Source organism: Salvia splendens, chromosome 3, assembly GCF_004379255.2.
Source record: "Salvia splendens isolate huo1 chromosome 3, SspV2, whole genome shotgun sequence".
In the NCBI taxonomy this organism is placed as follows: Eukaryota; Viridiplantae; Streptophyta; class Magnoliopsida; order Lamiales; family Lamiaceae; genus Salvia; species Salvia splendens.
The window spans coordinates 4107909-4176352 of NC_056034.1; the positions used below are offsets into that span (position 1 = coordinate 4107909).

General features: G+C 36.8%; 12 protein-coding genes across 18 annotated transcripts in view; 3 read left to right on the forward strand and 9 right to left on the reverse strand.

The window, feature by feature from the left end:
- Positions 1-7729: 7729 nt before the first annotated feature.
- Positions 7730-11550, reverse strand: LOC121794448 (tubby-like F-box protein 3). The gene is made up of 5 exons (XM_042192611.1): positions 10481-11550; positions 9517-9604; positions 9249-9378; positions 8991-9170; positions 7730-8459 (listed from the first exon to the last, which is right to left on the reverse strand). Exons 1-5 carry the CDS (start codon positions 10820-10822, stop codon positions 7982-7984), a joined length of 1218 nt encoding a protein of 405 aa, XP_042048545.1. The 5' UTR covers positions 10823-11550; the 3' UTR covers positions 7730-7981.
- A 2386-nt stretch (positions 11551-13936) lies between these two features.
- Positions 13937-18960, forward strand: LOC121794450 (sodium/hydrogen exchanger 2-like). Of its 2 annotated transcripts, none has more exons than XM_042192613.1 (15): positions 13937-14091; positions 14632-14838; positions 14950-15068; positions 15205-15302; positions 15793-15852; positions 16319-16365; positions 16499-16693; positions 17077-17123; positions 17205-17271; positions 17383-17483; positions 17560-17661; positions 17797-17935; positions 18006-18068; positions 18152-18235; positions 18328-18960. In XM_042192613.1, the coding sequence occupies exons 2-15, from the start codon at positions 14656-14658 to the stop codon at positions 18658-18660; spliced, it is 1638 nt and encodes a 545-aa protein (XP_042048547.1). In that variant the 5' UTR covers positions 13937-14091; positions 14632-14655; the 3' UTR covers positions 18661-18960. The 2 variants fall into 2 exon arrangements, with proteins under 2 accessions (XP_042048547.1, XP_042048546.1); XM_042192612.1 differs by having other exon boundaries at positions 14635-14838.
- Positions 18961-19980: 1020 nt separating this feature from the next.
- LOC121793778 (protein NETWORKED 3A-like) lies at positions 19981-20952 on the forward strand. The gene is made up of 2 exons (XM_042191810.1): positions 19981-20227; positions 20325-20952. The coding sequence occupies exons 1-2, from the start codon at positions 20122-20124 to the stop codon at positions 20858-20860; spliced, it is 642 nt and encodes a 213-aa protein (XP_042047744.1). The 5' UTR covers positions 19981-20121; the 3' UTR covers positions 20861-20952.
- Positions 20953-21618: 666 nt separating this feature from the next.
- LOC121795655 (classical arabinogalactan protein 26-like) lies at positions 21619-22002 on the reverse strand. The gene has a single exon (XM_042194204.1). It carries the CDS (start codon positions 22000-22002, stop codon positions 21619-21621), a length of 384 nt encoding a protein of 127 aa, XP_042050138.1.
- Positions 22003-22527: 525 nt separating this feature from the next.
- On the reverse strand, positions 22528-30814 carry LOC121794451 (protease Do-like 2, chloroplastic). Its single transcript, XM_042192614.1, has 21 exons — positions 30586-30814; positions 29813-29992; positions 29174-29224; positions 28580-28653; positions 28396-28459; positions 28265-28309; positions 27825-27932; positions 27421-27498; positions 26975-27041; positions 26774-26832; positions 26465-26564; positions 25619-25698; positions 25246-25302; positions 24600-24703; positions 24249-24336; positions 24070-24155; positions 23947-23974; positions 23788-23859; positions 23586-23636; positions 23458-23518; positions 22528-23075 (listed from the first exon to the last, which is right to left on the reverse strand). The coding sequence occupies exons 1-21, from the start codon at positions 30748-30750 to the stop codon at positions 22828-22830; spliced, it is 1866 nt and encodes a 621-aa protein (XP_042048548.1). The 5' UTR covers positions 30751-30814; the 3' UTR covers positions 22528-22827.
- Positions 30815-31334: 520 nt separating this feature from the next.
- On the forward strand, positions 31335-32127 carry LOC121794121 (salt tolerance receptor-like cytoplasmic kinase 1; the record flags this gene model as incomplete). The annotated part of the gene is made up of 1 exon (XM_042192142.1): positions 31335-32127. A coding segment is annotated over one exon (576 nt), but the record flags the coding sequence as incomplete, so codon positions are not given.
- A 576-nt stretch (positions 32128-32703) lies between these two features.
- On the reverse strand, positions 32704-34479 carry LOC121793685 (U1 small nuclear ribonucleoprotein C-like). Its single transcript, XM_042191724.1, has 5 exons — positions 34325-34479; positions 34160-34202; positions 33729-33770; positions 33427-33631; positions 32704-33142 (listed from the first exon to the last, which is right to left on the reverse strand). Exons 1-5 carry the CDS (start codon positions 34330-34332, stop codon positions 32910-32912), a joined length of 531 nt encoding a protein of 176 aa, XP_042047658.1. The 5' UTR covers positions 34333-34479; the 3' UTR covers positions 32704-32909.
- A 2771-nt stretch (positions 34480-37250) lies between these two features.
- Positions 37251-43691, reverse strand: LOC121793690 (rho GTPase-activating protein 2-like). The gene is made up of 5 exons (XM_042191733.1): positions 43466-43691; positions 39327-39793; positions 38479-38599; positions 37987-38337; positions 37251-37903 (listed from the first exon to the last, which is right to left on the reverse strand). The coding sequence occupies exons 2-5, from the start codon at positions 39620-39622 to the stop codon at positions 37427-37429; spliced, it is 1245 nt and encodes a 414-aa protein (XP_042047667.1). The 5' UTR covers positions 39623-39793; positions 43466-43691; the 3' UTR covers positions 37251-37426.
- A 3368-nt stretch (positions 43692-47059) lies between these two features.
- On the reverse strand, positions 47060-48903 carry LOC121797209 (protein SLOW WALKER 1-like). Its single transcript, XM_042195959.1, has one exon. The coding sequence runs from the start codon at positions 48818-48820 to the stop codon at positions 47234-47236; it is 1587 nt and encodes a 528-aa protein (XP_042051893.1). The 5' UTR covers positions 48821-48903; the 3' UTR covers positions 47060-47233.
- A 528-nt stretch (positions 48904-49431) lies between these two features.
- LOC121794452 (serine/threonine-protein phosphatase BSL1-like) lies at positions 49432-56669 on the reverse strand. Its single transcript, XM_042192616.1, has 21 exons — positions 56130-56669; positions 55970-56030; positions 55756-55834; positions 55601-55680; positions 55411-55505; positions 54848-54947; positions 54496-54565; positions 53872-53973; positions 53441-53522; positions 53182-53349; positions 52258-52444; positions 51935-52133; positions 51676-51843; positions 51312-51550; positions 51117-51201; positions 50926-51024; positions 50648-50847; positions 50501-50576; positions 50267-50402; positions 49974-50113; positions 49432-49888 (listed from the first exon to the last, which is right to left on the reverse strand). Exons 1-21 carry the CDS (start codon positions 56329-56331, stop codon positions 49805-49807), a joined length of 2652 nt encoding a protein of 883 aa, XP_042048550.1. The 5' UTR covers positions 56332-56669; the 3' UTR covers positions 49432-49804.
- Positions 56670-58525: 1856 nt separating this feature from the next.
- LOC121794453 (protein tas-like) lies at positions 58526-68157 on the reverse strand. Of its 6 annotated transcripts, none has more exons than XM_042192619.1 (13): positions 67934-68138; positions 67769-67868; positions 67584-67692; positions 66807-66895; positions 66603-66659; positions 66369-66477; positions 66191-66295; positions 65992-66056; positions 62292-62362; positions 62118-62182; positions 61598-61652; positions 58979-59144; positions 58526-58848 (listed from the first exon to the last, which is right to left on the reverse strand). In XM_042192619.1, exons 1-12 carry the CDS (start codon positions 67989-67991, stop codon positions 58984-58986), a joined length of 1044 nt encoding a protein of 347 aa, XP_042048553.1. In that variant the 5' UTR covers positions 67992-68138; the 3' UTR covers positions 58526-58848; positions 58979-58983. The 6 variants fall into 6 exon arrangements, 5 of the variants coding, with proteins under 5 accessions (XP_042048553.1, XP_042048551.1, XP_042048552.1 ...); XM_042192617.1 differs by having other exon boundaries at positions 62259-62362; positions 67934-68125; XM_042192618.1 differs by having other exon boundaries at positions 62259-62362; positions 66194-66295; positions 67934-68117.
- A 267-nt stretch (positions 68158-68424) lies between these two features.
- The window catches only part of LOC121794454 (histone H2AX), a 938-nt gene continuing 918 nt past the window's right edge, over positions 68425-68444 (reverse strand). Inside the window, exon 2 of the mRNA XM_042192622.1 lies at positions 68425-68444. This exon is cut by the window's right edge and continues 328 nt beyond it. The gene's annotated coding sequence lies outside the window, so the exon portion shown is untranslated.

A 68444-nucleotide genomic window follows, 5' to 3' on the forward strand; every position in this document is an offset into this window, starting at 1 on the left:
ATCGACATATTTGAATTGTTTGGCGATGTCGTCGTAGTAGACTCGCAAAGCCGACCTCAGAATGTCGGCTCTCGTGGCTCCGCTTTGGTAATGAGCCACTTCACTCTTGTAGATGGCGCAGAATTTTTTGACCTCTCTGTCGATTCGGTCAAAGTGAGCGCGGAGCATCTTATATGTGCGGCGGCGGGACCCCTTCGGCTTAATCTCGTGGTAGGCCTTAGTGACCTTTTCCCAGAAGCACTTCCGGGGTTGTTGATTCCCGACGATGGGATCGTACGAGACGTTGATCCAGGCGTTGTACACCGCCAATGTTTCTTTGGGGCTGTACGGATGTCGGCCTAGATCATTCTCCTCATCCTCCTCCTCCTCGCCCGCCTCCGCCTCCGCCCTAGAGCTTCCACCGCCTCAGACTCCTCCCCCGCCTCGGCCTCCTCCACCGCCTCGGATTCCTCCTCCGCTCGGTCTTCTTCCGGAGTGGGTTCAACGGAATAATCCTCCAGAATCTGGGATAATCCCTGCGAATACCTCGGGGCGGAGGGACGGGCGTATGCATCCACATCAAAATGGGGTGGTTGGTACCCCCCGGCATCGACGAGCCCTGGGTGCCCGGCGTCGACGAACCGGATCCACCACCAAGGACATTGTACATGCCCCCAGTCGTCGAACGCGTTGATGTAGAACCCGCCGGAACCGCCACCGCCAGAGTTTCTGTCGCCGGACATTTTGTGATGAGAGGTTAGATGAAAATTGGAGAGGAAATGGAGATGATTTGGGAAGAATAGATGTGTATTTGTGTGTGAAATTAGGATGAATTAGAAGTATTTATAGAGTAAAAAAAATTAAATAAAATAAAAAAAGGAAAAAACGGTAATATTACCGTTTTTCATTTTTTATTTTTATTTCGAATTTAAAAAATGATTTATTGCGTCAGCGTGACGATGCTCACTCGTGGGCCGGCGAGGGCCGTCACGCATGGCGCCAGAGCTCGCCACGTCGCCTCGGCGCGTGGCGAGACGTCTCGCCATTCGTCACGGCGGGACGGAACGAAGAGCGGGCTGGGGATGAGACGGGGTGCTGCAACGCGTCACGCCGCCGCCTCGTTCCTTAGTGATGGAATACGGGTCACCCGCGTGACGCGTTGCGGGTGGCCTTAGGAATGTGGTCCTCAACCACAATATCGACACTCTTAGATTCAATGATTGATATTCATTCGACAATTTATAGCTCAACTCTTAATTATATACGGTGGACCACTTATGTAATACAAAATGGTAAAAACAATAATAAGTGGGTCACAAAAGTTATTGCAATTAAATTTACCATGTTGAAAAGTGAGGGGAAAAGGTGAAGATATGTTCTACTCCATTAGCAAAATATTTGCCACGCTTAGATCATAAAATTTTTAGAGTAAAAGATTAATTTAGAAAGATTGTATATACAAAATGCCCTTAAATAGGATAATACTAATTTATTTTGATTTGATAGCATCATTAATTACATATTTCTATGACTAATTTGACCTTGTTTATAATTGTAGGAGGAACATTATATATTATTACAATTTTTTCTATATTAATTTATATTGTTTAAAAAATAGTATGTAATTAAATTTATTCTTGAAAAAAATTCACCCTCACAATAAAATTCTAGATAGAATAATTATTCATAGTATATTAATGGAATATGTTTTTCATTCATTTTATTTAAATTATCACATAAATAAATACTCCCTCCGTCCTAAGGTAGTTGAGTCGTATTCCTTTTTAGTTTGTCCCAAGGTAGTTGAGTCATTTCCTTTTTTGGTAAAATTTTTATTCCTTCTCTTACTTTCCTCTCTCCACTTTAACCTTTAACAAATCAATTTCTTAAATCCCGTGCCCAAAAGAAATGCCTCAACTACCTTGGGACGGAGGGAGTAGTTCTTTTTTAAAAAAGTAAAAATTGTGCAAAATATTATTATTTAAAAATTCTCTTTCATTACAACATATATATTTTAAAAACCATTTGTATTTTACCGTTAAATGGAATGCACATAAATTGGAATAACTTTCCAAAAATGAAATGCTCATATTTTTATGGGACGAACGAAAATGAAAAAGTCACATATTGTTATGGGACGGAGGGAGTGTAAATTAATTAGTTTTTAGAATATAAGGATAATTTAGATAAATTTATGAAACAATAAGTTTATACTAAATTTTTTTATGGAAAAAAACGCTAAGTAGTTGAAGGAAAGGGGAAAAAATATAATGTGCTAGCAAAATTAATCTACAAATAATATGATTTTATTTAAATATCAAATTTGATTTAATAAATTTCGATTTAATTATCAATATTTTCACTTTTTTATTTTATTCTTTTTACTTCTTTTAACTTGTTTTCATATTTTTTGGTTAAAACTAGAAAAAACATATAAATATTTGTTTAAATTTCTGAAAACATTTTTATTAGAAAAAAAATATAAGTATTTTCTTTTTGAATTTTAGTTGAAAGTATTATTGTTAATTCTTTAATTAACATGAGGGGTTAAAATGTAAAATTAATGTACAATTAAAATAGGAAAGTTCCTTAATTTTTGCGTAGGATAAAAATGACAAAAATACCCTAATTTTGTTTATACAATTTTGTTAATTTATCAGTACTCAAATTTTTATTAGTTCTGATATTTGGACTGATGCAAATTTTAAAAGTTACTATACTTAAATTACATGTCCTTTTATAAATATTAGCTTGACTCTTAATAAACGTGAGATGTTTTTATTTTAACTATTCCTATTTTAAATGGATTTCAGTTAATTAGTTAGATATTTGAGTGGTCATTACAATTCATCTACTAGTACGCCTAATATTCCTGAACTTAATTAATAGCATCCCCGTCCGTGCTCTTGCCAACGAGTACGGATGTGGGCCCAGATCCACTTTTACTCCCTGCTCTTAGGCAAGAGCACAACACCCACATCCGTGCTCTTCCGCAAGGACAAACTCAAGGGTCCCATCATTCTATTATTCAATTTAAATAAAAACATTTCCACAAAATTAAAATACATTAAAAATATCCGGAATACTATTACAAATTACAAAAAAATTAAAAATTAAATAATTAAAATCCTAAAAATTAAAAAGTACATAATTAAAATTCTAAAAATTAAAAATTACATAATTAAATTCATAAAATAAAATAAAAATACACTACTCGTGGCCGAATTTCGCCCAAATGTATTTGATTAGGTCTTCTTGTAGCTCAATGTGGGCTCGGGTATCGCACATTGTTTTCCTTGTTTCGATCCTCTCGCCCACCATCGTATGCATACATCGGCGTGGGGGAGACCTCGCGATTGAGCTTCCGGCTTCATCCTTGTTGTAAAAGCTAGCCGCCATCGGTCCTTCGTCAGCTATAATCATATTGTGCAAGATAATACACGTGTACATGATGTCGGCGATATTTTTCACGTACCACAGACGAGACGGAGCCTTCACAATGTTGAATCGGGCTTGAAGGACCCCAAAAGCTCTTTCGACGTCTTTCCGAGTGGACTCTTGACGCTGCGCAAAAAGAACCTGTCTCGGGTCTTGCGGGTTGCTGAGCGTCTTCACGAAAGTCAACCACCTTGGGTAGATACCATCGGCGAGATAGTAACACATGTGGTATGCATTTCCGTTGACGGTGAAGTCGATCGCCGGTGCTACACCATTCAAAACATCATTGAAGAGTAGTGAAGAATAGAACACGTTCAAGTCATTGTTGGATCCGGCAATACCAAAATATGCATGCCAAATCCATAGCCGGTATTCGGCGACCGCTTCAAGGAAAAGTGTTGGGCCGTCGCTTTTGTGGACGCTTAAGAGTTACTCCCTCCAAGCAGTCAGACAATTCTTCCACCTCCAATGCATGCAGTCAATGCTGCCAAGCATACCGGGAAAACCATGGACTACTTCGTGAAGAAGAAGCAACCGTTGGCAATCATCGGTGGTGGGTGCTCGAAGGAATTCCTCACCGAAAGCTGAACGAACGCCGTCGCAAAAATTTTCAAGGCAAAGGATTCCAGTTGACTCACCGACATGCAAATACTCGTCCAAGAGGTCAGCCGTTTGCCCAGTAGCAAGTTGTCGGATGGCACACGTACACTTCTGCAACGCCGAGAGACTTTGCCGACCGATTGCGTCTGTAATTGTTTGAAAGTATTCAACACGGGCGGATAATGTGTTGACAATACGCATAAACAAGCATTTTGACATGCAAAAACGGCACCGAAAGTAATCTTCCGGAAACCGCGGCTGGTCGAAAAAATAGTCGGCAACGAGCCTTTCGTTGGCTCCCTCCCGGTCACGATGGATGTAGCGGCGAGTTGATCTAGTTAGTCGAGGAGGGGTGGGGGTATTCGCGGTGACATAGGCTTCATAGGCGGCACGATATTGTTCATAGTATTCTTGTTGTTCACGCTCCGCTTCTGCAATGAGATTGGTGAAATCCATTTGAGAGGGTTTGAGTGAGAGAGGAAGATGTAGATAAGTTGTATGAAAAAATATGAATGAGAGATGAATGGGAGATGATTTGATGTGAAAAATGGATGATAAATATGTGTATTTATAGATGATTTTGGGAATAAAAAAATAAAAACAAAAAACAAAAAATTCCAGAAAAACGGTAAAAAGGCGGCCATATTTTTGGAAATCTGATTTTTTTTAATTTTTGGTATTATTTTCGATTTTTTAAAAAATAAAAATAAAAAATGAATTTCCAACGGAAATGCCGTTGGCCAATCAGAACGCGTCATGTCAGCTGCTCGCTGGCACGGACGTGCTCGATGCATCGAGCAGCGCCGCGCCGCTGGCATGAACGGACGGACGGGTGTCCACTCACCGCTGCGGATGCTCTAAGGCATGTTATCTTTGGAGTCTGTTTTTGCTACATGTATTGTTTCTCACTAGTTATGGGCCTACTCAAATGGGGAACATATCAGTTATACTATTATTAACTCCACAGTATTCAGATATTAATATATAGGTATTTGATCAAAACAAGTATTGGCTTAAACCAAGAAATGCAGACGGTTTTCTGTCCATTGGATTAGCCAATCTAATCTTAAGATTATTTTAATTAACGGCTAGATTTATTGGGTAGATATTAATATTTTAATTACTTATAATCATAAAAGGTTAATTATGTAAATTGCATTATGTCGTTAGTTATAGTATTTCCTATAATTTTGCTCCTTCATCTCTCCACTAACCGTTCTTCAGCGTAGGTTATCAGCCCATAATTTCATCTCCGTCAATTATTCGTTGAATTTTGATACGCTGTTCCATTTAATGTCGTTCTGCTAAGTGTTAACATTTTAAGATATGCTAAAATTCTCTATCGATTTAGTTATTGTGCTGTAGTCTTATTCCCTGTTAACATTTGAGTTCCATTCCAAAATCTCGATACTACGTATTTCAGTTTAAATTTATGTCTTCCATCCATTATTTGAATTTGTGGTTCTTGTTTCTCGGTCGAATATATACAGTGAGTTATTACAATATACTTCAGTTATTCATCTCATTTTTATTGTATGTGGGCATTTTTTATTTAGACGTATGAATTTAAGTATCTGAAATTTCATTGATATTGTTTAATGTTTTGATAATAAGATTTGCTGGTTTATGTTATGATATAGACATCCGGGAATGGATTCTGAAACGCCATCTACTTCGCATGTAGATAATCAGTCACCCGTAGATGACATTGTTGAGAATACAGGTTTTCATTTAAAACATCCTTCGATGACTTATACTTATAATTTTTTTTACTCTTGCTTATGTATCAATATTAGTAACGATGTAAGTTTTAATTAGTTGGCGTGTGGCTATGACATTTTAGTGGAGGTTGTTTGTATACAATTGGTATCAACGTTTTTATGATATGCTTATATTTGTGTTTAGTATGACCCATATTTGTATAGGATAGTAGTATAACTTTTATGAAGCGATTTCATCCTATTATGACCTATAAGAATACTACTTCCAGTAGATGGAATATTGTTTTTAATTTATTATTTTTTTGATAGTGGTATCACTTATGAAGCGATTTCATCCTATTATTACCTATAAGCATACTACTTCTAGTAGATGGAATATTGTATTTAATTTAATTTTTTTTGGGGTCTTTTCTGATTTTGAATTTTTTCAGATTAAATATACCAGAATGCCCAATAGAACTTAAACCATTTGTTGGTCGTAGCTTCCCTACATTGGACAACGCAATTGAGTTTTATGAGAACTATGGGCGACGTGTCGGATTTGATACAAGGAAGAACGGGTCAAAGAAGGTTGATGATATCACCATATGGTTTTACATGGTGTGTAACAGAGAGGGTGAACAGAAGTTTAACGATCAACAACCCAAACGACGACGCAAATCCAAAAAATGTGGATGTAATGCTTCTGTTGCTTTCAAATTTGATTCAGATCGTGGTTACGTAATTCAACACTTTAACGAAGAACACAACCATCCCATGGTTGCGGTACAACACCACAAGTTCATGAGGCTAAATCGTCAACTTGAACCAATTCATCAAAAATTTATTTCAGATTGTGCTGGTGCTAATATCGGGCCATCTCTAACTTTCAAGTTGCTGACTGAATTGATGGGCAGTTATGAGTCTGTTGGGTGTACTGTGTTGGACATTCGCAACTATACACGGGATATCAGAAGATACGCTGAAGGATGTGACGCCCAAATGATAATAGATGAGTTGAAGAAGTAGAAGGAAAAGTGTGATGCCTTCACGTACGAGTATGAAGTTGATTCCCGGAGTCGTTTGATTCATTTGTTTTGGTGTGATCCTATTGCCAAGATGAATTTCTTGCAATTTGGTGACATCGTTTCGTTCGATACTACGTACTCAACTAACAGGTAAAGTTTTTTTTATTAAAATTGATGCATGTATCTGTTATGCTACTACTTTGGTTTATTATGACATATTATTTGATATATCAAAAACAAGTATGCCCGATGGACGAGGCAGCTTGTCAGGGTCACCTCTTTATACTAAGCTTCCCCTCCCGATAGTGTGTGACGATTCAAGCTCCATCTTCTCACTTAGTAAAAAGAGGTGACCCTGACAAGCTCCATCTGCCTCCAAAATTATAGGAAATACTATAACTAACGACATAATGCAATTTACATAATTAACCTTTTAAGATTATAAGTAATTAAAATATTAATATCTACCCAATAAATCTAGCCGTTAATTAAAATAATCTTAAGATTAGATTGGCTAATCCAATGGACAGAAAACCGTCTGCATTTCTAGGTTTAAGACAATACTTGTTTTGATAAAATACATATATATATATATATATAGGGATGTATTCATTTCCTTTTTGCATATTTCCTCCTTTTTCCTTCTTGATCTCAGCCCCACGATTTTGTCATCCGACGGTTAGATTGATGCCACGTGTCATTTAATAATGCAGATTTTCAGTTGAATAATGCACACCGACTAATAATGCACCATTATAGCGTAATAATGCAGATTTTCAGTTGAATAATGCACACCGACTAATAATGCATCATTATAGTGTAATAATGCAGATCATCTGGACCGTTGATGAATGAGATCTAACGGCCCATATTAAGAAGAATAAAGGATCAAATGAATGAATAGGAGAATAACGCTCCCATATATATATATATATATATATATATATATATATATATATATATATATATAGGATTGTATATATATTTAAAAGAAATAAACTCAATATCAACATATGAATTATCAGCTGTTGCTACAAAGTAACAAGATCGGCTCATTTCCTATAAATTCAAATTGATGATGCTCAAATTCAAATTCATGCAAAAAAAGAAACATTTTTTTTTCTGTTTTCTGTTTCTTCTGCTAAATTAAGGAACAATTCAGATATGTTTTTCACTGTGATCAGATTCACACACGCTTTGTTATGTCCAAAGACTAGGGAACTCACACCTGGTTCATCATTCACACGCAATCTTGGTGTCAAAGCTGCTGAGGCAGATGGCAAACGCCTGGAAAGCAGATATTGGGTACTGATAGTCCATGGTGAAGATGTCCTTCCCGACCTTCCCGAATTGGAGGACAACGTTCTCCTGCTGCTGCTCTTGCCCTCCAGCTCCATTCTCAAGGGATGCAACGAGCTGGAAGTTCTTCACTGAGGCGACAGTGACACGCCCGTTAAAGTTGAGGCACCAGCATTGGAGTTGGTCATGCCATCTAGGAGTCTTGTTTTTTAATACTAGCATTTTGTCTTTGGGTGTTGATAGGGGTCCAGATTGGAAGCTATCCGAGCGCATCGATTTTGACCTAAAAAATGGGAGAGAGGGAAACGAATCGAAGTTTCCTGGTATGAATGCCGTTTGTGTTGGAGCACTACCTCCTGTCTCGATTGCAGCAAAAGGGATAGCATCCATGACACACTGCATCCGCCTTGGTCCCCTATATGATGAAGTTATGTGAATTAGCAACAAGAGAACATTATATTACAGTCACGGCATGTTTTAGGCACAATAACACCCAACACAATTTATCCAAGCACAAACACGACCAGAAACAAGATTATGTTAAATAATAGTAGTACAATAATAAATATTATACACATTGAGGCACCGTATTATGTAACAAGAGAACTATAAAAGCCTGTAATAAATGTAAAACACAAAAATAATTCATACAAATTTGAGGAAATGCAATCTCTATATCGTTCCAATAAAATTGCTAAATAAAATGATAACTTGGTGTCCCAATCGTTTGAACAATGATATTGGCAGACTCAATACGTTTGGCACTAATCCATTATACTGTACTGAGTCAAGAAATGACAACCCTAACTATAGTGGTACCAGAGATTCAACAAAGGTAAATCAAATTTGGAAGCATTACCAATAACACAATTATGATCAATCCAAAGTACTAATTTTAGTTATAACTCTAATATGACAATTCTAACTGAGGGGTTTTAGTTCTCACCTCGAACCTAAAACATTCAACTCGTAAGCAATGTGGGCCACTGGAAAGTTGCCAGCAGGGATCCTAGGAGCAATTTGTCTCATTCCTACTAACCTCGTTGAACGAGATTTAGTAACTTTAGCTCCAGCATTTGGGGGCTGAGCATCAAAGACTGTGAACTTGGTTCCCAAAAAATTAGACCTGTCATGACCGGAACAAGATGAAAGCTTAGTCTTTTAAAGCTTTGAAATAAAAAATACCCTAGTCCAAAAGATTCACCTCAACTTCCCGATGTAGTTGCTGCTGGTCTTAGATATGTCTCCAGCATTCAGAGATATTACGTAGTCAGTGTAAGTTGGCCGTCGACATCTTCGAGCAGCAAGAAGAAACTTCCCATTATCATTAGAAGCTGTAGCAAGATGAAGACATGAATATAAATACGACTTAAAGATAAATAACTCTAGACTGAAGTAGGTTAGTATTATTATCAATAAACAATGGTGGGCAGGAAAAAAGAGGGGCGGGGAAATCAATGTAAGCAGTTTACCTTGACTATAGTTAAGGTACAGGAGATATGTTTGAGAGCTTCGATTCCGCTTAATGAAACACTGAATTAGGGTGTTTCTTGGACCAGGCTGCGAGGGAAGAACAGCAAAAAAAATATTTCAGCACTCACTTAAGAGAGGAGTTCAGGGTTAACAAGGATCCAGGCTACCAAAACAGGCGAAATAGAGACAGTTTTGATTAAAATCAAGTACCATAAGATTTTCTCAAAAAGCTATAATGCCAATACATACAAAAAAATTCAAATATATGTAAACTCTCATTACAGAAGGTCAGCTCGATTAGTTATCTTTTGATTTCAACATTAGCAACCATCAGCTACATCTGGACTCTGGATTTCTTTTAATTTGTGAATATTAGAAATAAGAAAATGGCATTCACTTTCCATCAGAATGGGCTAAATTGAACAATTTTGTTGTATAAAACATTTGGAAGACAGAGAGATACAGAGAGGGGGTTAGATACATTATATTCCGTAAGACTTTCTTTTTAAAATTGATGGGCACTTTGTCATCCATACAAATTTCAAATATGGCAATGATTTTATTAGCAGCATTTCAAATGAAACAAGGGAGTCGACATGGATTTTGATTTTGAATGAGGACTAAGCAGTGATCCTAAATCCCAACAAGTTTTACAAAACCACTGACCTTCCTTCCTCATTTCGAATATATTTCACTTCTCGAACATCTAATTTTTAAACTAATCAGCTAGTGCATCTCCAAAGAGTATGTCATGATTCAAGATTGGCATTTATAAACTATACCAAAGATTCAAAAAAAATTAAAGGTTTTGAGCAATGTTATGAGATTACGCTTTGAAGGGAACTAAAGAGAGAGCTCTAAAATGTTTACAGGCTGTAAACATCACATAAATGGGAATGGAAGACAAATAAAACATTAATTCACACCACATGAAAAAAGGACATGAAGCATCCAAACACAAACCTGCTTCACAGAAATAGGAAAGGTAATCTTTCCAGACACTTCCAAGTTTCTAACAATCTCCTTCATGTTATCCCTCCAGCTTCTACACACACCAGCACAAGCAACAACATTCTGCCTCGAGGGCCAATCACAATCTGATTCCTCAATACGCATAAGCACATCCCTCAAGAGCTCTGGTGGCATATTCGCCCAGCAGCTCTGCCTCAGAGCATCCACAGCAGTCACCATAGACTCCTCGACTACCCGGTGAGACCTAGACCTCCCAAACCTCCCTTCAAACCCCTTCCTAGATATGCTCCCAAATTCACCCTTCATATCCTGAAGTATACTCTTGAATGACATAATTGACAAAAAATGATGTATCAACTCAAGAAACTGATTCTCTCTCCTGCTTCAGCAATCAGTTAATACCAAATCTCATAACCCTGTGAGGCTAACGCCTAAAATTCCCAACTTTTGATGAAAAGTATCATCAAAACCCACCAAAATTACTCCAGGAATGCTGTAGTTAACAAAGATGCCTGGCCCCATAAAACATGCTAAAAAAGTATTTCTACTAAAACCCCGACAAAATCAATCTTTATAGCAAATCAAAAATATTCCAACAACGGCAACTAGTAACAAGAAATTTCGGCACACAATAACCAAACTCGATCTTCAAATCGAGACAAAATTAGGTTCGGCACAAGACAAAAAACCAAAATTTACATATGAAAGTAAATGCAAAACAAGCCCAAATCACAAAAATATCAGCATTTAGGCGTGGAATCCTCTGACGAGCAAGAGCCACACAGATCTGTACAGAAACTATTCCTCCAAAAACTCAATCTTATTCTACATGGCTTATTCAAGATAAATAATTACAAAAGGGGGGGTTCACGCAAGAAGGAAACGGTTACAGGAGACCCATTTGATGCTTAATTAGAGCTTGATGAAGAGTTTATGAAGAAGATTGGAGTGGAAGTGAAGATCAGAGAGATTAGGGTTGGTGAGTGTGTGCGAGTGTGTGTTATGTGAATTTTGTGAACCCCTTTTTGATACTATGGGTTTCTCCGCACAAATGATTATGATTATGATTATGATTATGATTATGTTTATGTTTATGTCGACTACACTCCGATACTCCATTTCAACTATTACACATAAAGATAGAAACAAAATTAATGCACAATATATAACGTTAAAAAAAATAGAAAGAAAATTTATTGAAATATCTTTACCTAAAATACAAATAGACTATTTTTATACAACGTACTGAAATGGAAAAAATAGTAACACGTGCATAATTTTTTATGGGCCGCAAATAATATTTAATAAAACTATTTTTTATAATAATAATAATATATTTTATGTGCATGTACAGGGATAGTTTTATACTCCCCGTCCCACAATAATTGTCACTCTTTTCTATTTCAGTATGTCCCACAATAATTATCACACTTCATTTTTATCTCAAATGCTAAGTAGATCACATATTCCACTAACTCACTTTACTCACATTTTATTATAAAATCAATATAAAAAAAGTGGATCTCACATTCCACTGACTTTTCCAACTAATTTTTTTTACATTTCTTAAAATTCGTACTCACAATAAGAGTGACAATTATTGTGGAACGGAGGGAGTAACAAACTGTTGTTTGGAGGGTCGAAAATTCATATGCGTGTCTTTTTACTAAGAAAAGAAATTGAGGTCATGTGTATTATTGAGCGATGTCGATGTAGTATCTAATAAGAAGAAAATTTTATTAGAAATGAAATAGTTTTATGTAAGATCATTTGACAAGTTGAGATTTATCAATGGGCTAAAATTTAAACCGAAATATTATTAAATAACTATCATATTAACACGTAATTGAAATCAAAATATTAGTCAAACATCTGTCAAATAATATTAGAAGTATTCAAATAATAGCTAATTACATGTTGTTAACTAAAAATCAATCTTAATCACGCGATTTCAAAATCGGACTGCTGCAAGTGGCAAACATGTAGTTCGCGTTTTGCATGAGTTATTTTGTCAATACAATATTAATAATTATCTCAACGTTTTCGCACACATTATATATACATTATTTTGCATACCATAATCACGTTATATGAAATTTGATTTTTTTAAAAAAACTCGAACACGATAGTAAAAGAATAATCGGTGATATATTTACAATTTGCATCTATATATACGAAGTTTTTTTTGTTAATTAAGGCAGGCATGCATCGAAGAGATGTGAATGCAAATGAAGCGTTTCATTTATAAAAAAAATTGAGTATAATGGATTTTGGGAATGCCGACATCAGACCCACTTATTGATTTAAAGTGGTGAGTGAGTTATTGGATGAATATGTTTCAATTGGATGTACAGTAATGGATGTCAGAAATTATGATCGTGATATGAAAATGTACATTGAAGGTGATGAAATTTATAGGGTGCCTTGTTGAAATAGCATGTAATTTTAGGGGTTTGCATTCTGATTTCGGTTCGGTTTTTCGCCCTAACCGAACCCGAAGAACCGAATTTCGCCTAAAATTAAAACGAACCGACACCGAAAACCGAACTTAAAAACCCGAACAAAACCGAAAAACCGAAATTATATAAAAACTAAAAAATCGAAAAACCTTAAACCGAAAACCGGTGACGGCTGGAGGGGCGACCGGCGACGGAGGACGATGGAGTTGGTGGAGGGATTTAGGGTTAGAGGGAGAGGAGAGCCGAGAGCGGCGGATCTGATTCAGAATTCAGAAACGTGAGTTTCCAATTAGGGTTTTTACTTTTAGTTATAATTAAATAATAGTAACATATATATAATAAAATAAATAATTAAATAAATTCGGTTATTCGGTTTTTTTCTTCGCCCGAACCGAACCGAAAAACCGAAATAACCCAATCAAATTTCAAAATTTCGGTTTGGTTTGGTTCGGATATTCGATTTCCGGTTTTTTTTTTGCTCACCCCTATGTAGTTTCATAGGCGGTACACAAGCCAATTATTTAATTGCAATATTTTAGTTACAAACTGAAATTATTTTTGAAATATTCCCACTTCAATCCAAAATTGCGACAATATTTCATCTGTTCCAATATTTTGAGACATCTTTAATAAATTTTTAATTTTTAAAACAAAACTGTTTAATCTATCTTTGACCATTAGGTAAGGATATAGAGTACTAATATAAGGCTTCTGCATAAATATCTTTCTCGTATATTTTAAATGCATATTTTTAATCCGTGAAACTCGGTCAAATTTTATTTATTATTCTTAAAATACTGTTATTATAATAATTATTTATTGTTAATTCAGTTTTTAATGGAAATCTTATTTGAGTTTTTTTAGGAGATTTGTTCGTTTATGGATTTGTTCTACTCATCAACACCCTTCCAAAAATGTACTACTAATATAAACATAATATATGTTCGTTTATTTCGTTATTTATAATAATTTTATAGAAAAACCGGGTAGCTGATTATACTATTGTGGTTCAAAATCAACTGATATTTTGCTTTAACTGGAGTTCTTCGCCAACTCACTCTTACACCTTAAGAAACATCACGAATTCAATTGAAAACTTTTTATCCTGTTAAGACTTCAAGTTTTAGGCAATTCTCGGTAGAGGTAATTCTTTTTTCTATTTTTTTGTGGGGGGTTGCTTTTGATAAAATTGACACGTTTTTATAGAATCATCCTTGCGAAGTTTTATGTATTTTGCTTAGGTTTTTTTTTTTTAATTCTGAACCGATTTTTGGGGGTAAAATCGTGGTTGATTCCAATGTTTTCCATGAGTAATCATTTTTGTATTTTATTTTTGTAATTTGTAGCTGCACGTGTCTGCAGATTTTAAGTATTTTTTTATGCCTGCAGATTTTAAGTTAAATTGGATTTTGTTGAGATTTTCTGCTTTTAGAAACTATTAATACAAGCTTAGTTTATTTTTTTAGCCTTTTTATTTCGAATAACGCATAATGCACGTGAAACTTATTCTATGAATTTTCCATGGTTTTTGTGTTTCTGACTTTACTAGGTGGATTGAATTTGAATTTATATTTATAGGTTGTATTAGCATATTTTTGTTGGGTGGTAAAGATCGTGAGTGAGTAGTTCTGCATTCTGCAGTTTTATGTGTCTCTAAATTGGTGTATAATTTTTTTTCTGAAGCAGGAAGCTCAAAAGGGAAAAACTATGGGTGTTGGTTTAGGTTCTGTGTCGAGGGCCATTTTAGGGAAATTGGCCTCTAGTGATCCTGATGAGGTTTCAGTTAGTTCCATTATGCTCTTCGTCACGCTCCTCTGTATCTGCGTTGTGCTCGGCCATCTACTCGAAGAAAATCGGTGGATTAATGAGTCTGTTAATGCACTTTTCATTGTGAGTTACACTCATTTGAATTTGGAGAATAATTGCCTTGTTTATATATTTTTTTAATTACTTGGTGTAGTTATGCTGTCTTTAGAGATTAAATAGATTGTTTGATTGCAGGGTTTGGGTACTGGAACCATTCTGTTGCTTGCTACTAAAGGAGTGAGCTCGCGGATCTTGGAATTCAACGAGGAGCTCTTTTTCATATACCTCTTACCGCCTATCATATTTAATGCTGGGTAAGCTCTTGGTCAAACCTCAAGAGTTTTTTTATCAATGAATATGATTGTTTACTTTATGAGTTAAAAAGTCAAACCTTGGATGATCCAGATGTTCAGAGTGTTTAGTAATAGTGACATTTTATGTTTTTACCAGGTTCCAGGTGAAAAAGAAGCAATTTTTCAGGAATTTCATGACCATTACTTTGTTTGGAGCTGTTGGGACGATGATATCCTTCTGCATCATCTCATTCGGTACTTGATTCACTTTGAACTAACGGATTAGGACTAAGCTGAATTAAATTCTGTTAATGTTCCAATTATCTTACAACCTATAAGAGTATACAATTCCGCAAGATCTTCATTTTCAAGAGCCGAGTACGCATCAATCATCATAATGATAATTTTCACCATGTGTAGGATCTCATCTAGTATTGCTACTTAAGGTGTTTTCCCAAGAACAGGCGCTCTTTATGCAGTTTTAATGGTTTAGTTGACTTTTTGAGTATAAATATGACTAGATCTCATCCAACTTTGCACGTATTACCTTAGACATTACAGGATTGCATGGCCTAATTTTTGTTCTACCCAACTCAGTAACTGTAAATAGTAGCACTTCAGTATAAATAGAAAGTTTGTTTCATATGCATTACAGCCTCTCTTTGTCTATTACATTTAATCGAGCTATTTGTTATTGTATCTCATCTATGGTGTCTGATGTGGCATAACTCTTTTACTGTATCAGGTGCTAAAATACTTTTCGACCAATTGAATTTGGGCTATTTGGAACTTCAGGACTATCTTGGTGAGCTATATCCTCTCTTCTTTACTTTTGTCTAGTATTTTACTGTCCACCGTCCTTGTGTTACAAATACTTTTTTGATATTCCAAAATACCATCATCTGTTTCTCTTCCATTTAGTTATCCCCTTGAATGCCAAAATCACAGAATACCAGATTGTTACTAATTCTAATTATCTGTCTTTAATGCTAATGGTTACTTGCTACTGAATCACTGATCAATATGATAAGTTGGACTTGAAACCTTTCAGTTATTTATGCAGTTTCACTTTTTATGCTAATTTCCTCAAAAGGTCTGCAAGTTTCTGCGGCAGACTGGTTTCCATGTTGTTACTGATTTCGTACATGTCCTATAGTTTTTCAATTGTGTAATTCGTTGTTGTCTGCATATTGTATTTGTGTTGTGTTGTAACTTGCAAAGCACAGGCTTGAGTCTCGACAGCTAATAATTTACATACATCATTTGTGCAGCTATTGGAGCAATCTTTTCAGCTACGGATTCTGTATGCACACTGCAGGTATTGACACACAACTTATTGTGGTTCCTCTTCCAGAAAGTGGAAGGAACACTTCCTGTCAACAATAAGGATAGCAGACCTAGCCTCCTAGGAATTAATGACTGACATTTTTTGTGTGTGTGGTGACTGGCAGGTTCTTAATCAGGATGAGACGCCATTTCTCCACAGTCTAGTTTTTGGGGAAGGCGTGGTCAATGATGCCACGTCTGTGGTGTTATTTAACGCAATTCAGAAATTTGACCTCTCAGAGATTAATTCCACAATGGCCTTTACATTTGTCGGAAACTTCTTCTATTTGTTCATAACTAGTACGCTGCTTGGTGTCTTGGTGAGTTTTGATCTGATTCGTTCATCATGATTAATCTCTCTGTAATAAAACTCTTCGTTTTTCATTCATCAAAATTTGTCACTTAAATATTGTTAAGGCTTCAATTGAAAAATAGGCACTGGTATGACGTAGAAATTCATTTTATCTGTGAACTTCCATTTGGTTACGACTTAGCTTTTTCCATACATCAATGCATTGGATAAGAAGTTTCTAAGCATCACTTGTTCTGGAAAAGCATAAATATTATACTACTTCACTTTCTGAGGCAAAAGTTGTTTTTAAGCATCCTTGGTCTGGGTTTCTTTCATGACAGTCATTGTTTTTTCTTTACCAAGATCTCAATTTTTCTATCCATTTGGATTTTCTAACTGTTTAAATTTCAGATGGGATTGCTGAGTGCTTTTATTATTAGAAAGTTGTACTTTGGAAGGTATGTAATTCAAGCCAATTCAAAATTAGATATGTCTGGTTTCATGTGCAAATTGCTGAAGATATTTGTTCCAAATTTCAGGCATTCAACGGATCGTGAAGTTGCTTTAATGATTCTCATGGCTTACTTATCCTATATAATGGCCGAGGTAGCCTTTTCTCATTATTCCATTTCTATGCCTCGTGCAGTGATGTTTTTCTATCAGACAATTCATTAGTTTCTTTGATTGCTAATCATATGATCCACTTCCATCTTGCAGCTCTTTGATATGAGTGGGATCCTGACAGTGTTCTTCTGTGGAATTGTTATGTCGCACTATACCTGGCATAACGTTACAGAAAGTTCTAGAGTTACGACCAAGTAAGCAACTCTTTAGGAAACTTTCCACGCTGCTCTCAGTCTCAGAACACCGTCTTATGTACCAGCTTCTTTGCAGGCATGCTTTTGCAACTTTGTCCTTCATTGCAGAGACATTTATCTTCCTCTACGTTGGTATGGATGCATTGGATCTTGAAAAATGGAAATTCGCAAGCAGCAGGTATCCCATTTAGACAGCTAAAGAAGTAAACCATGTTATAGTAGTAGTATTACTTAATTTAAAAAATTGAAGTGATTGTTTCAATCTTCCATCTATGGCCATGTTTGACATCATTCGTTCTAAAAACGTTTGCAGCCCTATAAAATCTGTTGGAGCTAGTGCAGCTTTATTTGGTTTAGTTGTTGTTGGGAGAGCGGCTTTTATCTTTCCGCTGTCCTTTCTATTCAACTTTACGAAGAAATCTGAGAGCAGCAAACTCAACCTCAAGCAGCAGGTGAGCTTCTTGAAGAGCTTACAAAATTTGTTCTGTTGCAATAAACGTATACTGATGATGACTTACACAGGTCACAATTTGGTGGGCTGGTCTAATGAGAGGCGCTGTTTCGATGGCGTTAGCTTATAATCAGGTAAAAGGAAAGAATAGTAGTATTGAATATTTTATGTTTCAATGGTGTAGCACTCGTGCTGAACTTGTTGATACAATTTGCAGTTTGCCAAATCTGGCCATACTAAGCAGCCGGGGAACGCGATCATGATCACCTGTACCATAACTGTGGTCCTCTTCACTACTGTGGCAAGACACTAATTCTCCTCTCAAACGAACATCGATTGTTTTCTAGGTCATATTTTTCTGTCATCCGTATCTCATTTTTTTTGTTCTTTTAGGTGTTCGGATTGTTGACAAAGCATTTTGTGAGGTTTATGTTTCCTCCGTCGGACCACATTAACGATGCCGATCTTTCGGAACCTTCAAGCCCGACGTCGGCTCTGTCATTGCCCCTTCTGAGCAATGGGGAAGGATCGGAAGTGAATGGAGAGAAGAGGAACATTCAACGTCCGTGTAGTTTGCAGATGCTTCTGAGTGCTCCAACCAACACTGTCCACTATTACTGGAGAAAATTCGATGACTCGTTCATGCGGCCGGTGTTTGGTGGTCGGGGATTTGCAGAGTTCGTGCCGGGCACACCAAGAGAAGACAGTGACAACCAATTGGTATGAGATGAGATGCTGAAACAACTGAAGACCATCCTTGTGTATAGTTGTTAACATCTAACTCGTTGGGGAGAAAGATTTACTGGATATGAGCTGATATTATTTAATACTCCATGTATTATGTTTAATGTGAAGTCGTTAAATGTTACATTAGGTAGATTCTTTATAGTGATTATTGAGAGTGGATATCTATATAGAATCTGCCTATTTTGTATATATCTGTAACGGCTTTTGTAGATATAAATTCTCATTCACTATACTTGGATTCGTATAAAAGAAATATACTGTTCCTATGCTCAAGGTAAATTATGAGGAATTTCGTGTCACCTTAGATATCGTTTTCATGAAGTTTCGGAGTTTGTATTTTTGACAAAAGATAAATTATAAATATTGACTCAAAAAAGTACTAGTACTATTCATTTTCATGGGATATTTCTGCTCTATCAAATCCAATTCATTACAACATTATACATTGACCCAAAGTTTAATGTTTTTTTGTTTGGTTGCTCCAAGTTTGTTGTAACGACCTGGCGTCATATATGCCCATGGATCTAACACAGTTGTTTTTAGAGTATTTTATCATTACTCATAACCTTACACGTAAAAAAAGAAAAGAAAAGTATTTTGTTAGTATGGGTATCAATTTTGCACCAATATTTACTCACTAAAACCATTCTTTGTCTATGCCCATGCACTGATGATTATTCTGGGTGACTTAGGTCGATTGGAAAGATTTTCTTAGAAAATCTTATTTTCGGTATGGAAAACTTACCCAATCAGTACTACAAATCCACTAATTTTTGTGTTTTTGTACAAAACAACACTAAATATGGGTGTGTACTATAGCCTATGCAAAAATTTCGTGAGACGTATAGTATTAAAAAATCATGTAAACTTTGAGTTTGGTGTAAAGTAAAATTATTTTTTGTTATGAAATATGCTTAAAAATGAGTTGAAGTTTAGTGTAAATGTTTGAAAATTACCTAATGACAACGGGGTAATTTCGAATGCCCTTGAATGAACAATTGTATGACTTGAATATGGATTGAAATCTTAGGAATCAATATCATAATAATTTAAAGGTAAAATTAAATGAGATGTTCTTTAATGTTTAGACAAAAAACAATCGAGTCAATTGAGTATAGAATAATAAAATACTACATTCGACTAAAAAAATTACTATAAATCATTCTTTTTACGAACACAATACACATACTTTTGCACGCACTAACAAATGTATGATATAAAAAAAGTATGGTGGCGCCGAATTTGAATTGTAGATACATAAAACATAATCATTAACAATGACGCTCCTCATCACTTGTATAAAGTTAAGTACTAATTCAGAGCTCCATGCAACTCATTTTCAAGTAATAGGAGCAAGTATCTGAAATTATATCTATAATCAATTATGTATATGTGATTTGATTTGATTTGTTTTTTATGCAAGTTTGATTTGATACAAGGATGTTGGAGGGAGGAGACAAGTTGAGATCATCACAGTGGTGGTGGCTAAACATAAACAACAAGGCTCGTTCCAATCGATCCCTATCGCTCAATTCAATTCTTGCAGGTACTTCAAATCAATTATTATTACTCACATATAGTTATTTTTGTAGTGATATTCAACTCATAAAGGTTTTTAATAAACTGAGCGATTTGGTTGACAGAGCTAGAAGAGAAGACTAGTTCAACGCGGAATCTCATCGAGCAAGATGTAGAGTCATTTTCACAACGTGCGGAGGCGTATTACAACATGAGGCCTAAGCTAATCAGCATGGTTCATGATTTCCACCGAATGCATACTTCATTAGCTGAGAGTTATGATCAACTCATCAAGTTTGAAATTGGGAGTCACCTTTTAACATCTTCTTTCGGTTCACTTTATGTGGCTAAAAACCAACTGAGGAAGTCGGTGAGCTTGCAAGAAAATGTGCTGCATAGCTACTCCAATGGCTGTAAGTTGGTTGAGTTTGACGAGCCTGAAGTTGATGATCCGGAGAAACAAGGAGGAGAAGAAAATGAGTCGAGTGATTGTGAATGGAAGAGGTTGAAGGAAGAGTTGGAGAAACTTCGAAAACAAAATAAGGTTCAAAGGGAGGAACTGATGCAGAAGGATGAAGACAAGAGAGATGTTATTAGACAGCTGAGTTTGGCCATGGATTTGTTGATGGAAGAGAATTTGATTTTGGAAAAGTGTCTCTAACAATTTTTCTAGTATCATCTTTGGGATAATCTAGTACTAGTACCTCACTGGCCTGATGATACATACATACATACCTATTCATATTCATCGAATTCTTAATTTTCTTTCGTGTTTCAGTCTCTAAGTAATTTGGATTTTTGAAGGAAATATATGATATTATGATGTGTGCAGTGATGTGATACTAAAAAGAAATTGTTCCAACATGGGGTACAACGGAGAATCTATACTTTCATTTGTATGTACTTTGATTTAGAGTACAAAGGGCCTTTTACAATATATTCTCTCTTTACAAAATTCTAATTATTTTATCTGATTGGGATAAAATAACTAAAACAAAAGGAAGCAAATTATATGTTTTTTCCAACTTCCAAATTTTTTTGATGGTTTTAGCTTTCTACTCTTCCTAAAGAATATGAGTTCTTTAATGGGGAGAATTATTTCCCAGCAAGAAGAATCTTAGCTCATGGCACTTTAGTTCCCTGAATCATGATTTAATCTGTGGTTGTGAAACAAGTGTGTGTGTCACTATGTATGTGCGTGTGTGAGAGAGAAAGAGAGAGAGAGAATGAAAAACACACTTTTCCTTGAAGGCCATTATTGCAATACCAGAATTAGTTACATGTTCCACACCACACTTTTCCAACAGACTTACCTCAAATATATCTACTAGTATAATATATAGTACTCCACTAAACATGAACACAACAAATTCATTCACATTCTACGCAATGCAGAAAGCAAGTAAATGGCAAACAACACTAAGCTGAAAGCTGCAGAAGAGCAAATGTCAGCAAAGCAGAAAGCACGAGTGAGGTGAAGCATCCCCGGCCAGTTAGCGGCCCGAGAGAGGAAGAATCCGGCAAGAATCCAGACGGCGCAACGGCCAGAACTGGAGATTGAGCTGCCATTGCATCATCATCAGGCTTTGGAGGGCTGGGAGTTGAGGGAATTATGGGGAGAGATGATTCAGTTGGAGAGAGCTGAGGTGTGGGGAAAAGAGGAGAGATGTCAGGAGTTAATGAAGGTGAGAGAGGAAGAGAAGAGGGCGCAGCAGCAATGGTGGAGGCACTGCTGTCTGAAGCTAAGAATGTTAGAGAGATTGTTGTAAGAAGAATCATGAATGCTGATATGGATTGAGCCATCAATACTCTTTTCACAAGAGAGGAATTTTTTTTTATAAAGATATAGATGCAGCCTTCTTTTTTGTGAGGAGTGAATGGTGTATGTATAAGGGATTGGGGGTGAAGTGTGAGATGAGAGGGGTGGGGCATGTAAGTGGTGCATCTTGTGAAATGCATTGAATGCATTATTTTAACATCTATGGTCCATCCATTCATATTTCAAACTACTCATTTTTTTATTGTTTTCAGTGTCAATTTTAGTTAGTAGACTTTTTTATGTAAAGGCATATTTGAGTTAAGGGACATGAATTGGTAAATAGGACTATGTTGTGGAAACATATCAAGTGAATTGGTTGGTGCTATCGTTTTCTAAATTGGCTGTTTTCTTCTGACATAAAGCCACTACACTCATTTAGTGCAGAATTTAGTGCCTCATTTTTAAAAAATACACACTCTCTCTCTCACTCACACACACAATAGTTTTTGGACATTTTGGTTCAGCAGTGTCTGAGATTCATGAAAAAAGATAATAATAAGAATCGAGGAAAAATCACCATCCAAGCAAAAATCACTGTTTCAAAATTTGGGAAATCTTATTTGGTAGTACAGAACATAAGGAATTGAATACACTATTCTATTCAGCCAGGGCACAGATACAAATAGGATACAAATATAAGAGGAAGAAACCTAATGTTCTATCAATTGGTTAGAAAATGTGACTATGGAGAACATACCTACAAATTACAATCTCCAAAAGAATAGTTTTCCATAATAATGAATCGAGGTAAAAACATGAATAATAACTCATATAAACTTGAAATGCAAGTGAACAGATTATAAGAATGTTTATGCCCAAAGAAGGCCCTCGTACCCGAACTCTGAGCTAGAAATGGGACTGTCACCAAACTCGTGTTGATCTGTAGCTTCATTCTGTCCTACAGAGTCCAAATATGGTTCCATCAGATCAGCAGATCTTTGGGATGGAATTCCATAGGCTTTGAGGATGCTGGGAGAGGCCACTTGAGCTGATTCGCGCTCCAAAACGACCAAAAAGTTGTCTTCGAATTCAAAGACTAGATATTTGTCCTTGCAAGCTGATACAATTGAAATGCATGCCATAATTATCATTCCTAGAACTATTCCATTTCTAAGGAAATGAGCAAATGTCGATTGAGAGTTTCTCTAATAATGTATCAACAGTTGATAAATCATACTCAACTTGATACTCAACCTTTCAACATTTTCACAATTATACCCTACACTTGAAATGTCACATGACACACTTGTGGGTCCCAAACGGCAGCATGTCACTTGACATTTTTGGTAATGGAAAATAATTGTGAAAATATCTAATAACTGAGTATAGGTTTGTAATAATTTTATCAAAAGTTGTGACATTATAAGGAAATGTCCAAAAGCGGGGACAAAAATTGATGTGTCACAAGGAAATAAATCGCATGAGATGCTACAACTTACAGTCAACTAGATGAGCCAGGTGGTGAATATTTTTAATCCAAGTGCCATTTAACTTCAAGACCTGTTTCGGATTTCATATCAGTAACTGCAGAATGAGAGGGATTTAAAATTAGATGCATTTGACTTGCCTGCTCATTGCATATTTCTTCATATCCAATGTTTTCTTCATTTGCAAACACCTGTGGATAGTACAAAATCACAGATGGGCCGACAATATTTTGTGAGCAGAATCACGATACCGAAAGAAAACACTGTTGTAACTACTAGTTAGCAGTCTACCAATCTGAAGAAGAAAATGTGCATCTTGAACTAATATAAACTCATATGTACCTGTGATAGAATCACTATCTGTTCTCCTTTGAACCTCGCCATAGAGTATCGTGCTTTAGCCAACAATTTCATCTGATCATAAAAAGACGCAGTCAACCACATAATTTTAGCAAAATGATCTGGCGAAGGCCTAGAAACAAAAAAGAAGGGAAAAATTACCCCGATGCTATCATCTTCACATTCTTCTCTTTAAAATAGGACCAAAATTGATCATGGTTAGTCTTGAACATCGCCAAAAATAATAGGAGGATAACTGGAGTCAAATAAACAAGTATCACATACTCTATCAGAGGCTGTGAAAGGGATGTAAAGACTAAACCAGCTATGATTAAGTATGATGGCTGATCTCCTTCAATGTGGTATGGAACCTTCAGATAGTAAGGAAAAAGTTGATGACAACGATTTAGATCATATTTTGAAAAGTAAACAGTTAATCCCCACAATAAAATCCTTCTAGTTACCAGGTGCACTCGTGGAATCAAAAGAACTTGAACTTTCATAGATTGCCCCCCCCTGACAATGCCAAGTTCAGCTTCATCACCACTAAACCTGACATTAAAAATCAGTATCAGAGATATGGCCATCAGCTTGCATAAAGCTCAAGGCTCTCTAATGCAAACTCAGGGATGCATGTTCTTTTTGAATTACAGTTGTTTTCATTATAACAGCATAAATTAGGTGAAAAACTGAACTTGAGGATTTAAAGGTGTTAATGCAGCCACAAGTCCATTGTACATTTGAGTGATTGATGCTGGACAGCAAAAATAAGAGTAAGAAAGGCAAAAATGCAACTGATAAGATATTAGTATTACTTTTGACTGATAAGATAGCGAAATGCAATGCGCTCAGTTGACCGGAAAGGTACTGTCCCTTCACATCCAACACGGATATTACCAAAGCTCACAATGACATCACCCTGAAAAGGTAGTTAGAGAAATACTGATTATGTGCTCTACAACAAACCCATCTTCTGACTGTTGCCAACTTGCAGATAACTAGAAATTGCGTGTACAATGTTAGGGAATCACCTGATCATGCAAATAATCAGTATCCATTAAATAAAAACCTGATCAGGAAAAGTTAACTCTCAATTAAGAAAATACTCCATAGATTTATTAACTTGAATCTTTTACTGTGAAAACAAAAACTAATTGCAACAAATCAATTTCATGTAATGTAACTTCACATTTTTGTGCACAATAAGCATGGAAAAGGGTACATAATCCAGTCAAGAAAAAGAATGAAAGTTTTTTTCCAGCTTACTACATACTATAATTTATCCCTTTCTTGGAGATCACAATGCTCCAGTTGTTGCAATGAAAAACTGTCTAATATTTTCTTCCAATTTTGGTAGCAATAATAGCCAAGGAACAAGGACACATGTGTGATTATCTAGGCTTGATAATGAGTCCAAATTTAAATAATAAATAATTATCTGAACCTATTAAATTAGAATACCTCCTTCAAGACATGACTGGCTGGGGAAGTAGGCTCAACTTTCCTCACAAGTACACCCTGCGATGCGATGTGGTCAGACTTCAAAGTTAAAAGGAATAAGGAGTCAATAAAAAAAGGAGCCATTCATCTGCCTGGTAATGACTTGGGCCACTTGGCAATTAAAAACACCATGTCTAAAAATAACTTTCTTTCTCCAGAGCCCAAACCAGCCACAATGTTTTACTACTAGGAGTGATATAAATGTGATAAGGAAAATTGTTTTCAAACAATGACCCACAGACTACAACATTTAAGCATATCAATATCAGCATATAATGAGTGCTCCGAGGCACACAATTTGGATCTAACGAGAACACATAAGTTTGAGAGTAACCTCATTGGTTGGAACATTTAAGCACGCCCTCAAAGCTGGATTCTCCAATTTTTGCAATAGCACTCCAAGACAAGGGAAACCTGATTGTATGATATATGATTACTAATATTCTTCTATCAGTATCATAAAATAACACAGATAGAGATCATATTACAAGAAGATGAAGTAAATATATCAGAACAATGAAATTATATTGCATGAAGAGAACACATAAAACATCTCCACCATATCAGTCTGCTAACTGAAAATCCCTAGTAACTAGCCAATTAAGTCATTAACTAACTCATCAGATTGCAAAAAGTTGTTATATATGTGGTTGTTGTAAGGTCAATCACTACCGCACCCCTAACTAATTTTGTGTGAAATGCCTTGTCTTGAAAGGCAAACATATTATGGACCGCTGGAATGTATAAAAGCAAGCAATAAAGATATAACCATAAAAGCACATCATATATTCCATGGAAATTTACAAGAACGTCAACAAAAAAGATTGAAAAGGCCCCAGAAAGGCTTTGGTATTTTAAGGAATACCAAAAAAGATGTTTGATATTTTAAGGAATTCCAAAAAGATGTTCACGGTCATCTTCCTGCTTCTTTCTCATTATCCGTGCTTTAGGAAATATTATACCAGCTAAAGTACACAGCCCTTTCTCATTGAACTTCTCAACCGAATGAGTTGTCTAAGAGACTAGATTGTGTGACACACTATTTACTTCTAAGAGATCGCATGAGTTTAAGCAACCATGTAGTATTAATCATTCTAAATTAAGTAATTAACACATTCAGTGATTATTGGAATTAAATTTTGAACATCACAGTAATTTCTTCAGAAGAAGGAAGCCTCACCAGTGTATTTCCCATTTTTTTGGTAGTCTTCAAGAAAATGGGACACGACTGTCGTTGGAATTACATATCCTATATTCTCAACATCATTAGATCTGTATACCTAGAGGAAAGATCCACTGAGAATATGATATTCATAAGAAAACAGCTGATGATGGCCCCGAAAAAGAGCTGGCGTTGCAAATCAGGGCCAGGAGAATAGCTTAGGGAAATATGCAAGAAGTCACAAGGCATCGTGACTTTGTAAAAGAGGAACAGCATATAACATTTAACCTCTATGCTCTAACATTCAAAATGTAACAAAAAACCTACCTGGAAGGCGACTCCGATGCATTCTCCTTGATCATTGAATGCAGGCCCACCACTATTACCTATATATGATTAGAAATAGATTCAGAAGTACATCATACAAATCAGTATAACTAGATATATGCATCTCGAGACGTTATCAATAGAAACAAAGAATTCATCACTCATCTACATATACAAGCTGACCATTGCCTAGTTACTCACCAGGATTTATAGCTGCATCAATTTGAATACCAAGTAACTCTGAAGACCCATGAGCATATGATGTCACCTGAGATTTATGGCAACCCATACATATGAGACACAGAGACAGTAAACTGAAGTACCAAACTGCGGAGCTGTATTACAGCTAAACTATTCAGGACAACCACTACAGTGACAGTAAATATCTTGTGCAGCTATTCAAACAAATAGATTGGCTGCATGAGTTATATAGTTTCACATTGGACAGATAAAAAGTAAGGAAATACCAATATAGATACGATAAGTTCATCTTTTCAAAAACTATATTTGTAGTCAACAAGGAAAGGAAACCTTTGCTTAAAAGGTTTGGATGAATCCTCAAACAGAACAATGACTAGCACATTATACAATACTTGCAGTTGCCATAACTACAAAGTCAAATGTTACACAGGTATTGTTGAACAAACCTCAATTCTTGATATCACACCCTTAGACACAGATATCGTTTCTCCTCCAAGTGGATATCCAACAACAGTGACAGCATCCTTAAAAATCGACGAGAAAAAAAGAGAAAATACATAGAGATAAGTGAGAAATAGGCCTCCAAGTTCAACTGTCTACAAGTGAATAGATGCTATTGATTTTTAAAAATATATAACTTTCTTCTGCCTCTTTGTGAGACAGATACTCATGAAGGAAAGGAACTATTGTTCTAAAATAATTCCTTTCACTTGCAGTTGCAGGCACGGAACATCAGACTTATGGCTACCCGCTAAGTTTGATACTCAAATATGAATACAAATTATAAAAAAAAAAAACAAGCCCAAAGGACATCAAGTTGAAAGTTATAAAAAAGATAAATCAAGCGAACCTGTAGATTAGGCAAGTTTCCAAGCTGAATTGGCTCAGCCCCTTCCCAGAATTCCTTGCTTTCAACAGAAAGCAGAGCTAAGTCGCATTCAACTCCTCTTGCTAGAACCTGTAATAATCACTTGTTTCAGGGTAAGCTCCCATGAAAGATTCAGAATAAATCTATATCATTAGCATGGGAACATGGTAATGTGAGAGGAGCTTGTGCGTATGCTCAAAACTGTAGTCTTTTTTAGAACAATATAAAGGTCCTATGCCATTTGGTTGGCAAAGGTGGTTTTAAATAACATTTGTGCCTTTCAGCCTTTATAGAAAAGACATGTAACTGAGGTTCATTACTCTTAGGAAATAATATAGTGTTGTGTGGGCCAAATGACATTCCATGTAACAAAAAACAGAGGGCATAGTGGTAGACAAACATTCAAACTTAAAGATAGCTACCTTTGCAACATATTTTGTGTCGTCTCCTCTTCTTTTCACTTTCACCTGCAATCGCAAAATAACACAAGAAATAACTAACAAATATTTGCACATGATGCCACTATTGCAGTAGAAAGATTTTCAGTGATTACCTGTGTATCATGTTCCACGCAGTGAGCATTTGTCAAAATCTTCCCTTCCCCAATCATAAAAGCACTGTCCACAAGTTATTTTTAAGAGGGGGGAAAGAACATTGAACCTTGACACATAATTAATATTAAACTGTAATGTTCCTGCAAAGGAAAAAAAATATGTAGGCCATACACTTGTAGATACCTTCCAGTACTTGCATACTGTCTTTGCTTCTGCCATGGTAGGGAATAGTCTGGTGCAGTATGGGTGCAGTAAACCTAAAAGAAGAACAGAATTAGCAACAGCTCAAAACATATTATTAGACCTAGCAAGAAATTTAGACAAGTATTTAATCATGACATTTCTGGAAATTGCAATTATTGTTGAGATAGACATTGGCAAATGATGATTAGCAAAAGGAAAATGATACTTACAGTCTTACCATTGATCATTTTACATGTAATTTGGATAACTCAGTGTTTACACAAATAATTATCTCGTGACATTCAAGAGTCATACACACGGTCAATAGAAATTCAGAATTAAATCATTGTAGCCCATAATTGGTGAATAAAAGTGTTATCATGGCAGATCTCAGGATCAGCCCACTTTTAACCATGTTCTTTTAAAAAAGTTCTGTGAAATGCAATGTATAAATCTGTGCATATGAAGCTATTGTTCAAACCTTGATTGACTCTTCTGCAAGACAAAACAAAGACTTTAATTTTATAATAGCAAGCAGATCCTAGAAGTCACAAACCGTTCTTATTAAGACAGGAGAAAATACAAGATATTTACCTTGACAACAGCATTGAGGAAAGCAGCACCTTGAAGATTTCCTGTCTCTACCTGGGACAGATAATTAGTTAAGCTAAGTAAAAAAATGCAATGATACAAACAGATGCAGCAGAAAAAAATGAACAAGGAATTAATTCAGAAAAAATAACATGAAACCAAGGGTATGTAGTTTCCAGTTATTACATGATATCATAAATAGAACGTAAATGAAATAATTGGCAGAGTATATTAAAAATATTAAGTATAATGACAGATTTAAGATAAACAGTAAGTTCAATTTTGTACATACCACAGAATTAAGGTATGACTAAAGATACAAATAACTATGTATTCATTGGTTTTTATGTATATCTGAATGAAAAATGTAATTACACATTATTACGAACTTCATCATAGAGTGTCAATTATGCAAGGGCTTAAAGAAAAAGGAAAATGAATACTGGATATGTTTCTTGCAATCAATTTCCACCAAAATTATGAGAAGTGAGCCCAGATTTCATATCTCCAATTCAAAATTTTAACCAGCTGCCTGAAAATTTATTCCTTGTATCATGGAATTTATACGTCCAATGATTTAAAACAGAAACTTTTGATAAAAACATACCTACAGCCAATAGATTCACTTGGGGTTCTATTTACCTGTTTTTCTACTGAGTCAACCACATTGTCCTTCTTTCCTTTCTTCTTCTGTATGCCAAATGACGTGGGGGATGAAGGCTGGGTTCGTCCTGTTGTAGTCTTGGTACTTCTTCCTCCAGCATTTGAATGAGGATATTCATCACTTTGACTTTGTTGAAATTTCAGTAACTTAGCTTCATTCTGAGTTCAAGACACCGATGTGAAGATGCTACATTGGCATTAATATCCTCTTTTTTAAGGTTAGGGGGATAGGTTGTGCTAAGGTTTGCCTCTTTCAAAGAAAAGTATGTAATACTAGGACATGTAATGTAAAAACCTCACACATTTGCTTTACGAATAACCTCTACAAGAACGAAGATGGATGATCGCTTGGTCTAATCCAGTGTTTCTAGAGTAATGTTATCTATAACAACTTAACAGGCAGCTTATATTAGGAATAGGATACACCTCTTCAAGCATAAAAGAGTGATCATGTGTTCCACGTAATTCTTTCTTCCATGATCGCTTCGTTGGAAATTCATGAGTCTTACCTACTTACTTGCTCTTTAAAAGCAATACTACTACCCATTCGAATATTAGAACACATTGAATAAAAATTAAACATCAAATACCTCAGTCAATAATTTAATCTTTCGCTATCACAATTCAATTAACTTCATAAATCAACACTTAATTACATTAATAGGAAATACTTGTAATTCAAAAACTATATATGCTGAGCTAAATAAATTTACTAACTAGGAAGAGAATAGAGCAAATGAATATGGCATTACCTCGGGGGCGGATTTAGGCAGTAATTTCGTGGTTTTCCCTCTAATAGGATAATGATTCGGATGGTGAGATGATTTGAAAACGATAAATGAATGAGGTGCAGAGCGTCGAGAGTTAGATGTTAAGGAGAGGGCAGAAAGCCAGCAGCTTGCAGCTGCGAGTGACATTGAGAGAGGAAGGGAGAGAAGAGAGTGATGTTCTCCTTATCCTGGTTTCAAGTTTATTAAATTATCTCTGTTCCGCTTAAAATGGAGTTGTGTTTTATTTAATGACATTTTAGGTAATGTTACTTGATGAAAGAATAAAATACTAGTAACAAAAATAAATATTTTATTTTAAGAAATACGTATATGCTATTTTATGTGAAATATTTTGAAAATTAAATAAATCACTTTAAATAGAACTGGGACACAGTATATATACTAAAAAAGGTTTTGTAGTTGAAATTTGAAAATGCAAGAAAAGTGTGGTGATTAAAAAGAGTAAGGCCAAAATTGGTCCTGAACATATGGTCATTTTACGATTTTGGTCATAAACTTTATCTTTTAGATTTTTTGGTCATGTACATTTCAAATCGGATCATAATTGGTTCTGGACTAACTGTTCCGTTAAAAACTAACGATCAACGAGTTTAATCCCAATTTTAACCAAATTAGACCTTTAATTTTCGATTTTTTTACTCCCTAATTATTTTAGTAAATATTCATTTAAAATCAGAAATATATTTTAGTAAATATTCATTTATATATTTAATTTGATAAAAGTCTACTGCTCCAGCCACCGCCTCCACGAGGCCTTCAAGCAGGAGCACCGAATCCACCGCCGCCCAAACATCGTCAAACTCCTCGCCTACGCAGACGACGACCATCAACCCGCCCTAATCATGGAATTCGTCCCCAACGGCACCTTACACCACAAGCTCCACGATTCCAAAACCACTCCCCTCACGTGGACCCAACGCGTCGCGGTGGCATTCCAGCTCGCCTCAGCAATCGCGTACCTCCACGACGCCTGCTCCCCTCACGTCGTCCACGCCCACATCAAACCCTCCAACGTCCTCCTCGACGACGACCTCAATTGCAAGCTCTGCGATTTCGGATCGGCCAGCGTCGGATTCTCCGCCGCGGTGGCGCCGGGGAGGAACGATGTTTACAGCTTCGGAGTTGTGGTTTTGGAGCTGATTACTGGAATTGAGGCGTTCTACCCCTCCACCGGAGAGAGGCTGGCGGCGAAGGCGGCGAGGAACGCGGCGGAGATGGTGGATCCGAGGCTGTTAGGAGGGGAGGATATGGGAGAAGTTGGAGATTTGATGCTCAATTTCCCATAGTGGTGGAGATTGGAGATTGGAGACGACAGTGCGCCTTCTATACCCATCTAATTATTTTTAGAATTCTTGTTGGGATCAACCGATCAAGCAAATGCAGAGCAAAATCTTTTTAAGTTGAGTCGAATGTGTAAAAATGATTTCTTCACACCAATTTTCAATGTCTTGTCGGGAATAGCTTTTCATGATATATGTCATTCTTCAACATATTTGTTTATTAGTTATACGTTTCTAATAAGTAATAACTTATTACAAAAGTTTTAATCCAAGTTAAATCAGAAAATATATTTAGGGACTTAGAAATAATTTAGGTTATAAAAGTATAACGTGTATAGATGGGCATTCCGAGAATTGAACTCGGGACCTCTTGCACCCTAAGCGAGAATCATACCACTAGAGACCAAATGCCCATTCGATATTAATTTTTTGACTTTATTTTAGATGTATAAACTTATATCTATATGAGGAGATCATTGAAAAAATAAAACAAGTAACCAGAGTGAATATTATCAAAACGATAATAGTAGTATGTTTTTAACAATATTCAATCATTTTCTTTGGACAATTAACTAATACTGTCACAAGCAAGCAGAACAACTATTATCAGACCTCGTGAGGGATCGACCTGAAAGGAAAATTGAAAAATTAAGAAAAAGGGGAGTGACCATTTTCATTTTTCATTTTTCAGAAGAGTAAAGATCAAATGTGATCCTAAACATAAAAAAAAATTTGCGTTTGTAAATATTAGCAAGGTTTGCGTTTGTAAATATAAGAAAAAGGGGAGTGACCATCATCATCTCATTTTTCAGACGAGGCCGAGAATTTTCCATACTAGTAATTTTTTTTATCAATGCTCCTAAATACATTTGAAGGCTAAGCTTCTCGGAAACAGAACACAGCCTTTCTTCTACAAATAAAAAATTCTTTGTACAAATTCTCATCAACATGACAACATCTTAACATAAAAAAATTACCAAAGAAGAATACAGAACAAACACAGGACTACTGATTAGCCTCAGAATCCGGAGCGCTAGGTGCAGAACCATCACTGCCTCCACTCATAGGTAACGACGACATGTTACCTTGATATGGTGGAGGAGGAAACATTGGTGGGGCACCACTTCCAGGAACCATTGGAGGAGGAGGAGCTGTCACGGGTCTTCGGAGCCCGTTCATTTGACCAGGAACAGGCGCACCAGGTGGAGGCAGCATGTGTGGTGGCATTGGTGTGTATCCTGTTGGCAGTTGAACATGAAAAGTTAGACCACATTTCACGCTAACTATCCTACCACACAACACAGAGGGTTTCAGTCATTCATTAGTTAACTTGGGACTGCCAAGGGGCACATATGCATGCATATGAACACATAACCCCACAGCAGTGATGATCCAAAACTGTTTTCCGGAATCGGTGTATTAACTCAAACATTCATGAATCGAGATGCAAGTAAGTTATTATGTGACAAAGGATAATGAGAAAGAAATAAAATGGTAGCATCCTGAGAGAAATGCAGCATACCAGGAGGTAAAGGCATCGGTCTTGGCAACACTGGAGGTCTAAAAGGGAACTGTCCTGGAAGTGGCGTAGGCAGAACTGGAAGACCGGGCCTTGGATAAGGAGCAACGGGAGGCCTGAATGCCCCAAGATGCTCCTTCACTTTTTGGTCTATCAAACTTTGATTTAGTTGTGCTTCATACTGTTGATAATAACTTCGTACATTTGCCTGCTCCGGTCAGAATATAGAACCATATGTCCGTCATATAACATAAAATTGCTGAACGCAGAATAAAAAGTGAGCGAGGGATGGGGGCAGATTATACCTTGTGCTTGTATCCTGAATTATGTTGTTTCCTAACAGAAGGCTGCAATGACAGCCAACAATTTCAAAATCAGAATTCGCCAAATAAAGCAAGCATCATCATAGCAGCACTACTACGAATAAGAGATACTGTCCCTCAATAACCCTGATTATAAATACTTTATAATAGAAGAAATGAAAAGAGCTACTGTTTCGCATCGAAAATAATCGAACAACCATACATTTCCACATTGCTCAAGTAATACCGCACGCCAAGTACCAATTCCAAGCATTTTCAATTTCAGCTTAAGAATTCAAAAAAACATCACTGAAACTATCCACCCATCAAATGCAGCTTGCTAAAGTAAAAGCTCAACTAATAAACAATAAGACAAACGAAAATTCACAGGCCAGAAAACAGTGGAATTAAAAAAAGTTACAAGAGAAACTTACGGAATCGTGCGTGAGATAAGTGTCGCAGTAATCGCAGTAGTATCTGAAGAAGGAGAAGAAGACAATGGGGGAAAGATCAAACTTAATCCAGACGCAGAAGAACGAACATCTTAGCAATAATAAAATCAATGGTCGTTAAATTAAAGAAAGAAACAAAAACAATACCTCGGCATCTCGGAATTGGAGTTGAGCGAAATCGGAATTCGCGAAGCTTCCGATCAAAATTTGAGCTCGTCACTGGGTGAGCAGTAGAACCCTAGATGAGAGAGAGAGTGAGAACTGAGAAGCGCTTTCACTGTTAAATTTCTAGCTTAATTTCATAGACGGTAAAGATTACCAGCGCTTTTACTGTTTACATGTAAATCAGGAGACAACTTTTTCTATATAAAATGAGTCTATTCGAGTAATTATAGAGTAACGAAATAAATGTACTGTACTACAAAGTTAAATTATGTTAAGGGCATCCGCAGTGGTGCGGATATCCCAGCGTAATTCCCAAAAATACCCTCTGCCACGTCATAAGGAATTCCCACTGCATTGCCACGTCATACGGACTTCCCATTGCACAGTGACGGAATTCCCATGCGGAATTCCCGACGGAATTCCCACATTAAAAAAAATCACAAATTCACAAATTAAACAATTTCCGGAAGTAAACAATTTAAGTAATTAAAATTTCGACGAAAATAAGGAAAAAATTCCATTAAAATAAGAAAAGTACATTTCACCAAATAAAAAAATACATTTCAATAATTAAAAACTACATCAATGACGACCCATATGCTGCCACACTTCTTCAATAATATCGTTATGGAGTCGAACGGGGGCTTGTTTTTTGCGCATGTCGGCAAATGCACGGACTCGATCGACGTCGTCATGGGGAATCCCCATGCGTACATTGCTAGTGGCCACTCGGTGGCTTGGACCCGCAGCATCAGCATCATCATTGGCCCAATCGGTCAGTGCTGGACCTTCATCTTCGACAATCATGTTGTGCATGATAATACATGCGTACATGATGTCGGCGACGCTGTCAACGTACCACAGCCGTGATGGACCCTTCACTGCCGCCCATCGAGCCTAGAGCACACCAAATGCCCGCTCCACATCCTTGCGCACTGCCTCCTGATGTTGCGCAAAGTATACATTCTTCGCATCAGTTGGGCATCTGATCGTCTTCACAAAGACGGGCCACATCGCGTATATCCCATCCGCCAAATAATAGTCCATGTTGTGCTAGTTGCCGTTGGCGACGAAGTTGACGGCCGGACCGACGCCCATGCACTAGTCGTTGAAAAGGGGCGACGACTGGAGGACGTTGATGTCGTTGTTCAACCCGGCTACTCCAAAATAGGCATGTCATATCCACAAACGGTAGTCAGCTACCGCTTCAAGGATCATCGTGGGATTCTTGGCCTTGAAACCGGTAGTGTACATCCCTTTCCATGCAGCGGGGTAGTTCTTCCATTCCCAGTGCATACAATCTATGCTGCCCAGCATCCCCGGGAAGCCGTGCTGAGCCCCGTGCATATCAAGCAGAGCCTGACAATCTTCGGGGGTAGGCTTCCGAAGATACTTATCCCCGAATATCTCCCTAACGCCCTGACAAAAATACTTCAGGCAGTCGCGGGCTGTCGACTCGTCGATGTGGAGGTACTCGTCGAACATGTTCGCCGCACCTCCGTACGCCAACTGCCTGAGTGCGGCAGTGCACTTCTGAATCAGTGTGTGGCCGGGTTTACCCGCTGCATCCTCCCGCACCCTGAAATACCCGTATCGACGCTCCAAAGCGCCAACGATACGCATAAACAGCGGCCGCTGCATCCTAAACCGTCCCTGGAATAGGTTCTCCCCAAACCGTGGCTCCGACGCAAAGTAGTCCTCGTACAACCGACGGTGGACAGCGAGGTGGTCGCGGGGTACTGTAGTGCGATGGTGGATGGGTCGAGGCACCGCCGGCGCCGAGGCCTCCCTCACACGTGCCCAAATCGGAGCCATTACGTCTTCATGATGGCCACTACTACTACCACTACCAGCCATTACTATTATATAAAAGAAATTTAGAGAGAGAGAAACTTGTTAAAACAAGTGGTGCGAAATGAAACGAAGTTCAACGAGCGGTATATATAGACATTTTAAAAAAACGAAATAAAGCGGGAGTCGACGCAATGGCGGACGTCCCCGCGGAATTCCGCTTAACGTCACGGACCTGCGACGTCCTCAGCCCAATTCCGTATCCGTGGCGGGCACGCCTAATGGCGGAAGTCCGCGACGGAATTCCGAGACGTCCGTGGGAATTCCGCGCGGAAGTCCGCCATTGCGGATGCTCTAAATAGAAAAAACACCTTCAATGTTAACTACAAAAGTAAATAAGTCTATGCCAGACTGCCAGTTAATATTATGTGTGATTAAATTGCGGCCTGTAATAAAATACTTAAATGGCATAATCCTTAAAATATTCAAAGTGAACTAATGCATAATACTTTTTCATCCATGAAAATAAGTCTTTTTTTTAGGATATTGATTTTAATGCACAATCAAAAAAGAAAAAAGAAAAAAATGACAGAGCAAGAAATGAAAAGAGAAAAACTGATGAGAAAGTTTCTACAAATAGAAATATGAAACTGATTTTAGTAGACCGAATAAAATAAAAAAAATTGATATTTTTAATAGGTAGAGGTAATATTAAAAAGTACTTATACAATATAAATAGTTATACCACGTTCTTACTGATGATCATCATATATAAATAGTTATACCACGTTCTTACTGATGATCATCATTCTCATTGATTTTCATTCATAATGAAAATTAATTCAATAACAATCAATGATATGAGTGAACTATTTTTATGGTACAGCCAGAAAATAGAATTAGTGTTTGTTTTTGTTTTTATGAGACGAATAGAGTATATATTATTGCCATATGCAGTTTTCTAGCCACCCTCTCTTGGGTAGCCTCGTGCAATTGAATGTTGGCTTAATGGGAAAACAAAACCAACATCTCAACTATTTCCTAGCACTCACAAAGTTTAGTACTAGCTTGTAAAGGTAGTTTAGATCCTACACCTAAATTGGGTGAAAATGTTAGATTGTAAAAGGCAACTAACGAGTTAGCTCTCCTTTGTTTCCTGCAAAGTTGAATATCTAAGAAGTTAGAATCCAACCCAAACAACCAATGTCTGAAACTATACAATCTTACTAGGAAGAGACTTTCTTCACTGATGTTACAAACAATCCACACCCTAAGTCGATGAGATGCACCGCCTCACTTCAGGCGAAACATCGGCTTCTCAGCTTTTGATCTCGATCTTGAGCATTCTTCATCACTCGTGCTAGTGCTAGAACTCCCTATCCGGCTCCCAGAAAACGAGACACCTGAATCCGCATGCAAGGCTGAACCATATATGGGGCTTGACTGATCTCTGCACAGAATCCTTTCAAGCTGTTTGCGGAAGCCATCTTTAGCACCGTCATGCTCGCCTAGCTGTCTCGAGAAGCAGTACTCACTGTCACTCAATGAATCAGACTCGTATTCATATTCATCATCAGAGGCTAGATCTGCAGAGTACCACTCATTTTGATCATTAAGATTCTTGTGTTTTCTCCCATGAGAGGAACGAGGAGGGATGGGCGCATCTCCGGCAGCTGCCTCTGCACGCTCTCGTACTCTTCTGTCAATCAATGTCCTCAGCAAGTTGGTTACTTGCACAGCATGCATCAGAGCTGTCAATGGATCAGGCATCTACCAAAAGAAAACTTGTTATGATTCTTGAAATGCCAAATCAGTTTAAAGTGTGGATTTTTTTTATGATTAAATCAATTCACCTTTGTCATGTTAGGAGCAAAGACCATGGCAATGTTTCTTACACTCATCTTGTTTGAATCCTCATTCTCAACGACATCTGCCATGAGATCAACGGCCCATCTCAGGAGACAGCTCTCAGTCGGCCTAAGCTGATCAACTAGTTCGACACAATCATCCTCTGCTTGACACTGCAAGACCTGCTGAGGTGAGAGGCCATCAAGGACACCGGAGGGAAGCTCCCGGAACCATGCCTTGATCAGGCTTGCCAAACAATGGACATCAATTTCATCGGGCACAATGCCCTTGTTGAGGTGCTCTCTCACATGCCCCTCTTTGCTGTTATCTGGATTTATCCGGAATATCCCTTCTGCCTGTCGCGACATTCAAGCAAAATTTATATGAAAACGAGAGGACCTTGAAAATTACAGCAGCCAAAGTGGCGTAGTGAAGCAATACAATACTCTATGTGTACATATGCATAAAAATACTTATAAATTTGAAATGTGGATTACCTTTAGACCACCTAGTGCATATAACTTCTCCTGCATTAGCAGCAGAATAGTCGGGACATTGTTGCGTCTCGCGTCATAAGACCACTTCATTGATTCAGCCGAAACACCACACACGCTGATACTGCAACATCAAGTAGATTATAGAGGTTATAACAGCAAACTTGTGATAAAATCTAGTACATTTGAAATGGGAGACCATATCTATCTGTCAACATCCATAAATGATAGTAGTACTTAAAGCCTGATTGAAGATCATAAACTATATATGAACACCCATAAATGCTTGAAATAACTCTCCATGTGACCAAGAGCAGGTTTTAACTCAAATTTGACTGACTTTATTTATTTTAATACTGAAGAACCAGTTTTTCAGGTCTAGGTAGATGCTCGAAAATCCCAATGTGCAAGAGCAGATTTTGCACAAATCCATATATTTGAGAAATCCTGAAGCATCAACTGATTATAAATCAGATCTAAAGTATGGTGCAAACAAAAGCAGAGAAAATAAGGAAGACACTCCACTTTCAATTAACTCCCTAAACTTAGTTGAAACAAAGTTACAGCAACAAAAAACAGCCTAAAAATCTAGCAAGAAAAGCATCCCTTTTACCTTTAGGATTAGTTTCTTTTCAATTCTGTAACATTTACATTTACTACGTGCAATATTCCAGCAAGAAAAAGCAAAAAAAAAAGTTTCCTTTTTCAGAAATCCAAGAACAAGGGCTAAAAAAGGATAGCAGTTAAACTTTAGACCAACTCTAATTTGTTACCCCTTTATAGTAGTACCAATAAAGATTAGATTTTTTCCAACTTCTTTAACATATACACAGATAAAGAGAAAGGGATACCTTGCGCTAGGAGCTTTACATGGAATCTCGACCTCAAACTCAAGAGGTAGCCCCAGAAAGCCATTGAATCTATCGAAAGTGACATGAGTTATGTGCTTGACGTTGGTGGGCCACCCGATTTCCATGTCATGGGCGGCTGAGACGGCCTCTTTTTCATCGACGGCGCACATGGATTTTCTCAAAGCAGCTAAAATGGAGGGCAAGTAACACAGCTGCTGCTGTTGCTGCTTCTTCTTCTCAGCCGCGCCGGATTTTGAGCTCCTCCTCCTTCCACACCCACCACCCCTTCTCACCATCCTCTCTCTCTCTCTCTTGCTGTGACTGAGTTGCAAATTGCATTCAAGAAAGTGGGCTTTGGAGATTGAGCTTTATTAAAACGGCATAAATTTCAAATTTTGAGACGACCACTCTGGAAAAATCGCTTTCGGCAAGTATGTATGTTTTGGAAAAGCTCTCAAATCCAATACCTAAAAAAGGGAAATTGCATTAAACGAGATTTTCTTTTAAAAATAGTATCTCAACATATGTAATCCTAGTGATTACTCCACATTTTTTATGGAATTATTATCATTAAAATAGAATAACATTCAAGAAAATAAACATAAAAAAATACTCAATCACTTTAAAATTTATTTGAACTTAACTATTCAAACTTAGTAAACAAACTGGTAGAAAAGATGAATTTGTAACAAATGGAAAGAACGATACATCATTAAAATATTTTAACAACGGAGCCTTATCAATAATAAGTTTAAAGTTTGCTATTCAAATGTTAACTATATGTCTATAGGACTGTGATCAATACTAAACCACTATTAAACCTTAAACGCCGAACAACATCGTTATATGATAACATGGAGTTCATTATAATGAACTAATAACAAACTTATAATGAACTTCAGATTTCTAAATTATGCATGATGATGCCATTGTTTTTAAATCTCAGAATTCCCTATAATGAACTACAAATAAAATTGTAATGAACTCCGTGTTATTAGTGTTATTATATAATGATGTGTTTGGCGTGTGTTTAAAACTAGTTTGGTATATAATAATTAACCCTATGTCTATATCTATACTAAAATAGGGACTTGCATTGCATTATTACATTTATTTATTTATAGATATTAGTAGAAAAGTTCAGTCAGATGCAACTGTTGAGCTATCTTTGTCATGGTGAGGTAGTTTGGTCACCTGATTTCGTTATGATTATTACTCAATTTGTTGAATTTTACTTTCTTGTTTCTTTATGGTGTCTTACTGTTGACTTTCTACATTTTAGAGAGGGTTTTAGTTGACAATTTCATGTCAATTATGAATTTTTGTAGCACAAATGTTATTAAACTATGAAAATAACAAATTGGGCCACATTATGTTAATTCAATTAGCATGAAAATGTAACTACTATCATTTGACTATTAATCGAAACTGAACATTGCTTGATTGGTGCCTAAACTCTTGAAAATAAAATTTTGGAATGCACACGTAAGTTTTAAACAACTTTTGCATATTAAAACAATAATAAAACTATAGTCACAATCACACAAGATTTTTTAAAAGATATACATAAATTCATAATTTCAGCTCAAATAATATGTAAATTTTAATCACTTATCCATAGTATACAAACTAACATTTTAAATTTTACATCCTCCGTCCGTGAAATGTTGTTCAGTTTTACCATTTCGGTACGTCCGCGAAATATTGTCCACTTTACTTTTTTTACCATTTTTGCTAAATGGACCTCACTTTCAACTAATTCATTACACTCACACAATATATAAATGTGGACCTACGTTCCATTAACTTTTTCCACCCACTTTTCTTAAAACCCACGTCAAATCAAACTTGGACAACATTTCGTGGACGGAGAGAGTGCTATACAATTTTTTTAAAAACAAAATCCGAGTTAAACTAGACAATTTAGACTCCCCATAGAGTTGACATTGAGCCCAAAAATCCCGTCCCGAAAATATAAACTCCATTATATGCCTAATTTAATTAATTTGGATAAATGTGTACAATAATAATAACAATCGATCACATATAACAATCAAAATTTCTATTTATTTTTGGCCAATCCGGGAATTATGGCAGAAGGGGCCAGGGGGCATATATTGTTTTTATTTTTACAGGGGATGAGTGAGGTATTTTATGTTAGTGAATCAAATAATATCAAGAGAGGAATCATATTTAAGGCACATATAAGTTTCTTAATGGTAGGTTTAAGTATATTCATAAGCAAGATTGACTTCTTTGGGACGAAAAGTTAATAAAGCACCACGAAGCCGTAACTCACACATGAATACAAAGATTGACTTTAAGATAGACACAAAAATATTAACTTAGGCATCATTGATTTATTTGAATTATATTCGAAGCAAATTAAAACCTAAATGCTTTGAATGTACTTTTTAATTATTTGAAGTTAGATAACTTGAATCTTTTGACACTATAAGCGGGTAAAAAATTTATAATGATATATCACAATGCTTTGTATTGGGTAGCTCAATACTCAATAGTAAGAGACATTGCAAATTGGCAACTTTATAATGATATAATAGGTCCTCATGAAATCATACGCTCATACTTTAAGCGAGCTTTACTTTATACTAGTACAAAATAAATTAGATTTACAATCATTACATACATTACGAATCATATAACTCTAAACTTTAGTTTCGTAATGAAATAGGTTTAAAGTGAATCGAAATTTTATATCTAAACGGGATCAAATGTGGTTCATTAGTTAAGAATGTGTATAGCTCATTCAGTTTAAAGTTTAAACAAGGTTTTCATCACACTACAATCCTGCTTGACTAGAGATAATGAATAACTACAAGATCCCGCACATGAACAAAGACACGCATGTAAGGAACGATGCTCTTCTCGATTCACTACATGTGAGTGAGGTATTGATCAAAGAATCTCCGAGAAGGAGTCCTCTAAAACCTTCTCGCCGACCACCGTCTCCAAAAAGGGCTCCTCCAAATCTGACCCGAGATCCATCATTTCTAAACATGAATCGTACATGTGTGAGTCGACATTAGAACTGTGAGCAAAGATGGAACCCTTGAAGAGGGATCGTGAGAGGAGCTTTCCTCCTATCCAAAGCTTGACGATGGCTGAAGAGGGATTGATCCCGTCGAACAAGAAGACAGAAAGTTCGACAAGTTGGTTTTGAATGAAAGAAACGAGAGAAACAAAGATAGATAAGGATTCTTAGAATTGCTTAATGAATTAAGATAACAAGATTCCTATTTATACTCCCTCCGTCCGCGAATAGGAGTCCCGTTTTTCTATTTTAATCCGTCCGTGTATAGGAGTCCTGTTTCACTTTTACCATAAATGGTAATAGGATCTCATCTTTCACTAACTCATTCCACTCATATTTCATTTAAAATTAATATATATATAAGTGGGACCCCTATTTTACTAACTTTTTTTCACTCACTTTTCTTAATATTTCTTAAAACTCGTGCCGCCAAGAAATGGAACTCCTAATGGCGGATGGAGAGAGTATTAACTAAGGACCCTAGGTTGGTTCGACTCTCTTTTGCATAATGGGAAAGAACAAACGAAGAAAACCTGACATGAAGCTTATAAGTACGCTCGACTCTCTAATCCTATTACATTGGATAACTGACTAAATAACTAAATGCATAACTAACGACCTATATAGTCGAGGAAGCGTGCTGGTGGACGTCTTGTGCGCTGCGGCCTGGTTGTAGACCTGCCCAAGGTTTACCGAACCGGCGGTTAAAACCGAAACTGTAACCGCCGGTTACGGTTCCGAACCGAAACCGTCGATTTTTGAACTGTGGTTCGGTTCAGGTTAAAAAAATTTCAAACCGAAACCGTGCCGGAACTGCCGGTTCCGGGCGGTTCCAAACCGGAATCGCGAAAAACCACCGGAAAACCGTGAAACCAAGCCGGAACCGCAAAAAACCGACTGTTTAGAACAGTGAAAAACCGTAAAAAACCGCCAATTCGGAACCGAAACCGAAACCGGCGGTTTTGGAACCGGAACCGTAACTGCGAAACACCCTCGCGGTTCGGTTCCGGTTCGACAATTTCCAAAATCGGAACCGGCGGTTCCGAACCGTAACCGCCGGTTCCGGAACCGTGGGCACCTCTACCTGGTTGTGTCTTGAATATCTTGACCCTTGGTGTCTTACTCTCGGTTCTGATGATCATCGGACTGGTTTGGTGCTGGTTGAACAGGTATCTGGTGCCGTGGTGCATATCAGATCATGAGTCTGCTAGATTTTGTGTTTGGGGGAGGAGAATGACGACGCCGGTTAGGGTTTGTGGGTTAGGGAGTTTGACGAGGTTTGTGGAGAGGGTAAAAAGTGAAGTTGAAGAAATGAGGTGGTCATTGGAATTGGTCACCCAATTTTTTCCTTTTTTTAACAAATTTAGTAATGACATCGAGTGTAATTATTGTATAAGCGAGGGACAATTTTTTTCCCCTAAAATGGAAGGGATGAAAGTGATCAACATTTGGTGGACGGATCAAAATTACAAAAGTGGACAACATTTGGTGGACGAAGGGAGTGTTATTTTTCATTGCACTTTCACGGCTACAAAAACAGTGCACCATTTAACATATTACTACAATACTCCCTCTGTTCCTTGTTAATAGAGGCATTTCTTTTCGACATGAAGTTTAAGAATAGTGTGTTAAATGGATGGTGAAAAAGTAATAGAGATGAAGAGAGAATAAAGTAAAAGGGAGAATTACTTTTTGCCAAAAATATATATGACTCAATTAACTTGTAACTTCTCAAAATAGAAAAATGACGCTATTAACGTGGAACGGAAGGAGTACTATTTTTCATTGTACTTCCGCTGCTACATGCTACTACCAATTACCAACTAACTACTCTTCAACTCGACAAAAAACGCTTAACAATTTGTTGACAACAAAATCAAGAATCACACACAGTGAAATTCCACTAAAAAATGAGCAAGTAAAGGGGATAGAAATAGATGAAATTTGGGGATAATAGTGGGAAACAAGCAGATTTTGTTCAAGGGATACATTGTAGGAGTTTGGAATCAGACATGGAGTTAAATATTGGGTAACAAGATCAAGCTAGAAGTTACCTTAACAATTGTTTCCAATATACACATACTTGTTGACAACCTCTAGGATGGTTGCTACTAGCTATATTAGCACGGGGCTGATAGCTGCTAATTGCATATATTCTTAGTGTCAATCTTGGAAATTGAGGAGCTGGTGCTGACTTTTGATCTTTTATGATTTAGAAAAATGAAAATTACAAAAATATTGTCGTAGATTGGTTTCCTATTTTCCTCAATGTATTGTCTAATTCATTTGATTCTTTGTATATCAATCCATTATCTATTGCGGCATTTTTCAGTGATAATACTGGATTATTGCTATGTTGCCAAGGGTGAGATGTGCTAATTCCCCAAGCACGAGAATAGAATGAATTGGTGAAGAGCCTTCGACTATTTCTACTACTTTCTGTTCATCCATATAGTCCCAAAGGCCATGTGATGCAAATATGACAAATTTATCACCCCTTTCCATTATCTTCGCGCGTGTCCATGGTATTTGAGAAATAGGCAGGAAAAAAAGATGATCATCGGCTAAGCCGGACAATTATTAAATTTGCACGTCTTCAAGAAGGCACCTCCTATTGTTCTAGAAGTCTTGAGCATTTTACTCTAGGTATATCAAATGTAAAGCAGTAATACCTAAATCAAATTAAATTCTCATCTGAATGGAGCTCTGCAGACGATATATTCATTCGTATCCCACTACCTACGAGTTGTGTTTGAAAATCTTAGTCCCCAACCAATAGACTTATGTTGTGGTTTATAGATAAAAGAATGACTTGGATGCATTTTTTTGGAATTGGGAATTTTATACAAACAATTGGTAGAAAAAATAATAATATTTAATAATTTATATTTTAGACTCTATACTATAGGAATTAAGTGATTGAATAGAAATATGTATTTAAGATGATTTACATTAATATTTTAAATATTGTTAGATTATATATTTGATTGATTTATGAGAAATATAAAAAAAATATTAAAGTAATTAACTATTAAAGTCGCGTTATTTTGTTATATTCACATGAAATTAATTATATCTTCTTTATAAAATAGTAGTGCACGAAGTATCCAATGGTGTTGGATTTTTTAATCCAATTGATGTCTTGGAAATAATAGAAAAATCTAGAGAGTTTAAGAGAAATAAGAACTAGTAATATTATAGTGCCATTTGTCCCAAAAGTTAGTCATATATGCGGTGTGTGTTTTCAACGAGATATAAAACAAAAATGAGATCTTCTAGAAGTTGGAGAGAAACAAAAAGGTTGTAAAAGATGAGATGATATTCTACAAACATAAAGATAGAGGGACAAAAAGGTTGTAAAAGATGAGATGAGATGATATTCTACAATTATAAAGATATATATAGATGAATATATTCTAATAAATTTAATAGTAAACAAAGAAAATTATAGAAAATGGGATATCCCTGTAAATAGATAAGCCTTTCATTTTAGGGGCTTCGGCACTCATAGTAGGAAGGAGTACGTGAAGAATAAAGTAAAATGAACAATAGGTGCACGTGGCATCCCATAATTTGCCAGTAAAAGGAATGGTGGCGTGTGCTCGTGACAGGGGAACGGACGTTGGTTGTTTGCTAACAGAGACGTGCGGAATTGCACACGACAAAGACCACCACCTTTTCAGTCATGCTAATTGTTACCGACTCAATTTCCACATCTGTTGTGAGAACAACTGGTGTGGGGTATATAGACTAAATGCGTTCTCTATCCTAATATGCTAGTCTTTTGGGCTGATTTCTCATGTTTCATTAATTGTGTGATTGCTCTTAGCCTTAGGATCTGCGATCCGAACGAGTAGTTATCATTTTTCTCACTTTTTTATAGTCATTTTTATTCCGTTCCAGTTATCAATATATCATCATATTCCCCTTAGCTCTCGTTACAATTACTTTTTCATCATTATAATCGTGGTGTTGTGTGTTTTGTGTGGGTGTAAGTGCATATTCTAGCTAGAGATTGGTTTATACCCTATCAGGCTCTTCCAAATCCAACCCCGTCATTTCTAAACATGAATCTTGCAATTCAAGAGAGAATAGTACGAAGGGGGAAATCGTCGTTTGTGGGTTGACATCGGAACTGTGGGCGGAGAGGGATCGCGAGTCGGCTAGGGTTTGTGGAGGGGAATGGCGGCGCCGGTTAGGGTTTTTGGTGGTGATTTTCGGTGCCGATTAGGATTTGTGGATAGCGTAAAGAGAGAAGTTGGAAAAATGAGGTGGTTGCTAGAATTTTTTGTCCTAAAATGGAAATGATGAAAGTGGACCATTTCATGGATGGAAAATGGACAATACTATTTCCGAACACAAACACGACCTGCTATCTTCAAACCTGAATACGACCCAAACCCGTTAACAACAATATACGATAACAACCAGAACCCACCCAATATTACACGATTAACCTAATTTAATTTAAACCTAATTTAATTTAACTTGATTTACATGATAAGAAAGACTCAAAAAAGTGAAAATGGACTAATTTATTAGTGAAGAACAAAACTCAATTTATTAATAGCAGGATTAATAGTGGAGAAGATGACTTGATTTATTAGAAATGACATAAGTGGACTATTTTTGGCAACCGAGAGAGTATACAACAGTATCGGGTAAAATGGAGTTCTGATGAAACAAAGCAGTTTTCATTGCAACCTATGTGAACCAAAAATCATTCTATTTCAACAAAAAAATTGGCCTTGGACAACAATAGAACAGAGATCAATCCTACAAAAAAACATAACGAGTCTTTCTCCCAATTCCAATAAAATCTTGGTAGATCAAACACATAATCTCACTAACTTCAGCTTCTAGCAGCAATCCTCAGCATCGGTGAAATAATTCCCTGTATTTCTAGCAAAGATTGTTGTATTCTGATCTCTTCTTCAACATCTCTCTTCAGATTTCTAATACAACTTCTTAGTTGATCCGACGATTTTATATCCTCGGCTCTCAACTCAACAACCTTATTCGCCAGCTTTGTCAGCAGCCCTGCATATCTTGGCATGGTCGAGTACTTCTGTAGAAACGCCAACAGCAACGCCAGCTCCTCCGTGTCCAAATTGGACACACATTTCTTCAACTTCTTACGCGCCACCAACTCCTCCATCACAGCCACAACACTCTCTGGATTTCTCCGATTCAAAGCAGCCACCAGCGCCTCCCTGTGCCTAAACTTCTTCAAGAGCTTATCAAACTCAGCCATCTTCACTTTCTTAGGCCTCTTGATCAAGTAATCCCCTTCCGAGGGTTTCAAGTTTTGCCCTCGTTGGAAGTACCTAAAATAGGAAGGCCTTGGAACCTTCCTGCCAGGATCATCTTCCACAATTTTCCACTGCAAACCACCAACCACTTCCTCACTCTCCACCTTCGCCTTCCTTCTACCGATATACAAATTCCCTTTGGATGTCCCTATAACACGAGTCGAGCAATCAGGCGAAAATCCTACAGATAGAAGTGGCTCCGGGAACCTTATGGAATGGGTGATCTTCAACTTTGCATAATCAAACACCTTCATATATCCATCCAATGCAACACTCAGGATCCTATTCTCCTCGGCCTCCTCTCCACTCCCTCGTGCAACCTTACCCATACAAAGTGCAGTCACCGTCTTGATATGGCTCTCCATCGAATACAGCAACTTCCCACCACCAATCACATCCCATATCTTAACAAAATTACCACCCGCGGTGGCGATTAGGCCACCGGAGGGAAGGTACAGCACACTCTCCACGGGCTTCTCGTGATTCAATTCCATCACAGAGCTCGCATTCGACACTCTCACATCCCAAACCCTAACCCTATGATCGTACGATCCAGAAACGAACATTTCATCACTAATAGGCGAAGCATCGCCGCAGCGCACATAATCCTTGTGGCCTAAGAGATTAAACACGGATTTCTCAGTCGTAACATCCCAATACTTAACAACGGAATCATCTCCGCCTGAGAAGAGGTGGAGTTTATCGGCGGCGCGAGGGTAACTTACTGACCGGACAGCGGCTGCGTGGCCCTTCAGACGGCGGAGATGGCTGCGGGACTTAGCATCGAACACGTGGACGGTGCCGGACAAGTCTCCAGCGGCGAGGAGCTTCCCGTCGCAGCGGAAGGATACGGCAGCGGCGGTGTCGGAGAAAGAGGAGATTGTGGGTTTAGGCTCTAGCGTTTTGCCGGAGAAAATGGAGACGCTGGCGGAATGCGTAGCAACAAAATCGTGAGGGGCTAGCGGCGAAAATGCGATGGAATTAATTGGGAAAGTGAAGGATTTTGATGGTGTGGTTTCGATATCTTTAGGGATTTTGAATGATCTCCAGTACTTGGCCTCCGGCGAGGGAGTGAGTTTGCTGGAGGTGGGTCGGAGCTTCGGCTTAACCGGGAAGGCTTCCGCCATTGTTGAACGGCGAAAAGGGATACTAGGGTTTAGGGGGATTGGAGGGGGATTGCAAGTAAGAGAAGAGAGAGGGTTTACTTATATTACTCGCGTCTGCATTTTATTTTCTTACATTATTCACTTCAAATTTCATGGAATATATATATTATTTTGAAACACTATATGAAATATATAAACTTAATATTTTTTTATACTAAATTGAAATAAAATAAAACATTTATATGAAATATATAAACTTAATATTTTTTTATACTAAATTGAAATAAAATAAAACATTTTGCATGAAACACGTAATTACCCCTTATTTTGTCATAGAGTTTTTGAATTTTTCAATTGAATCTTGAACGTTTACGTTAATTATTATTTCATACAAAACATTTTACCAATTTCAAATTGATAAAAAAAATTTCAAGTTTATATTCAACAAAAAGTTTCACTTTGATAAAAAAAAATGGTCAAGACTAAGAAACTGAAACAGAATATATTAACTTAAAATATTAATAGAAATTTTTTGTACTCAATGATTTATGCAGATTTGAATTTTTTGTATCAATTAAAAATATTAACAAGTCAATTGAACTAAATGAAGATTAAAAAATCATAGGATCATATTTTTGTGGACGATGAAACTCACATAATTCAACTCGTGCCTCAAATCGAAACCAATTTGAATCTGCTAATTACATTCTCTCTATAGAAATATCGAAAGCAGCCACACAGCACACCCATCTATTCTACATACACAGATTTTTCGTTTCTATCCTTAACTTACAGTAAATTATTATGTATTTTACCACACAGACAAAATGTAATACTCCCTTTTCTTGCCATACCCCATCACCATGTACATGTATTTCTCTTCTATACACCAATAATCCTATTCTTCTCTGAGTGAAATACAACAGAGGCGTCCGCACCATGAAACTGCTCCGCCCCGTGCCAGCGGCATTGGGATGCGTGCAAATTCCAGAGCGTGCCGCCACATTATATATAGGCAAGTGAGCCTCGGTCGAGGTCGGGCTGCGGGCGTCCTCTCGTAGGAGTTGGAGGTCTTTGGATGTTAAGCTCCTAAAGAAACCAAAATTCAAGATTATCTTCTACTAAACGAGAACTGCACGCACCTCAACAGGGATAATATCTGAAACCGACGTACCTGCATCCATGTCTCCTCTGTCATCCGTTCTGGGGATGTTTCCGGGGAGTGGAAAGGTGGTGGAAGTGGATGAATCAGTTTCGGGACAATAACCAATCCCCTGCCAACGACCAATATTGCACCGGCATTGTTTGCCGTTCCTGAAGGTGTTTGGGTAAATCAGATTAGTACTCACTATGGGTGTGTAAAAGATAACATAGATGCTACAATCAATCTTGAGGTCGTTTTATCATGCAATCCTTCAACATAATCTGGAATGCTAACATGAAGAGTTCAAATTACTCAAAGCATACCGCAATAGTTGGTTGCAGAAAAAAGGGTGATCAACTGGCCCTGGGCGAATCGTTCGAATCCATCCATAACACACTCGTGGGCTCTTATGATCATTTGCAGCTTGTTCTTCTTACAGAAATCTGTGACTCGATCAGGCTGCAGGCAGGAAATTAATCGGTAAACAAACAGTATGTCATTAATCATGACAAGAAACAGAATATTGTGATGACAACATGAAATCATCAGATGCATACCCCGAATGTCACAAGTCCGGGTCCTCTTGCATTCGGTCTCAAGCCCTCAACGCTATCATTTTCAGTGGGATCCGACCTGAGGAGGCACGTGATAAGCACAAGATGGAATCGGATGTAGGCAGAATAAGGCTGTGAAGCAAAATATACCATAACAAATCCATTAGCACTATCGACCCAGCATCCATCGTTATGGGTCTCTCCAGTTTCTCTATCTGTTCAACTGAATTAATCGACCTCCCTATGCCACCATGCATGCAGATGATCTTTTTCTCGATCAATGCAGCAAGTGGGAGATAATTAAATAACTGATTGAATCGCGTCCAAGCCCAAATTCCATCGCTTTCCCCCTGCAAGAATGTCGATCAGCCTTTATTAGGTACCACATATTGATTAGGAATATTACTGTAGACTCGAGATATACATACCATTCTTTCGATACATTCGATGCGAAAACCAAAAAGTGCATTGATGTCAGCAGCTTCATGGTTTCCTCGTATCAGGTGAACATTCTCCGGGTATTCGATCTGAGGCCCACGTAAGTCAATAGTTAAGACGAGCAAAAATGTAAATATGCAATTGACAAAACAAATGTTCAGATATCAGTTCATATTCTTGCCTTGAGAGCAAGGAGCAAAGTTATAGTTTCCAAGCTGTGCTGTCCACGGTCGACATAATCTCCCAAAAATAAATAGTCTATGTAACTGAAACAGGAAAGCTATAAATTAATGTCACGAGTAAATTAAGAACTTGCCAATTGTAGAGTAAAAGAGGTAATCATGTCAGCCACCACAAGCTATAACATAAAACTTACGTAATGTCTCCAGCAGTCGAAGGAAAACCATATTCGTCAAATAGCCGCATCAGATCACCAAATTGTCCGTGAAGGTCACCGAAAACTTTTACAGGAGCTTTTAATTGAAGCACCGTCTGCTCTTGCATGAAAATCTGCTCGGCAGCATAACAAAGCTCACCGACTTCATAAGAGTCCAAAAAGAATTTTCTGTTTACAGGAGGCTTCCAATTTCGAGGCCTGAGCAAAGTTGATATGATCTGCAGCATAAATAATAATCAAATACCCATATAAGCATCACTCTGACATTTTTTCGTGTCAAGAAACTTTTGCTTTTAACAGACAGACAAAGACTATGCAATAAATTGAATCCAGTAAAGCTTGCCTTTTTATGTAAGCCTTGAGGTGACTTCTGCCTTGCAAACTTTTTAGTAGGATTTGATAGGTCATTATGTGATGGTAGCATTCGTCTACTTTCATTTTCAAATTGGTCCAAGGATAACTGCCTAACCATACCCCCCAAGTTTCCAACAGTTTCTTTTGCGACAACAACCTGCAATATTTGAACAATATAAGGTTTCATGGTTCCCAGGCATCCCTATACAATATACTTCTGTAGATAAAAAAACGAGCTCAAATCTTACCGCTCTAGGATGAAGGCGGACATCAACTTCTGTGTCACTACCCTCAGAAGTGGTCTCCACAGACTGGGAATTGACATCTGACAACGAAGCTTCCTCAGGGGTAGCTGAAGCTGCCTGAGCAGATTGCCAGACAGCGCTTGCAACCTCAGCTTCTGCAGCAGATGCCTCAGCGAGCTTCTCCAAGGAGTGTTTGTCCATTCTATAGAAATCAAGACGAGAGAGAGAGAGAGAGAGAGAGATTGAGAGACAAACATGTTATAGATTACTGAAGTAGCTTGTCTGGACTACAGAAAAAACCATCATAATGGAAAAAAATAACAGACCCAAATTTTCCAGATGAAGGTGTTTCAAACCCGTCATCTGGGGTTGATCCAGGGGAAAATGGAGCAAAAGTAGCATTATTTGACCTTGGGCTAGAAGTCATTGAGGCTCTGTCTGGGGATAATGGTGGATTGATTTCAGATTGATATTGAGAGTTCTCTGCCACAAGTAAATCATCTAGCAAATTATCTGCAACAAAAAAATTAAACATCTTATAGCAGTTCACAAATACAAAAAATGAGCCATCTTCTGTGAATAGACATTCACTTTCAGCTTTTACAAGCACAAATAACTATTGGAATCATGTCCAATATATACGAAACAGTTCAGCCAATACTCACTAGTAAAGATCATACTGAGAGTGAATCGTCAACAAAGACACCGTAAGATGGAAACCTCAACATTAGATTTGGAAACCATTGGAATTCTGCCATTTGATTAAAAAGCTTAATTTGGGATATAGAGTAAAGTTGTCCGCTCAAAATTCCATGGACTGTTCCTACAGCCAGAGGTAATTCCCATTTCTTAATTCTAGGAGTACTAAAATATTATCCAGGTGAAATGTAAAATGAGTTTTTCATGTACACTTTTAGTTTCATGGGATCGTATGTAATAAGAGCAAGAGAGCATCTCAAATTATCTAGATGAATGCATATGGCCAGAGTTAATGCCCTTTTCTGGATATCTAGATGGAATGCAAAAATGATTTTTTCTTGTACTCTTTAGGTTTATGTGTTCATATGCAATAAGAGCATGTAAGAGCAAGACAGAGCATCTCAAATTAGATCCGTAATCACATTCACATCCCAAAAGTATGAGAAATTTTCCTGTAATCTATTTATATTGTGGTATTGATGAAATATTATTCTAGATAAGAAAAGGGCCTAAAGCCAAGAAAAAAAGATACGGCTAAAGGCACACTTCACCTCCTTTCAGACCACCATGAACATATATCCGGAAACCGACAGATGCAGCTGCATGGCGACATCGACGCATAATCTCAAGAGAAGGATCAGGATCACTCTGTGCTTTGGTTCCCCGTGCAGTGACCAGACCATTTCTGTCAAGCCAAACTCCAGCGGCGGTATCCAATACTTCAAACACAGCAACAATAACATTATGATATTCTTCATGGAACAAGTCCCAAGACTTGCAACATTCCAGTAAACAACATTAAAAAGTCACCTGCAATTACAGCATCACCTTCTACTGATCGCCCACCTCTAAGAACACCTCCAGTTACATGCAATCTAGCACCTACAAATACCTGGAAAAGAACAGCATTCTCAAATCATAAAGTGGAGCTAGCAAATAGATAAGGCATATTGCCACTGACAAGTGGTACAACAACTCTAGCTTCTTAGTTCTCGTATATAATTGTATGAGCTCCAACCTCTTAACAATCTTACCAACAATATAAAAATGTAATATCAAGTTGTTTATGGTTTAGAATCTGGAATGGTACTAAGTATATTGACATCTAAAAGTCTTCTACTGCCAACCCATTTCTTATTGTTAAGGTCATATGAATGATTATTTAGAAAAAAGATAACCAAGTCTTATGATCGCATAAAATGAAAAGGATAGATTAGAAGTCAACTGGATCAATGACTTACCGCGGCATGCTGATACCTGGGCGAAGGCGACACTCCTGGAGCAAGTGTCCATTCCCACAGGCCATTGCGATGCATAAGTAATCCATAGGCATCTGCCAGTGGCTGTACAGGTAACATGCAACTAAAACATTAGTGACAGCCTTAGTAATAGACCTCAATTCTAAAACTACCTCAACTATTTGGGAGAATAAGCAAATTATCAGTAAAAAATTGAGCAATCAAACACCTCATAACAGCAAATTAACAATATGGCTTAGTATGCACCTGCCATATAAATACCTAAAATTAAAAAAAAAATGTTTTCAGAGTTAATTGTCTTCTAAAATTGGTACTAAGAGCATTTCAGTCCATGCCCAAAAAATGTCTCTTGCCAGAAGAAGTTTAGAGAGATAAGTATTCCACTCCTTTCCCAAAATAAATGTATGAAGATAACAGATGAGTTCATCCAAAGGCATGCAAGCAATTTAAAGCCATCTCCGTTTAACTGGAGTTGGAAACACCTTGTGGTTTGACAATGGAGGGAATTCATTTATTAACTTCATGAAAATGAGGAAGCTATTTTCGTTGCGAAGCCATTTACATGACAAATGAATGGCTTCTATCATCACAAGAAATAAGCCATACCGTGCCTGAAGCATCTCTTCCACCACAAAGCAGAAACATTCCATCTGACCGAGCACTAGCCGTTGCATACCTATAAACATGGTAAATTGGTATGGTAAAATACTTATTGTGCAAGTTAATGGAAGTGTAAACAATTCGAATCTAAGGAGTCAGATGAGAAAACAGAAGCCATGTAAAATTGTTCATTAAATACATCGAAGGGTCCCCTAGTGAACTAGTTCAGATATAAAGCAGACTAAACAATCTGCATCAGGAAAAAGGCATTCATTAAAAGTAAAATCCAACTTTAATGTTCATAATTTGTATTTATGCCAATAATACCACAAATTAAAAGATTAGCAAAACTACTTACATCCTTGCAGAAGGTCTGTCACCTTCTGGATTAAGCCTCTGCCACGCATATGGTTTCTGTGCAGTATCCAAGGCCCAAGCATCTGATAGCACTCTTTTACCTGCAAAATCTTGTTCAGTTAGTGCCAGCTAAGAAGAACAAGATATTGAAAGCCATTGGTAAATAAATGATGGAAAATTTAAGGATACATTATGCACAAAAGATTCAAATTATTCCAAACCAGATCGATCGAACAGGTGAGCATAGCAAAACTGCAAAAGTGGTAGAATGTGCCACTGTAATTCATAATGCCTACAGCAGCTAAGGCATAAGTTCCCTTAATTAACAGAAACCACTAGACAATCTCCCAAAAATTAACACATATTTCAATTGAAGCTTGCAATGACATTCAGTATCATTTTAGATTATTAGAAAGACAAAAACATTAGTACATCGATAAAGTTCTTCACTGCTATACATGCAGTAATATCCTTTGTCTAAAGTGATATTACCTGCCAACATATCTTTCAATAAAAGATCAAAATGTGTATTTTTTGGATAAGAAAAGGCTTGCTAGCTCTCACCATCATTGCCACTAACAGAGACAAGATATCGTTGAGCAACCAAGTCCATGACATGTCCATATCTAGGCCCGGGCCCCTGTCCTTGAACTACCACTCTGGCCTCGGCGAAAAAAAGTTACAAGTTAAAAAAAAACTCATTTACTGCAACAACAGATAAAGGAATAAGCAACAATATCCCATAGAAGCTTACCGATGCCACTTGAACTTGTCATTTGTCAAATCAAGCACATAAAGGTCATCCGTCGAATGCCCAGCCGGACCTATCCCACCCTGTCAAAGAGCAGACCCTTAGTAATTTTACAGAGTGCAACTTTTCAGCCATTACAAACTCCAAACTCCAATCACCTGAAACACAACCATGGTGCCAACAGCTGCAGCTGCGTGTGCAGCTCTGGGAGATGGTGGCTCCCCAGCTGGCCGAAGCCTAATCAAATCATTCATAAACTTATGAGCACTAACTCCCCTCTGGGGTATATTTCACCAATTAAAGTAGAAACTAAAATCCAAAAACTGAAATCAAGATTTCAACTTAAACCACCACACACACACACACAGAGACCTGGTCCATTTTCTAGTAAGTACGTCGTAAGAATGAATAGAATTCGTCACTCCATCCAACCCTAAAAAAAACCCGAGGTTAGAACTTCAACAACTAATCAGTTCAGTTCTAAACAAAAGCAAAGCCAGCAAGCAGAAATCAAAAGAGAGAGGAGCATTACGAATGCCAGGGGCGCCACCGTTGCCACCGCCAATTGCGGTGGCGCCTCCGAACAAAATGAGGCGGGGACCGTGGGTTTTTGTCGCCGCGACGGCGGTGAGCGTGTGACCACAGCGGGGACCCGGTGCGTCCTCATCGGTGTCCCAATAGCTCTCCAAATGTCGATATTCCGGCGCCGGATGCAGCCACGGCTTCGATCCCATCCACAAATCGAATCAATCAACTCAGCAGAAAAGCTGAATAACAAAAGAATCCCACGAAACTGGAACCCTAGAGCTGATTGAAGCACAAAGGAACAGTGGGATCCAGAGCAGCAAACTGGACCCTTCACTGAGAGTTGATGCCAGATAATTCCAGTTCAATTTTTTCGAACGTAAAAAAACGGATTTTTACTCGTGGATTTGAATTGAGTCACTGATAATTACCAAAAAAAATTGCGTAATTAGAAAAAGGGTTTCATGGATTGAGATGAATGAAGTTGCGATTGACAGCTGATAATTGAAAGATTTTTAGGCAAGAAATGATGAAAGCCAACTCGTCTACAGTCAACCGTTATTTTACGCTTTTCAAAAAAATCCCTTTTTTTATTTTGTTTTAAGTGATGGACATATCTGGATTTCACAAATATTGCAAAGACAACTTCATTAGTACATCTACTTTTCCAATTTGATTCACAAAATATGTAATTGATGTGAACAAACACACACGTTCATTAATCGTGCAAAAAACATCTCAATCTATAATGTTTTAGTAATAAGTTCGTTGTTCCATATTTCCCTAATTGGCAACTCACAATAACTTATAATTTTGGTAAAATAAATTGACCCTGGACTTGATCTAAGAAGTAAAGAATGTAGTTGAAAATTTTCTGTGGTAATTGATATCAATTGATGGTCGGTATATTAATAAATCCAATAAACTAGTACTATAATAGTAGTAGTACTATAAGATTTGTATACAGGCGATCGACGAGCATAAGATTTTATTAAAAAAATTGCATGTGGGAATGGCATACTTCCATTCATTTACTTTTTTTAAAATTTGTGTCCATATTTTCTTATAAAATCAGTAATATGTTATAAGTAATTTTTCCTATTAAGTCATTGTGTATTAGGGTTAATTGTGTTATTATAAGATTTTCGGATGCATCAAAAAATCTGATGTTACATAAATGACAGTAGAAAGAGTTGAAGAAGAATTTGACTACCCAGTGAGAAATGAAAATATCTAGACTCAGTTCAAATCAAATTTAATGGTGTTGGAACTCAGGTTTAAGATTGAGGGGGCCTATTAAAAGAATAAAGTAGACTTGATATGATTTATTCATATTATACATGAGTGTTTGGTGATGAAAAATTTGGTGATGAAAAGATATAGATCGATTCATATTTATATGTGCTCAATATGAATCAAATGTTTTTTTTTTCCATTAAAGGGCTGTGATAACAAAGTCCTATTCCTGTAATGTATCAGTCATTTATATGAATATATCATTAATGATAATTAGAGTTTGTGATTGTTTTAGACCTCCAAAGAATCAGTCCACGTAGATTCATAGAATATTCAATTATCATAAGAATGGACAATAGATTAATTATTAGAGGAAATTTTACAGCAGCTGTTCTTTGAGTATTAAAATTATAAGAAAAGATCACTAATTAGTAAGAGGGGAAGTAATTAAATATTTACTCATACCTAAAAGGACGGCAATTTCTGTATCTGGTTAAGGCCTGTGATATTGATTATCAACATGCTGCATTATTTATTGGATTGTGATAATAAAATGTTGTAAATCTTGGTCAGATTTATTATAGTAGATCACATTTGTTCATGATGATGCACCATAACTCGTACATTATTACCTAGTAATGACATTGAATCTTTTTTTTTTGGGAATAAATAGTAAAATCATAGGTAGCGTGGAGAGATTTGAAATAATTTGTTTCAACATCTAGCAATAGATTATACTAACAGTTTCAAATGATTCAATTTGGGGTAGCTTCTACTCTCTGACCAATGTCTTTCCACTACTTTTTCAACAAAAGAAATGATCGCTATAGAATTCACCTAGTCAACTCCACTCATTTCTTTTTTTCTTTTCCTTTTTGGATTTTTGCTAATGTAGTCACATTTTGGACTTGGCTTTTTAATTGCTGTAAGATTTTTAGGGTCTAGAGTTCCTCCTAAAATAATAGTGACATTTAACAACAATCACGAGCAACTATTAAAATCAATTAAAATGTGTGGCCCAACCCACCAACACAAACACACTAACTTTATTCCAAATGCAACTCAAATTCATGGGTCCACACGCGAAAGGTGGTACCTAATTACAATAACTCCAATAGTCCTAGCCAGTTGTTTTTCGATAAAAGGAAAGCACAAATGCAAATCTCAGGAGAGAAAAGCCAGAAACTTTATTGAGTCGAGTTCAAAATAGTATAAATTCATTTCACAATATTCACACATAAATGTATGAACGCATGTACAAAACTAAAACCCTTCAAACACCTTCTATATCAAGAATTCCTCTTTCAATATAAGCAATTATGTAACCAAATACCCTTATAATCTTCAAGCGATGCCGAAGGGAAGAGACTATGATGAATGGTTAACTAGCAGCAGCTCTTTCTGGTTATACGAAAGCATTGAGAATGCCCTTCACTCTTTTAAGCAAGGAGACGACCGTGTTACAGCGTTTATCTGAACTGTTCCCAACACTAGAAAAAAATATAACTTCTCAGCATATAAAACAAAGAAGATAGTACTAGTAATTGATTTTTTAGCTTTTCTATGTATGGGAAAACAAAGGCGGACGACTGGAGGAGGGGTGCATACAGGAAGACTGACCTTTTCTAGGGACAGGGGTTGGGAAATGCTGAATGCACCTCATTAATTTCTGCAATTATCTCTGGAGTAAGCTCGACTCTGCAGCCATCAAGCACCTCTTGGAGCTGCCACAGCTTTGTAGCTCCAAAAACAGCACTGGCCACAAGAGGGTGTCTCAAAACAAAAGCTGCCAAATAGTTTCATAAGGCACAATGCTGATTTGAACATCAAACAGGAATGTAGTACAGTGATAGGAATTGTAATTTTAGAATCTGCAATCTTTTCACCACCATATGAGAAGAGAACACTTCATTAAGCTTAATGCACAACAAATCATAATAGGAAATGAACAAACAGCTAAGATTCTTATTTTGAACATTGTTAGCATCTCCGCATCTTGGAATGTTGTGCACATAAAACTACAGTTACGGGTAGAAAAGCAAACAAATTGAATCAAGTCAAAAGCATAATCATCCAATTTGTCCGAACTTGAGCTTGAACAACTTTGATGAAGACCATCGAGCTAAGTTATAACTTATGAGTAAATAATGTGTAAATTGGAATTACAATACTACCAAATATGAGTATTTAAATAAAAAATGAGGTTTCTGACAATGTTTGGCTAAGCTTAAAAAAAGAGCTTCTAAAACATGAACAAGATGAATACAAGTCTATACAAGCTAAACAAATCCACAAAATAAGCTCTATAATATCCACAAATCAGATTATGGTCTTTTTAAGTAACTCATCCAAAATTTGAACTATGACTACTGCAATTTTATACACTTAACTTTTGTTTTCTAGAAAGTACGGATGTACGATAATACCTTATAGTTTGACTGTATGAGGTATCAATATTATGTTTGATTGAATGTATTAAAATACATTTAACCATACATACATTGAATTTCTTGTTTGGTTGGATGTATTAAACTGCACTATCATATTGCACTTACTAAAAATCGTTTGAACTAGTATGAGAGCAAGAAGATGGATAGTTTATCAAGTTAGTTACACTTATCTTTCGTAATACATAACACATTTAGGAGTACAACACTTTATCAAGGGCTTTTATTTTTGAAGCAAACAAGATATTAAATTGTCATAGATATTTATCACCCTCTTCTCTCGCATAGAAAACAAGGCCTTGCAGTTTTAAAACAACAAATGAAGACCTTACTGCGAACTCAAGATAGCACATCCCAAAAGTGCAAGAACTTATCAATGTAATAAGCTAATCAAAGACAATCTTTTACTAAAAGAATATCGGGAAACACAGGTTGGAATCTAATTGATATCACTCCGTACTTGGAAGGTCTATCCCATCCTAACAAAACACACAAACACGAGGATTTTAAAATATCCGAGAAGAAAGTTAGTATTTTAGCTTTTAGCACGAAAAAAAAAATCATTAGCTACAAGACGCACAATGTGCACTGAGAAATTTTATTTTCCTTGACTAGCTTCATAGCAAACCAAAATAAGTTCACACTAGGAAAGGGGGTCCTCTTTAATCTTATTGCACAAATGCTAAAAGGATTCTCCAATTCAAAATTAAAAAGCTTTTCTTTTAAGCTATATTAATTGCCTGGCTACGTGGCAATTTGCGCCACGTCCCTTTAACCAATCAGAATCCACCATCCATCGAACACTTACCGTATAAATCCCGCTTCGTGCACTCCGCTGCCTAACTTAGGGTTTCTGACTACCTAAAGTCAAATTGAAAAAATGAAATCCTCTTCCAGAGCCGCCTCCAACAGTACGAAGGGCAAGTCCAAGACCAAAAGATTTCCCCTATATTTCTCCATTAGCAGAGTTTCCCGATTTCTCAAGAAAGGGAATTATTCCAAGCGTGTTGCTCCTCAAGCACCAGTTTATTTAGCTGCAGTCCTTCAATGCATGGCTGCTGAGGTGATATAATAAATGTGTTTTTCATTTGCTTCCATTATTATTTCTATATTCATTTCTCGAATTTGCCTAATCTGTTTAAACAAATTTCTTGATTTAGGTTTTGGAGCTCTCTGGGAAAGAGGCTAAGAATGAAGGAAGGAGCAGAATTGGGCCTCGGCACATAGAGTTGGCAATTAGGAGTGATAAGGAGCTAAGCAAATTGCTGCCCCATGTTACCATTCCGGGTTCAGGTTCAGGGAAGAAGATCCACTTTCATGAAGCTCTCCTGCCAAAAAGCGCAGGAAAGAAGAACAGAGACATTGGTCCCAGCTCTAAATGAAACTGAATGTTAAGGTTGAATAAATGTTCCTTATCCAAATAAATAAATCTTTCCTGGCCCAAGATTATTTGTTTTAATTTTTCATGCCATTCTAGTTAAGATCTCCTTGGTCACTATGCTAATCAGTAATCACAATATGGTCATATATACCTAATAACCAAATCCACATCAAATGATATTGCTTGAATAAAATTCCAATGATCTACTGATTAGGGTAAGCCAATACTTCAAAGCATTATTCCATCGAGTAAATGGAGAAAGCAAATCTACTAAATGGTGGTGTTAATGCCAATTACCTACTAAGGTTCCTAGCATAAAAATTAATGCGTATATAAAACCAATTTTAAGCAGATTTGATGCATCAGATATAAGATTCTAACAATCTAAATACGCTAAGAAAATGCTCTCACCTATAGCAAGTGATACAGGATGAACATCATACTTCTTTGCAATGGAAAAATATAACTGCAAAACAGTGAGAAGTGACATTAGCAAAGCCATTATATTCTCATTGATGCAACTAAGCATTGATAATATTTAACTTTACTGCTTACATTGCATTTCAAATCATGGATTTGATTTGAGGGACTTCTGATAAGAGCTCAAAAGGTCTTTATACAATTTCATACACAGATCTACCAAAACCACTCATAAAATAACTCAAAACAGTGAACTCACCCTAGAAAGCTCAACAAATATATTCTTCGGGATTTCAGATTTATACTTAAATAATGCCTATATAGTTAGTAACTAAGAGATACGGGACCATATTTTACATGGGAATAACACTGTGGTCTGTGAAGACCACTAAGTACGCTTATTTAAAATAGTACAAAAACATGGAATGTGAAATATTCAAAACCAAAACAGAACACATTGTTTGTGCTTTTGTAGTATAATCAAGTAATGAGAAAAAAGACTCTCACTTACCCTGGCAGCTTTTCCAGTGATACCATCTGACAGATTGTATCTTGATTCCCCTTCAGCATACCTCCCTGAAAATGATACAAGCAAACTGTCTGATAAAAAAACCAATCGCAGTTGCTCAAACCAAAAGGCCTGGACAAAAACCTTTAAACAAATTCAAACGAGCATCACTTGGACCTCCATCAAGAGAGAGATATTTCCCGGAGAGAATACCCATTGCCAAAGGGCTATATGCTAATAAGCTTACCCTAGAGAAAAAGTAAGAAACATGAGAATTGATGGTCAAACTATTATGAACAAACACCAGGAAGGCTTGTAAAGATCCAATCGTATCAGTTCACATTAGGTGGCCGATGTACAAAGGAAGGGCCAATAACATTCAAGAATTAAAGAGAAAACTAATCCTCTTACTTTTTGACAATTTATAACATACAAATGCTTAAGAAATTCAAATATCAACAGATTTACATAAAAACACAAGCTGAAAAATATCTCGTTCCAAGACCGGAAGAAGAGATTGATGAATAAAGACGGGATGCCGAACATCAATAAAAACCCTTACCACAATATATAAAAATTTAGTTGATGAAACACAAAAAAAGGGAAAAAGCAGTCTATTATCAAATATGGTGATTCACAAGAGACACCATGAATATCATACACTCAATGAAGTACATGGCAAGTTCATTTCGTGTAATATTCATAATTAGGGAGTGAGGGAATGCCTGCACTGTGGTTGGGATATGATATATCATAGTATATGATACTATTGTACTACTGTCTTTACATTACAGTGTAGATTTATGCCATATCTTTTTATGTATCTTCATCCACAGCTATAGTTTTTTATTTATTTTGATGCTATACATGTCTTGAAGAAAGGCATAAATATCGTAAGAACATTTCTTGAAATTTTGAGCAGACCAAAATATCCCATCGAGTTTTAGCAATGCAAATGCAAATTCAAAACTATATAGAGCACATTAGTTGTGCTTAGACTGAGGAATTTTACAGTAATGAATTCATTTGAATCCCTAGTTTAATTTTGAGTGAATTTGTCCAAACAAATCAAGTTTACATAGTGTGCGCTTGTCAGAGTGCATGAGTGACTATGTTAGTGATTTTTGTGTGTAAAAGGAAGGACATGGAATGGCTAGGTTTTGAGATCCAAACCCATGGATTCAAATTTCGTTGATTTGGGCTTTTTGTCAATTCTATTGAGTGGATTTGATTGTGGGTTTCAAATACCTCCATCCAAACACAACCTTAGTTGTGATGCTCACTCAATTTTTAGTTGGCTAAATATTGGTCAATGATTTATCTTTTTTATCACCCACACAAGACAATGTTCAGTGCCTTCTCATGTATATACGATCCCCATGTAACAAATAGAAGGCAAATAGCTAAGGAATTAAGGCTGAATAAATACCCTTTGACATTGTCTTCTTGAAACAAAATATAACTTAAAGAGAAATGTTGTACACCCTCCGTCCCAACTAAGTTGAGTCAAAACTTTTGGGCATGGAGATTAAGAAATTGTGTTGAAAAGTACTCCCTTTGTCCCATTAGAAATGAAACGTTTTCCTTTTTGGGTTGTCCCAATAAAAATGAAACGTTTCTTAAATTGGAAACAACACTATCTCTAATTTTTCTTCTCTTTTACTTTACTCTCTTAATTAACTCACAAAACAACACTGCATAAAATCGCGTGCCGGAAACCAAATGTTGCAGATTTATTGGGACGGAGGGAGTAGTAGAGAGGAATAAAGTAGGAAAAATAAAAAGAGAGTAAAGTGATGAAATAAAGTAAGAGTGATTGGATGCTTTGTTTTTTTGTCAAAAAAGAAAATCACTCAACTTAGTTGGGACATCCCAAAAAGGAATATGACACAACTTAGTTAGGACGGAGGGAGTATGATTTTTTCGAAATACAAAATTATCCCTTTGATACTTCAACCAACTTACTTTTGATATTTCACCATCTATGTTACTCATACAAGATATTGATCTAAATCCACAAGGCCCTGATTGCAAGCATGAGTCATCTTATTATAGAGCGCTTATCTTTGGTCATGCAGCAAACATGTGTTGTCCAACTACTTGCCATATATTATCTCTAGCCTATTTTTGCTCTTTCATGTCCAGTCCTTCGGTATGGTAATTTTGGAAATTGGACAACATGCTAGAAAGAATCTTACACAGAAAGATGGCATTTAGCATGACATCTTACACAGAAAGATGGCATGCTAAATGCTATAGAGAAGAATAAGACTTGAGGATGAAGTACAAGGACCAGTTCGAGAAGTTTAAAGAGTTTGAGAAAGTCAAGAATACACTTGAAAACGAGTCGCATAAATGTTTGTAAGATTTACACAAAGGGAAGGTAGCCATATAACCGTGCGCAGCACAGCACACAAAGTAGAGATGACTAGCTTGAGCTTGTTGAAGACGTATTTCAATTCTCACTAGAGTTTGAGAATTGACACTAAGGATTTAAGTTATTTAAGCATATCCTTGATCAATAAATAAATTGATAGACAGGTAACATATTCAATCAACCCTATCAAAATTTTGGAGATAACAGGAGTGACCTTGTAGAAACAGCTTTATTTCCAACATTATTTACTAAATTCAGGGCCATATATTGCAGTGCGACAAACATGTAAAACAATAAAAAGCAGTATTTCAAGTACTTGGAAAAGTCCTTCACTTCCCAAAGACTATACACGAAGAGGTTGAAGCTGCTAGTGCAGATTGAGTTGGTTTGACTACTGATTGATTAGGATATTCTAGTATCTATTTAGGGTGGCATGTCACTTGATAAAGTAGGAAGCAAGCATGATGAAAATGAAGCCAAACCTTCATAAGCTGCTCACTGCGTGAAATGGGTAATTTAGTAGAGCTAAAGATACTAATCAAGAGGCAAATAGAGTTCCATTGCCATAATAAGGCTCCAACCAGTTTTAACCTTAGTGCATATGTCATTTGCTCTGGAAACTCAATTAATAGCTAATACACTAGCCCAATGGTTTTTCTTACACGACTTTTTACTTCTTCTCAACAACTTTTGCATGATTAACATCTATGGAACAACTTAAGGTTGATGCTGACGATTTTGGTAGTTAAAGCAATAGAGCATTTTGAATTATTTTCTTCAAATACTTTGATAAGTTAGGTTGTTTCCAATTTCTTATTTTCTCTCCAGTAACCATGCAATGAATCTTGTCGTAATGTTGCACAGGAGTATGGAATTATTAGTACTCGTCTAATTTCTGTCTAAATTTGCTACACATATACTGATGCTTGAGCACATAGATGTTGTGCATGTACTTTTTTTTTACTAGTAATGAAGATCGAAGTAAAGTTTATAAAATCCATAAACGCAGGACATTGTCATCCATCAGAGTTACACATGCACAAAAAAAAGAATCAGCTAGACCAAGTGGTAAGTCGCATATATTTTCTTAGCCATCTCACAGCTTAGGTTATGAATACTAAATAATTTCAATCCTTTTCAAATTTTACTCAATCATTTCTTACTGCTAGTATTTGTTAATAGATCACAACTATCAACAGGAGGCTTATCTGAAAAACGAGTGCTTTCTCATTTGAAACTAAACCACAATGATACAAGCACCAAGTGAAATTATTACTGCTTTTCGGATTTATTATCATATTTACTTGTATTAGTAGTATACAAATCCATGTATTATGCATGTATATTTTACACGTAGTGGAACCATATTGCATTTCAAACTATGACATTGTCAACTCTAATCACCTAATAATAAGTTCTAGACAATTTACATTATCATGATTGTAACTCACAAAAGATGCATTCTCTATCAATACAGCCAAAGAGGTTTCATATAGGTACCTCTCATGGTGACAGCATTCTGCCATTCCAGAATCAAAATTTCGGCAGAGGAGGTTATAAGCATTCTGAAAACAAGGAAAAAAACATAGACCCATATCTAATTATCAATAAACATGTAACACACAGAAACACACAAGCATACACAGAAGGTTTGATAGGACAAGCCTCACTATTTTTTAAAAAGGGCTGAGACACAAACTACCTGCACGGAGACTACTTTAGAATTGCGAGAGAGACCTTCAGCAACATGAAGGAACTTCATAAGACCATATGGTGTCTCATTACTTAGTCCGATATATCTTATCTGCAGTAATGTCATTGCCCCTTTAAAAAATACAGCTCCAAATATGTTAGTAACAAGGTGCAGAACCACTGACCTTACCAGAACAAATAGCTTTCTCTAGAGCAATAAGTTGTTCCTCAAAACTAACGTAGGGAAAGTTCCGGTGAGAATCGAACTCAGTTTCTCCAAACATAGGTACATAGCTACAAGAAAACCATGGTTGTGACAACTAGCTTCAAAGTCCAGCAGCTCTAAAGTCATCTTTTAATGTGGCACATTATAGTGATCTTTACAGACAGAGGTTATAAGAAAGAAACAATGCACGAACCGGTCCGGCCAATGAACTTGATACAAGTCAATGTAATCACTTTGTAGGCGCAGCAAACTGCAAAAGCATAAATCTTATTGAGTTTTAAGGTCAAACAATCAAGGGCAGATCACAGAGGAATTGGCGAATGACAACAGAACTATTACGAGTTAACATCCAAGAGAGCAAAAGAACTTGATATATGCTAGTACAGCGCAGACCAACCTATTGTCAAGTGCCTCTGCTATATTCCTGGAATCAACACTTTCTGGTCCATTTCGTATCCAAGTCATTTTCCCCGATGGCCCACAAACCTATCTCCTAGCAATTAAGCAAAAGTGTATCAAGGTTGAAAAATCAGGGTTAGACTGGGAGACTATATTCTAGTCTTCTAGAACAAATAAATACCACAGTGCACTTCTGAATTATACTGAGACATGTCAATTACATTTGTTTACTTGGATATTGGTACTACAAGTTAGAAAATTAAAAACCTATTTTGAGATCACATGGCAAGGAACACTGATACAACATGGATAGGCAAAGAAATTTGCAATTTTTCACGATAGTCCTAGCTGGACCAGCATCTAAAAATAGAACCAAGTGAAGCATAGTCAAACACCTGTCACTGGAATTTTAGTCAGCTTTGGAAATTTTCACGATAAAAATTTTCAAGCACTAAGCTCAGGATCAAAATTGAACAGGAATGCAAAAACCTTACATAGTGAAAAATAGATAAAATCGTCTTAATGGCTAACATTGCCATGTGACTCTTAACCATATGCTTCAAGCAATAGCTTGAGCAGAAGTTAGAAACTTGATTTTAGAATAAAAATTTACTACTCGATTCTACAAAATTATAGGCGATTTCATTCTGACACCTAAAAGAAACACTAGTTTCAGCAGGAAAATGGAAAATGGTGACAAAGAATAGTGTAAATCCAAATGAAACACTACGAGGTCCACTAATTGTGTTTAAAACTAGACTAAGTTAGTAAAGACCTTCGTAGCAAGTACCAAACGATCCCGTGGGATATTGCGGGATCGAATCCAATTTCCGAGATACTCCTCGCTCTTTCCTTGTGTCTCTGCACGCTGTGGCACCGGATACCTACAGCGAGTAGCGCAGCAGGAAATCAAAACCATGGACGGCGAATGAAACTGAAATATTAAGTAACTAACTATACATTTCGGCGGAATCGAAGAAATTGATTCCGGAATGGAAGGCCTTGTCGAGGAGCTGGAAGGACTGAGACATAGAGTTCTGCTCGCCGAACGTCATCGTGCCTGAGAAGAACGAACAATAATGTTGCTAGAGAGAGATATGAGGTTGCAGAGAGAGAGAGGCCGACCTAGGCAGAGTCTTGAGACAGCCATATCAAGAGCTAGATTGAAAAGCGGCACCGCCATGGTTGAGAGCGCAGGGTAGTGGAACACCACCGCCGGAGGGTTTTAGATAATGTCAGGCACGAAGGGACGTTTTTTAAGAAACGTGTTGACAGCACGACACGAGAAAGACGGTTGAGAAATTTTCGAATTCTTTTTTCCATTTAAATTGGGTGGGAAATTTATTTTTTGACCCGCCAAATATAACTTCGGGTATACTCTACTTCATTCCAAAAGAAGTGACGATATTCATAAATGATTTTCAATTTTCAATATAACCTTTAATTCTTAAAATTCGAGCAAATTTTAATTTTCACAATCTTATAAAGAAAAGCAAGAGAAATAAATAAAAAAAATCGCATTAACGCACGATTTAGGGAAGAACAGATCCTTGGCTAACAAAATAAAAAAAATGTAAAAGACGAACACAGCAATATATAAATGAATTGGAAATCTGTTTAATAAAACGTCTATTTA

What these genes read in the sequence shown, in the direction of transcription:
- LOC121794448 (XM_042192611.1), bottom strand. Translation starts at nt 10,822, where the DNA reads ATGTCATTCAAGAGTATACTTCAGGATATGAAGGGTGAATTTGGGAGC. An exon ending in TTCCTATTTCTGTGAAGCAG is followed by an intron (nt 9,605 to 10,480) that starts GTTTGTGTTTGG and finishes CTTCCCTCGCAG; the next exon opens with CCTGGTCCAAGAAACACCCT. An exon ending in AACTACATCGGGAAGTTGAG is followed by an intron (nt 9,171 to 9,248) that starts GTGAATCTTTTG and finishes CGGTCATGACAG; the next exon opens with GTCTAATTTTTTGGGAACCA.
- LOC121794450 (XM_042192613.1), top strand. Translation starts at nt 14,656, where the DNA reads ATGGGTGTTGGTTTAGGTTCTGTGTCGAGGGCCATTTTAGGGAAATTG. An exon ending in ATTCTGTATGCACACTGCAG is followed by an intron (nt 16,366 to 16,498) that starts GTATTGACACAC and finishes GGTGACTGGCAG; the next exon opens with GTTCTTAATCAGGATGAGAC. An exon ending in TGGCGTTAGCTTATAATCAG is followed by an intron (nt 18,069 to 18,151) that starts GTAAAAGGAAAG and finishes TACAATTTGCAG; the next exon opens with TTTGCCAAATCTGGCCATAC.
- LOC121793778 (XM_042191810.1), top strand. Translation starts at nt 20,122, where the DNA reads ATGTTGGAGGGAGGAGACAAGTTGAGATCATCACAGTGGTGGTGGCTA. An exon ending in GCTCAATTCAATTCTTGCAG is followed by an intron (nt 20,228 to 20,324) that starts GTACTTCAAATC and finishes TTTGGTTGACAG; the next exon opens with AGCTAGAAGAGAAGACTAGT.
- LOC121795655 (XM_042194204.1), bottom strand. Translation starts at nt 22,002, where the DNA reads ATGGCTCAATCCATATCAGCATTCATGATTCTTCTTACAACAATCTCT.
- LOC121794451 (XM_042192614.1), bottom strand. Translation starts at nt 30,750, where the DNA reads ATGTCACTCGCAGCTGCAAGCTGCTGGCTTTCTGCCCTCTCCTTAACA. An exon ending in GTGTGATATCAAGAATTGAG is followed by an intron (nt 27,042 to 27,420) that starts GTTTGTTCAACA and finishes CATAAATCTCAG; the next exon opens with GTGACATCATATGCTCATGG. An exon ending in GCATCGGAGTCGCCTTCCAG is followed by an intron (nt 26,565 to 26,773) that starts GTAGGTTTTTTG and finishes TCTTTCCTCTAG; the next exon opens with GTATACAGATCTAATGATGT.
- LOC121793685 (XM_042191724.1), bottom strand. An exon ending in CTTATCTCACGCACGATTCC is followed by an intron (nt 33,771 to 34,159) that starts GTAAGTTTCTCT and finishes CTGTCATTGCAG; the next exon opens with CCTTCTGTTAGGAAACAACA. An exon ending in ATTCAGGATACAAGCACAAG is followed by an intron (nt 33,632 to 33,728) that starts GTATAATCTGCC and finishes TGACCGGAGCAG; the next exon opens with GCAAATGTACGAAGTTATTA.
- LOC121793690 (XM_042191733.1), bottom strand. Translation starts at nt 39,622, where the DNA reads ATGGTGAGAAGGGGTGGTGGGTGTGGAAGGAGGAGGAGCTCAAAATCC. An exon ending in TGTAAAGCTCCTAGCGCAAG is followed by an intron (nt 38,600 to 39,326) that starts GTATCCCTTTCT and finishes TTGATGTTGCAG; the next exon opens with TATCAGCGTGTGTGGTGTTT. An exon ending in ATGCACTAGGTGGTCTAAAG is followed by an intron (nt 38,338 to 38,478) that starts GTAATCCACATT and finishes ATGTCGCGACAG; the next exon opens with GCAGAAGGGATATTCCGGAT.
- LOC121797209 (XM_042195959.1), bottom strand. Translation starts at nt 48,820, where the DNA reads ATGGCGGAAGCCTTCCCGGTTAAGCCGAAGCTCCGACCCACCTCCAGC.
- LOC121794452 (XM_042192616.1), bottom strand. Translation starts at nt 56,331, where the DNA reads ATGGGATCGAAGCCGTGGCTGCATCCGGCGCCGGAATATCGACATTTG. An exon ending in CGGTGGCGCCCCTGGCATTC is followed by an intron (nt 56,031 to 56,129) that starts GTAATGCTCCTC and finishes GGTTTTTTTTAG; the next exon opens with GGTTGGATGGAGTGACGAAT. An exon ending in TCCGCCTTCATCCTAGAGCG is followed by an intron (nt 51,844 to 51,934) that starts GTAAGATTTGAG and finishes CAAATATTGCAG; the next exon opens with GTTGTTGTCGCAAAAGAAAC.
- LOC121794453 (XM_042192617.1), bottom strand. Translation starts at nt 67,991, where the DNA reads ATGGCGGTGCCGCTTTTCAATCTAGCTCTTGATATGGCTGTCTCAAGA. An exon ending in TCGTTTGAATTTGTTTAAAG is followed by an intron (nt 62,183 to 62,258) that starts GTTTTTGTCCAG and finishes TATCATTTTCAG; the next exon opens with GGAGGTATGCTGAAGGGGAA. An exon ending in TCACTGGAAAAGCTGCCAGG is followed by an intron (nt 61,653 to 62,117) that starts GTAAGTGAGAGT and finishes ACTGTTTTGCAG; the next exon opens with TTATATTTTTCCATTGCAAA.